General features: G+C 41.6%; 6 protein-coding genes across 7 annotated transcripts in view; 5 read left to right on the forward strand and 1 right to left on the reverse strand.

The window, feature by feature from the left end:
- The first annotated feature begins 2,995 nt into the window (after positions 1–2,995).
- Positions 2,996–14,451, forward strand: LOC139914443 (cytokine receptor common subunit gamma-like). The gene is made up of 6 exons (XM_078286712.1): positions 2,996–3,085; positions 3,382–3,472; positions 4,060–4,226; positions 5,543–5,679; positions 12,279–12,450; positions 14,411–14,451. Exons 1-6 carry the CDS (start codon positions 3,022–3,024, stop codon positions 14,449–14,451), a joined length of 672 nt encoding a protein of 223 aa, XP_078142838.1. The 5' UTR covers positions 2,996–3,021.
- A 3,165-nt stretch (positions 14,452–17,616) lies between these two features.
- Positions 17,617–21,499, forward strand: snx12 (sorting nexin 12). Its single transcript, XM_071914110.2, has 4 exons — positions 17,617–17,991; positions 19,917–20,012; positions 20,683–20,807; positions 21,375–21,499. Exons 1-4 carry the CDS (start codon positions 17,827–17,829, stop codon positions 21,475–21,477), a joined length of 489 nt encoding a protein of 162 aa, XP_071770211.1. The 5' UTR covers positions 17,617–17,826; the 3' UTR covers positions 21,478–21,499.
- A 7,824-nt stretch (positions 21,500–29,323) lies between these two features.
- On the forward strand, positions 29,324–45,285 carry slc7a3a (solute carrier family 7 member 3a). 2 transcript variants are annotated; one of them, XM_078286434.1, is made up of 12 exons: positions 29,324–29,443; positions 38,238–38,868; positions 39,123–39,284; positions 39,845–40,028; positions 40,154–40,269; positions 41,190–41,412; positions 41,528–41,667; positions 42,174–42,276; positions 42,768–42,997; positions 43,227–43,411; positions 43,757–43,865; positions 43,971–45,285. In XM_078286434.1, the coding sequence occupies exons 2-12, from the start codon at positions 38,502–38,504 to the stop codon at positions 44,123–44,125; spliced, it is 1,974 nt and encodes a 657-aa protein (XP_078142560.1). In that variant the 5' UTR covers positions 29,324–29,443; positions 38,238–38,501; the 3' UTR covers positions 44,126–45,285. The 2 variants fall into 2 exon arrangements, with proteins under 2 accessions (XP_078142560.1, XP_071770209.1); XM_071914108.2 differs by lacking the exon at positions 29,324–29,443 and having other exon boundaries at positions 38,162–38,868.
- A 5,421-nt stretch (positions 45,286–50,706) lies between these two features.
- LOC139923367 (ras-related protein Rab-39B-like) lies at positions 50,707–53,469 on the reverse strand. Its single transcript, XM_071914107.2, has 3 exons — positions 53,255–53,469; positions 51,719–51,989; positions 50,707–50,862 (listed from the first exon to the last, which is right to left on the reverse strand). Exons 1-3 carry the CDS (start codon positions 53,467–53,469, stop codon positions 50,707–50,709), a joined length of 642 nt encoding a protein of 213 aa, XP_071770208.1.
- Positions 53,470–56,082: 2,613 nt separating this feature from the next.
- Positions 56,083–62,619, forward strand: rab38c (RAB38c, member of RAS oncogene family). The gene is made up of 4 exons (XM_071906197.2): positions 56,083–56,275; positions 56,981–57,111; positions 58,245–58,382; positions 62,458–62,619. The coding sequence occupies exons 1-4, from the start codon at positions 56,083–56,085 to the stop codon at positions 62,617–62,619; spliced, it is 624 nt and encodes a 207-aa protein (XP_071762298.2).
- Positions 62,620–66,547: 3,928 nt separating this feature from the next.
- Positions 66,548–70,701, forward strand: part of LOC139917143 (phosphatidylinositol-binding clathrin assembly protein-like) — a 22,272-nt gene continuing 18,118 nt past the window's right edge. The window contains exon 1 of the mRNA XM_071906209.2: positions 66,548–66,677. Coding sequence (XP_071762310.1) covers positions 66,548–66,677 — 130 coding nt within the window. The remainder of the gene's footprint in view (positions 66,678–70,701) is intronic.

The following is a 70,701-nucleotide window of genomic DNA, read 5'->3' on the forward strand; positions in this document are numbered from 1 at the left end:
AAAGAGTAGAGGGAGGATGGAAAGGAAAGCAGTTCCGTGGTGGACAGACACATGCAGTGAGGCAGTGAGAAATAGGAATAAGGCTTTTAGATTCTTAAAGAGAACTCATAACTATGAACATTTAATGGAGTACAAGAAAGCTCACACAGTAGTGAGGCGTACAGTAAGACAAGCAAAGAGGGCAAGCTGGCAAAGTTTTTGTAGTGATATTGGGAGAACTACTCCTCTAGGAGAAGTAGGAAGAGGAACTATGTGCTATGTTTAGAGGATGAGATCAGGAAAGCACAGATAAAGAGTCAGTGATAACAATATGTTTTTATGTTGAGAAGGCGTACGACATGATGTGGACTTTTGATAAAGCTAAATATGCTGGGTGTTGGAGAAAGGGCATTTAATTGGATCAAGGATTTCATGTTTGGGAGGACAATGTAAGTGAAAATTGGTAATGAACTCTCAAATCAATTTGTAGTAGAAAATGCGACTCCACAAGGGAGTGTGATTGGTCCTCTCATATTCTCCATAATGATTAAAGATGTATTTTCTCAAGTTAAACCAGATATAGGAAGATCTCTCTTTGCAGATGACGGGGCATTATGGAAAAGAGGTAGGAATATTCTACATATAAATGGGAGGATCCAGGAAGCAATTAATAAGGTTGAGCAGTGGGCTTATTACAAAGCTAAGGGTCCAGACAGCATCAACCCCAGGGTGCTCAAGGCATGCACTGGGCAGCTTGCAGGAGTGTTTTAGCACCTCTTCAATGTCTCTCTGAGGCTGAAGAAGGTGCCCCAGCTGTGGAAGACCTCCTGCATTGTTCCAGTGCCCAAGAAAGGACATCCCAGCGCTCTCAATGACTATAGGCCAGTCGCTCTGACCTCACATGTCATGAAGACCTTTGAGAGACTGGTTCTGCAGCACCTCAGGCCCCTCGTGCGTGGCTTCCTGGGCCCCCTGCAGTTCGCGTACCAGGCCCACATCGGAGTGGAGGATGCCATCATCTACCTGCTCCACAGGGCTTACTCACACCCGGAGAGGCCAGGGGGCGCTGTGAGAGTCATGTTCTTTGACTTCTCCAGCAACACCGGCGCACCCCAACGAACCATACTGTCACCATTCCGATTCACCCTTTACACCTCGGCCTTTTCATTTGCCGTTTTTGGAACTCTAAAGACACGGTGTCCAGCAACAGGCTGCCACGGAGCTGCGCTATCAAACTTGCTGTGTTTTATGGACTTAACTTTAGGTTAAGTGTTTTGACTGACATGAGTAGTAGGCCTAAGTACGTGACCCGCCTTGTCACTCGGTCTGAACCAGTCTGGGTTACTATAGTAACGGGTCAAATCGTAACTACCGTAGCTTGTGTTTATGGCGAGCAGATTCCAAATGGAAACGATTTTGCATACGTTCATCAACAAAAGTGAATTTTAACGCACTTTAGGATTCTCCCAAAGAAAGGGAAGAAGTTTACAATGGTTACCAGTTATCTGGCACATTTTACCACTCACACTGGTTCGACCGGTTATATTTTTTGGTGGCACTGGCAAGAAAAATGATTGCAGTCTGCAGCTCTGTACGTAGGGTGACCAAACGTCCCGATTTGTGCGGGACAGTCCCGCATTTTGACCTATTGTCCCGTGTCCCACAACCAGATGGAAATGTCCCGCATTTTGATAAACTGAAGCTTGAAAATTTAAATCTACAGAGAGAGAGAGAGAGAGAGAGACAGACAGACAGACAGAGAGACAGAGAGAGAAGCAGAAAAAAAAAACAAAAAAAAAACATGAAGCAACAAGGTATGGGAGTCCACGTTCAAATGGGTAAAATTTGTTGCCAGACGCTGAGAAGGTTTTGGGGATGAGAGAAAGCGGCGGTCAAGGTTGGTGGCAGGTTGAGTGTTGTGTGTAGCAGTCTGTTTACACACACATCAATAAGGACGTGGTGGTTTTTGCTAGCTGGTGTGTGTGTGTGTGTGTGTGTGTGTGTGTGTGTGTGACAGAGAGCTCTACGAACCAGTAATCCCTTAAAATAACCTTACATTTACATTAATTCACCCCTTAATTCATGCAAAATCCCCTTAAAAATAAGGGAGTTATTAATGGAGGAGACCCTATCAAAACCTCCTTAAACACCCCTTAATGTTTGACTGCTTACTTTCTAATTTAATGTAAAATTCAGGGAGACAGGAACTTTCCATTAATAGGCTAACTCATTAATAACTTGTAAACCTGCACAAAATGCATAAAAAGCCCTTAATTTCTAGTGTCTCTGTGAATCAACCCATGAATAAATCCCTTATAAATCCATGATACTAACCTTACTTTTTTAAAGCTATGTTATTTTTAATGGATGATTAAAGGTTAATTCATTAATGATTAATAGTTAAAAGTAAATGATTTAATTAATGAGTTAATGATTAATGGATGATTTAATGGTTTATGTAATGGAAAAATTAAGGCCCCTTAAAATTAAGGGGTTTAGTTTTGCAGTGGAGAGAGAGATTGAGAGAGAGAGAGGAGAATGTGGTGGAGGTAGGAAGAAAATGAGGAGGGAAAAAATTGTATAAGATTAATAAATGTTATTGTGAATGTTTTATTGCCAATATAGCACAACATTTGATTTATGATTGTAGCCTATATTTGCCTGTTCTCTTGCCATTCAAACTGTGATTTTTTTAGGCCTGCTATTGAATCTAATTCAGTGAAGTTGTAAAATTCTTCCATTCTTGTCAGACTATGATAAAGAATATTACACGTGAACATGTTTCCTACTTTTTATTGAGTATTATTCAACTGTCCCGCAATGTCCTGCAACATCAACATGCCTGTCCTGCAATTTGGTCATTTGGATTTGGTCACCCTACCTGTAAGATGATTTCACAATTTTTCTGTGTGTTATTTCGCAAGGCCCAAACAGTTTCCGCTGACAGGAAAAAACCTCACAAAACTCAAGTTAGGAGAAGCAAACACAGCAATTAAAACCCATATCAGATGGTGACAAGCATCCTGTTTCTAGTGCGCCACGATGCCGCTTGGATTGTTTCTCCTTCTCTGTTTTACTGAACATGTGTTTGCCAGAAAACCTCTTGGTAAGAAAAGTTTGAAACCTCTTGGCTGTGCTTCTTTAAATTTATAGTTATTATTATTAGCCTACATTTAATTTGTGGCATGTGTCAGATCAAAGCTATTTAACTTGTTTCCAGCTCTCAGTGTGCATCCAATTTCTAATTCTGATACTTGCCTATTGTTTTACACTAATTTGTAATTAAGAACATTTACATGTAGAAGCCCTCTGAAACTCATAGTAAACTTGTGAAAGAGCAGATTTTTGGTTTATTTTCATTATAAAAGACTTTGCTGGTCTCAACTCTCCTATGTCTGACAGATGTGGAGTGTATGGTGATGAATCTGGAGTATGTGCACTGCATGTGGAACGGGCACGGGACTCCAGACGTCAATTATACCTTCTCCAGCAGGTCAGTACCAACTTGGTGTTAGAGACACTATGTGAAAGTATATGGAGAGTTTAAAGCTACTTACCATTTCAAACAAATTACACAAAATTATAAATTAATAAAAAAATATTATTAATAAAACTAAATAAAGCTAATTTTGGAAAAACTTTAATTTAATTTAACTTTACTTTAATTTCTTAGCCATTTTTAGACCTTTGACTACCAAACATCGTTGAGGATATAATCATGTATGCCTATTTTGGAACAACTGAGTGATAAGTTTCAAGAAACATTTTTCCTGAAAAAAGATACGTAGCATATTAGAGTGAAAGACGTCATAGGTAAGATTTTCCTTTTTCAAGAACAAATACAAGTAGGAAAACTAGTCCTGCACACTGCCTTAACTTGCAAGAATTACTTTATTCCAAAAAATGAATACAACCACACGCCCTTTACTTTAGCTAATACAAATGTTTTTCCAGCATGTGTCCTTGGAGCAAGCTGGTAGGTTATGTTGGGTGCTGTTGAAACTGGGTATTGTACTGTTGAAACTGGGTATTCATTGTTTTGTGTGTGAATGACTGATCTGTGATATATTGTCTATTCAGGTTAAATCACGAAGAGTTCAGTGAGTGCGCCACCTACATCTCAGAGAACAGCACTGTCATTGGATGTAACCGGCCCTATAAGAGACTATCTAGATTCCACACCTTTTACACAAAGCTGCAGCACGGCAACGACAGTTTTCAGCATCAGCATGATCTCAAATCGAAAGGTATGCTTATTTGTTTACTACTTTATAAGTTCATGAGTGCCATAATATTGATAGAGCATCATTATGTGCACAGTGCTAAGGGCATTAGGGTATTACATCATTATTTTCATCATGATATGGTGACAATGATGACAACCTCAAAATATTGCTAATCTCATTTGAACATGAGGCAGCTTTTTGGGCAACAATCATAGAGAAGCGTGCCCAAGGAATTGCCTCAGCAATGTTGTAAAGATTAAATTGAACTTTCTTGTTTCCAGAAAACATGAAAATAGGTTTTCTGGGTCTCATTACGTTACCACAGTGTCATAGGGGCGCTATAATAAGCCCTAAAAGTCTAAGGCTCAGCCCCACAGTGCCGTTAGTCATAGAAATGTGAAATTTGGCAAATATATGTATTTGAACATGCCAAACATTTTTGCTTGTAGGAACCATAATGACGGCGATCAATTTTTGGCTGCCATTTTGGAAGGTTAAAGGTCATCGTTGCATTACATCTCGGAAACTCGGGTAGCAAAATTTCCCTTGACATCCCGACTTCTTTATCTGACTTTGAATGGCGTTCAAGTGAAATTTCCAAGAAGATTTTTTTTTTCATTGTATCTGACAGCACGAGAATGGGTCAATAGGCCCTTTTCACGTCGTCACGGTAACAGCTAAACCGGTGCATACAACTTCCTGTGGCAAGTTTCTTTTTGCGACTCATTGACAAACCAATCCAACAAAAACTACAAAACTGTAATGGTTACTAGCACTAGTTACATAATGTAACAAATTAAAAATTTTGGGTGGGTTGTGGAGCGATTTAGTGAAGGCCATAGCTGGCAACAGGAAGTTGTAATGCACCGGTTTCTCAATGCAGAAGCACTGAGAAACAGAACATGATCACAAATCTTATGGTGCATTCCATTGTACTTGGAACTCGGAGAAAACCGACGAGTAGTAAGGCACCACTGAGAAATACACCAATGACTAAAAAGTGTGACAACATGCCCTGCTCTCCCCTACTTTGTTTACATATCCCAGCTGTATGGAGGGGGGTGTCGCAAACGCCGCTAAGACGTCGCAAAGACATTTGCGACCGTGTATTTTTTTGGCACTACCACTAGGAGTTGCCAAAATCAACAATTTTCAAATCTTACACATAGTGGCTTTAAATTATTATGATTTTCCCTGGGGCTCGTAAGGCTTTATTATCATAACCTTCCTTCAAGTACATGTTAGTAGTGAATGAGCTGGTATTGTCCCAGTAATTCTGCCCCATCACTATCATCACATTGTATTCATTGTCATTTAATATTTTGCATCATCTCCAGTTAAGCTAAATCCGCCAACCAACCTGACTGTCAAGGATGGACCTGACTCTAACCTGTGGTTCTACTGGAACCACGCCGCTCCTATAGACTGTGTGGACAGTGAGGTTCGCTACAGGACCAACAACAACAAGTGGGAGGTGGGTAAATAGTCACAAGAAAGGAATTTTCATGATTACATAATTAGATTTATTTGACTCTTCCCTCTCACCCTTCCTCTTTTTCTTCTTTTCTTATCTTTTCTTTTTTTCTTGGGCTTCCCGTTATCCCTCTCCTCTCTCTACTCCATCTTCTCATATTTATCTTTTCCACAGACCTCTCAACTTGGTAGTGGGAAGCAGAACTACTGTATCAACTTGCCCTCCAGCAGCTCCCTGTATGAGCTGCAGGTGAGGAACAGTATAGCAGATTCCTGTGGTCGGTCTGGATGGAGTGACTGGAGTCAGCCTGTGTTCTGGGGCTCCATGAGGCAGAACAACAGCACGGGTAAAAAGAGAGAAAGAAATGGCCACAATACTACGTTTTTTTTTACCGTAAAGTCACACTGAAATGAAAAAAATACTCATAATTTTATCACAATCTCATTACTTTTACTTCCTGGAACTTCCTGGACTTCATCGTGTACCAGGAGGCCAAAATTGCAACCAGTAAAATTACAACCAACCCATCAATTTTCTCTCCCTAACTGATATCCCATTGGTTTACACTTTTGAATATGTCCTGCCCCAATATCCTGTTTCAACAGGAAATATATCACATTAAGGAAGCAAGATGCTATCTGTGACTTTAAAGAGGTATGACATAGTGATGTTACCCTTAATATCGAAGCTCCGAAGCATGTGTCAAAAATAACAATGCAGTGTACTTAGAAGCAGTGTATCGAGGCTTGATTAGTTTTGCCATAAACACGCGCTCAATGGCGTCCGAAGTTTCATTAGGCACACAACCAGGTGTGCTGTGCCACGATGCTGCTTGGATTGTTTCTCCTTCTTTATTTTATTGAACATGTTTTTGCCGGAAAAACTCTTGGTAAGAAAATTTTGAAACCTCATGGCTGCGCTTCTTTTAATTCATAGTTGTTATTATTATGACATTTAAACATATTTGTGGGATGATCAAAGCTATTCAACTTGTTCAAGTGCTTTTCCAGCTCTCAGTGTGCATCCAATTTCTAATTCTGATACTTGGCAATTGTTTTACACTAATTTGTATTTCTATTTACAGATGTTTTGTATTTGTAGACTCATTATAATGTTCCACTGTGAAATATATGTAGGAAACAATCTAAGCTTTTCTAAATCCTCTTACAGTTTATTTGGGGGATTTTCCCAATGTTTTTAAAGTTCTTTCTTGAAAAGGATTGGAAATATGAGGAAACAAACAGTACAACTGTATTGAAATTTGATCAAATGTTAGCAATGCTATCAATAATCAATCACTTGTGGTGCCATATTGAATTAAATTATCAGATGAAGTTAGTACGCATTACTTCCTTGACAATCTCCATTATGAGTTTTCACCGTTTGTAAATTCCCTTTGACATCAGCATGAGGTGCCATTTCCTCATTGTGTGTGTGAGTGCTTTGTAGTTATGTGTATCAGTATTGGCATTGGTGCGTCCATGCATGAAACAGTGTGTAACCAAGTCTTACAGGTAAATTTACATGTAGAACCCCTCTGAAACACTCACAGTAAACTTTTGAAAGAGCAGATTTTTGGTTTATTTTCATTATAAAGCCATTCTGTTGGTCTCAACTCTCCTATGTCTGACAGATGTGGAGTGTATGGTGATGAATCTGGAGTATGTGCACTGCATGTGGAACGGGCACGGGACTCCAGACGTCAATTATACCTTCCACAGCAGGTCAGTGCCAGCTGGGTGTTATAGGCACTATGTGAAAGTATATGAAGAGTTTAGATCTCAAGATATCCACCATTTGAAAAAAGTGACACAATTATGGCTGACATGAAAAAAACCCGAAATAAACCTAATTTTGGAAACACATTTAATTTCTTAGCCATTTTTAGACCTTTGACTATCAAACATTGTTGAGGATATAATCATGTATGCCTATTTTTGAACAACTGAGTGATAAGTTCCAAGAAACGTTTTTCCTGAAAAAAGATATGTAGCATGTTACAGTGAAAGACATTATAGGTAAGATTTTCCTTTTTTTTTAAGATTATTTTTTTGGCATTTTCACCTTTATTAGACAGGACAGTAGAGGTAGGGGATGACATGCGACAAAGGGCCGCGGGTCGGCCTCGAACCCGAGCCGGCCGCAGGAGGGACTAAGCCTTTGTGGTACGCGCTCTACCAGGTGAGCCACCAGGGCGCCCCAGATTTTCCTTTTTCAAGAACAAATACAAGTAGGAAAACTAGTCCTGCACACTGCCTTAACTTGCAAGAATTATTTATTCCAAAAACTGAATACAACCACAGGCCCTTACTTTCAGCTAATACTAATGTTTTTTCCAGTAGGCTATGTGTCCTTGGAGCAGGCTGGTAGGTTATGTTGGGTACTGTTGAAACTGGGTATCGTACTGTTGGGTGCTGTTGAAACTGGGTATTGTACTGTTGAAACTGGGTATTCATTGTTTTGTGTGTGAATGACTGATCTGTGATATATTGTCTATTCAGGTTCAATCACGAAGAGTTCAGTGAGTGCGCCACCTACATCTCAGAGAACAGCACTGTCATTGGATGTAACCGGCCCTATAAGAGACTATCTAGATTCCACACCTTTTACACAAAGCTGCAGCACGGCAACGACAGTTTTCAGCATCCGCATGATCTCAAATCGAAAGGTATGCTTATTTGTTTACTACCTTATAAGCAGTGTTGGGGAAGTTACTTTCAAAATGTAATATATTATTTATTACTTATTACTCCTTATTAAAAGTAGTGTGATTAAGTTACTTTATTACTTTCTGTATATGGTAACTAGTTATATTACTAGTTATATTACTTTTGTACATTCACTCAAGGCAATTATGCTGATAAGTCCAACCGGTGGTAGGGTACTGAAAATCGGAGACAGACACAAAATAATGTCTTTTAACACTTTATTTAAAGAGATAAAACAACCTCTTCACTCCTAATTAAGAACTTATGATTGGCAGCAAATGTAAACAAACAATAAATGAGTAAATAAAATAAAGTGCCTAAATGAGGATTAAGTAGCATAATGTCTACAAGCTCACAGTGAGCTCTTGAAAAATAAAACATTGTGTGTAGGCAAAATAATTTTCAAAGCTGCTTTTTTAACCCTCTACACCCCAGTAGAATTCTAGAATGTTGCTGCATTTTCTTGCTCACTCCAAACAAACAGCAATATCTCAAAAATAAAGAGAAACTGACAATCACAAGTTTTTCCATGTAAAAAAAAACACAACTTCCCCTTTAATTTGGTACCAAATACATGGCAAGGTGATTCAGGGCGTCTCCTTACTGAAGTGTCATTTTACAGTATGACAACAAAACAGATCCTTCCTATCTTGGCTAACGATAAGCTTTCAAAATACATACAAAACCTCCAGCGCTTCAACCCACACAGTAATAAGATCAGACAGTAATAGTCGCCAAACAAATATGGAAAAAGTCGCCAAAATTATATGGATAAAAGTCGCAGCAACCCGGCCAGTCCTCCTACCGACTCTTCGGCGCACTGCCTCCCGGAAAACAGCGTCCGTCTGCGGCGGTGAGAGCAGGTACGTCCCGCTGTTTAGTGAAGGTGATCTTGTGTCTTGTTTTATCGAGCAATAACAAGCGATTTCGATCAAAAGACTTCAACTCACAATGTCTTCGTAACTTTCCACTGTACACGGCGGGTCAGGTTCTGTCTCACAGCACAATCTGACAGCTTCCAGAAGGTTTTAAAAGCGTGACGCTTAGCCGGCGAAGCCATTTTTACCGCTGGAGGACAACTAAACCCAGGGTAAATTAAACAGTGTCACCATATATATATTCCGGTTCCGGTTCATCAATGACAACTTGAAGTATATATAAAACAAAGCTCATTACTTGATTTTTTGTTTTTGGTACATTTTAAACCATTTAAAAATGACGGGCGCTCTTGGGCGCTATAGTGAACTATAGAACGGGCGATGGAGCGTGCGCGGGGAGGTTACATCAGACCTACAGTAGCTGAGAAAAAAAGACGAGGATATGTTTCAGTTGCTCTTTGAATCATCGCGACCAGTAATATTATTACAGTACTTACAAAAGTAACTGTAATATTATTACTTGATTTAAAACAGTAACTCATTACACTACTTCGTTACTCAGATAAGTAATAATATTACGTAACGCGTTATATTACGTAACTTGTTACCCCCAACACTGCTTATAAGTTCAAGAGTGCCATAATATTGATAGAGCATCATTATGTGCACAGTGCTAAGGGCATTAGGGCATTAGGGCATTACATCATTATTTGCATCATGATATGGTGACAATGATGACAACCTCAAAGTATTGCTAATCCCATTTGAACATGAGGCAGCTTTTTGGGCAACAATCATAGACAAGCGTACCCAAGTAATTGCCTCAGCAATGTTATAAAGATTAAATTGGACTTTCTTGTTTACAGAAAACATGAAGATAGATTTTCTGGGTCTCATTATGTTACCACAGTGTCATAGGGGGCGCTATAATAAGCCCTCAAAGCAAGGGCGTAGGTTTGATTTTGACATTGGTAGGGACACAAATGGGGGAGGTCCGGAGGGGATGTAACCCCCACTGGAAGCTGAGGCATTTTACATTTATGATAGACTTCTGACCGCCATTTCATGTCATCTAGATCAGTGATTCTCAACCTTTTTCATATCGAGGACCCCTAGTTTAGTCCACATTAGAGCCATGGACCCCCATTTGATGAGATTTTGTCTCTCGGACCCAAATCTGAGAATACTTTTATTGTTAGATTTGATTTTGATCCAGAATCCCATGACTGTCTGTATTGTAGGTAGAGAGATAACAGTGAAACTAAGATCAAAACAGTAATTCTTCTACATTCTGTAATTGTGTTAACTATTTGTAAATTAAATAATGCTGAAGTTTAACAATTCATCAATTTGCTGGGGACCCCCTGGAACCTCCTCAAGGACCGCTGGTGGTCCCCGGACCCCACGTCGAGAACCACTGATCTAGATAGTTATGGTAGCCAATACACTCATTAACAGACACACAGACACAGGGAGTAGCACATTAATGAATCCTTTACTCAAATTTGCCAGCTGAATGGGACTTTGAAGAGCACATTTTGTTTTAAGGCAGGTACTGTAGTACTGTTGCCTATTCAAACCAACGATCTGTATTTACATTTAAAATAATAATAATAATGATAAGATATTGTAAACTATATCCAAACCCTACATACAAACAGCTGAGTGTCCACTGCCTTGCTCCTATTTGAAGGAGCCAAACACATGCCTACGCCTGTCATTAACAGAGATGAACTGTTGGCATATTTGTTTTACATCAGTGTTGTCCAGTGTGGCAACATCAGCACTGTTCAATCTCACTTGTGAAATGTAGGCTACTTACGGTCGTCACTCGTCACAGACGCACGCGACACGGTACTTAAATAAACTAACTTTAATGGCTAAACACAACTGTTACTAATATAAAATAGCATGGAGTCTTCACTCGCATGCTCGCCGGTAGGCGGAGCTTTGGCTCTTCTTGCGTTTCGTTACAGCGTCCGTTGCTATGCCGACGCGGGACACCAATGCACTACACCAATGCAGCGGGACTCGTAGTAGAGAACGCGATCTGTTAACATTGACTAGACACTGATGGACAAAACAACGTTTATTGTCAATCAAAATAATTGCTAGGGACATTTCAGAGTCGCTTGATATTGGTAGGGACACGTCCCTACCGTCCCTACCCAATTCTACGCCCTTGCCTCAAAGTCTAAGGCTCAGCCCCACAGTGCTGTTAGTCATAGAAATGTGAAATCTGGCAAATATATGTATTTGAACATGCCAAACATTTTTGCCTGTAGGAACCATAATGTCCACAATCAATTTTTGGCTGCCATTTTGGATTGTGACACAAAACTTGATTTCCACACCATGTTGAGAAGGTTAAAGGTCATCATTGCATCAGAACTCGGAAACTCGGGTAGCAAAATTTCCCCTGACATCCTGACTTCATTATCTGACTTTGAATGGCATTCAAGTGAAATTTCCAAGAAGATTTGTTTTTCCAATATATCTGACAGCACGTGAATGGGTCAATTATGATCACAAATCTTAAATTGTTGTAATTTTCCCTGGGGCTCGTAAGGCTTTATTATCATAACCTTCCTTGTTAGTTGTGAGTGAGTTGGTATTGTCCCAGTAATTCTGCCCCATCACTATCATCACATTCTATTCATTGTCATTTAATGTTCTGCATCATCTCCAGTCAAGCTAAATCCGCCAACCAACCTGACTGTCAAGAATGGACCTGACTCTAACCTGTGCGTCTACTGGAACCACGCCGCTCCTATAAACTGTGTGGACAGTGAGGTTCGCTACAGGACCAACAACAACAAGTGGGCGGTGGGCAAATAGTCACAGAAAGGAATTTTCATTAATGATTACATAATGAGATTTATTTGAAGTAATCCAGCTCTTCCTCTCACCCCTCATCTTTTTCTTCTTTCCTTATCTTTTTTTTCTTTGGGCTTCCCATTTCACATCCCTCTCCTCTCTCTACTCCATCTTCTCATGTTTATCTTTTCCACAGACCTCTCAACTCGGTAGTGGGAAGCAGAACTACTGTATCAACTTGCCCTCCAGCAGCTCCCTGTATGAGCTGCAGGTGAGGAACAGTATAGCGGATTCCTGTGGTCAGTCTGGATGGAGTGACTGGAGTCAGCCTGTGTTCTGGGGCTCCATGAGGCAGAACAACAGCACGGGTAAAAAGAGAGAAAGAAATGGCCACAATACAATTTCGTTTTTTACCATGCCACCCCCATGCCAGTAGAAAATCAGGTAAAGTTTGTTAGTCCAGAGAGCTTGCCAGCTGAAGTACATTGCAGCATTCTCCAAAACAACTGAAGTTGCTGGGGACCTGTGTACAGTCTTCAAAAAATAACGGAAAATAACCATAAAATGGCTCCATGCAACTCGTCCAGCATAATCCAAGTCTCTTGAAGCCAACCGATCCCAAAGTGACTTGAAAAGACCGACATTTACACGACTATTTAGCTGAAATCTTTCTTTTTTCAAAATAAGTCACGTTTGTGCACACCCCGGCCACGATAGGAGAAAAATGCCATAATGTGTGCCATTTTAACTACACACTGCGTGTATTAAACTGAAGTCGAAACGGCCAAACGGGAAGTCTTGTTTCTGGTAATTGGAGCTAGTCTTACCTATCGAGGCCGGGGTGCACGCAAATGTGACATATTTTGAAAACAACAGCTAGAGTGGCGATTTCAGCTAAATAATGGTGTTGGATAGCACACTTGGTGTTTCTCATGCTGTTTGTGTACTTTCACGGTTACAATTAGTTTCCCTAGACACTCTTTCCAAAGTTAGTACTGGCTTCTAAACCTACGGCCTGCATGCTTGACTCCCTGCAAAACTTTTCAAAGAACTTTTTCCAATTGCAGGACCCTCAAGGCTTAATATAATCAGTTTGTCACTTTCTTTTTTTTTTTTTTTTTTTTATTATTAAAGCATTTGTTTATTGGGATTTTTGATGAAAATTAAATCAAGGATACAATGTAAAAGTTAACATACAATGTAGACAATTGCCCCTTCCCTCCCCCCCAAACATCTCATCCAGGAAAGAAAAACAAACACACAAAAGAACAACAGGAGTGACAGCTACGGTAATGAGATAAAAGATACAGTGCATTTCCATTTAGACATATAAAGTACAGCGAATGTGCAGACAATAGAGCAGTAACAACCAGAGGAGTGTCATACAAATGTAGAGCATAGCATAAGAATAGTAGATATTTTCAATACAAATGTACATACTGTAGTATCAAACGCCTATATAGGACTAGCCAGGAGAGGATTCATGAATCCAGAAGGTGTTGCAGATCTTCGCTTTCAAGAAGACGTAGAAAAAGGCCCCAAATTTTGTAGAAGTCACAGAGCTTACATTTGAGACTATATGTTAGTTTTTCCAGTGCAAGACAGGATGATAGTTCTTTAAGCCAGTGGCTGATGTGAGGGCATGACACATTTTTCCAGGAGATCGCGATCAGACGTTTTGTGTGAATTAAGCAGAGATCAATCATTTTAATTTCATGCCTTCTCAAAGATAGATTTTCAGGGTATAGGCCCAAGATGCAGAGTTTGGGACTAAGAGGGATGGGCTTAGAGGTTATTTGGGAAATTAAACTTATTACTTCTTCTTCCTTTATGAGTTTGGCATTTAACACAGGTGTCTGGGATGTCTGGATTAAATGTATTTATCTTTACAGGGGTAATGTACGTTCTCATTATCCAGTTGTATTGAATCAGTTTAAGTCTAGAATTTATTGAAAGGCTTTGGGCCTTAGTGCATATCTGACTCCATTCACAATCCAGAACATCCTCATGCAAATCTTCACTCCATGATGCTCTTTTAGAGTCAGATGATTCTTTAGAGTAAGATGAGAATGTATCGTAGAGTAGAGCGATCTGGCCTCTACTATGTTGGTGCTGGGTCGCGAACTGTTCTAGTACTGTTAAAGGGGGACAGTTTAATGAATGGTTTTGCTTTGAACTAATAAAGCTGCGCAACTGTAAGTATTTAAAGAAGTGGGACTGCGGAACATTGTGTTTATCTTTGAGGTCGTTAAATGACATCAAAGTAACCCCATCATAAAGATCCACGATCCTACTAATGCCTTTTTGTGACCACTGCTTGAATCCTAGATCATTCTTCCCAGGTCCGAAGTCTGTGTTACCCCAAATAGGGGAGAAGCGGGATAGAGGTGGGATTTCGCCTAGAGCATTCTGCGCCTCATGCCATACCAACAGAGTATTTCTAACAAAAGGGTTGAGAGTGATTTTCTTCAAGTTCTTACAAGAATCGGAATACAAGTATGCATCTAAACCGAGCCCTTTTGTGGCCAGTGCTTCGATTTTTACCCAGGGTAAATGTGTTGCGAAGATAACCACAAGGGGGCAGCTCTTAATTGGGCTGACCAATAGTACCATAATAGGTTCGGCACTTTTAGGCCCCCTCTGTCATATGGGAGATATAATAGAGTGAGGCGAAGCCTTGGGCGTCTATTGTTCCAGATGAAATTGGCGAAAAGTTTCTTCATATTTGGGAAAAACTTCGGAGGGGGTGCGAGTGGGATAGATTGAAATAAGTATAGAAATTTGGGAAGGACGTTCATCTTAATGACATTTATGCAGCCAATCAAGGATAGGGGTAGAGAAGTCCATCTGCTTAGAGATTCGCTCACTTTTGATATTGCTGGACAGTTTGTCACTTTCTATTGGCATTGGGCTTGTGCACAATACAGTGAAGGTACACCGATTATAATATGCAGGCCTATAAAACTGTCAATCCACATCTCTCTCTCTCTTTCTCAGACAATCCACCAAATGCTATGCCTGTGTGGACTCTAGTGCTGTGTGTGGTGGGTGCCTGCACCCTAATCCTACTGGTCATGATGTTGGTGCACCGTAAAAGGTGGTTGGCGCATATTAAATGTTTGGTTATGCTTGACAGTTATATTTTGGGGGCTGGAAATTGATTGGTGGTAGTTATACTGGGATGGATGGTCACAGAGCATCAACGAAGTATACTTAAATCATCATTTTGTCGTCAACATTGTTAGCATCATGCAAAAAAAAATTTATTTGAGATATAGAGCTCTGGAACAGTCATTTTCATATAGTAATATCTGATGTTCATACTCAGCTGAAGAAATTCCCATTTGGTGGAAGGGTGAGTGACAGCAATGCACTGTTCTGTGAGGTTACTACAAGACAAGTCATGTAACATTCTTTTGTTTTGCTTTTAAACCGTGGCTTCACAAATCCTAAGGTCTGAAAGAGGATGAAGAGAGCCTGCCCCGTCCGTGAGTACAGCTGTGTTCCTCCGTCTGATAGCGAGAGCTCTGACAGCTCCAGCTTCTCCACCACCACCACTGACCAAACTGACTTCTCCAGCTCCATGCCAGCAAACCAATCAGAGGGCCTGTCTACTTCCTGCTTCTCTTGCTCCACCTCCACTTGGTCCATTTAGCAACAATAGACTCTTTCTCCTTGCATGCATAAAAATAACTAGAGTCTATTATGAATTAAAGACAAGGCTGCATTCTGATTATTTTGAATTCTTCCAATCTCAATCCTGTTTCATCTAACATCCCAAGTCAGGCTCACCACAGTTTATATAGCACCAGAGACCGATTCATTCCTTTATTGAGTGTGTCGTACAATAACTACAGTCAAATTGAATAAATTAGTATTCCCACAAGCAGGTGGAGGGTATGACAGGGTAAATATCAGTACGTGCCCAGCTTAGGCTACAGACACTCAGCATCCACAAAGAATCACAAGTTGTGGTAGGTGGAGCTAAAATATTATACGGGCATTTGGGGTGAGATTGAAATAACAGATTTGTTTCCACTAGAGGAGACTGCAGTCTACAGATCTCGGCACTCATCAGCTAAACTTGAAACATAAAATGTAATACATATAAGTCCAAGAGACACTTTTCACACCACTGAGGTTCATCACTGTTTGAGTGCTGCGCTGACTGAAAAGGTGGATTGAGTATTGTGAGTGTTGAATTCAGCTGCGTGGAAAGAGGAAAGCACAAAGCATAATGTACAATACATTTTAAATTTTTTTTTTTTTTTTGTGAAGTGCACATAAGGAGCAAATTCATTCACTGAGATTAAAATGAGTTGGATTAACCCTCCAAGGAAAGATATGAAGTGAACATCTGCATCAATAAGGCACGACTTCATTGTTTGATTGGTTAAATTGTCTTTCTCTTGACTAATGTAACTTTCTTAATTCTTGCTTCAGTCAAGTAACTTTTTTATCTGCAACTTTAATGTGTATTAGGTTTTTTGAACTGTTGAATAGACCTGAATAGAGCCAGCAGGGTCAGCTGTCCCTAAATAGAGCTTGTTGATGTGTATTTGATATAGGCCTATGTGTATTTCTTATATTTTTAACCTCTTGTAAGCCATTATGTGATTATGTGAGACCACATCCACATGCACCAAACTTCAGATATTGACTAATACTCAGCCCAAATTTTAGAGATGATCTATTTTTGGCATTTGGCTGAGATAGTTAACTAGTTTTCTTTAATATCTGTGCAACGTTTAATTAGGCAAACCATTCACAGTTCATTTTTTTAATAATAATGGTCACATTGTTTATCAAAATGGGCCAGTTTACAGAACATTAACTCAGTCCTGGGAATATAGGGTTTCAGTCTTACAGGCACATAAAATGCTAGTGGCAATTCTGAGGTTAGAACCCAAGTGTTAAAGATTTTTGATCCTAGACCAGTTCGCCTCGATTCTTCCTCTGTTCCACTATTTCAGGAAATATATGCATATAGGCCTATAGATCAGCATTTGAAAGGTTGATTGAAGGTTCATTCCAACATGTATTTTGTGGAAAAGGTATGAAATGTATTTCAGCAATACTGATGGTTGCATGCCACAATAATGTTTTTGTTTTTTAAGCATATGTAGGCTAAATGATTTTTCATAATAATTTTTGAGTAAGTTTCATGTCATGCAATCATTTTTAAGAGTAGGTGTTACATTGTTTCTGTATATCTTATTTTAGAGTTTAACTTTTCATTTAGTTGGATGTTTTGTACTTGTGTTTTGTATTTTTTGTCTTACCTGCCATTACCAAGACTGAAGTGTATCGCTCCGTAGCCTATATTTTACAATTTGCACTTGAAATAAACAGAAACTGCTTATTTCCGTCAAAATCATTTTTACACTACTAACGACTGACATTCTTGGTGTGCAATGCAACTACAAAGATTGACTGAAGAAACGTGTTGGGCTAGTTCAGGCTGCCCCGTCCAGTTAGTTCCTTGTCCATTAGAGGGAGTGAAGAGTGTCCCACACACACAGTACGGAACTGAGTCAACGCATTTTTCAGAACAAGCAGGGTAGGGCGCAGGGTGGCTGGCCCCCGCAAGAATAGCTGTTGTCGGAGCTACAAGTCAGCTACTCACCTAGCTGAACCGATCAGCTGTCACAACAAGTTGATGTCTTCAGATGAGATTTAAGATTTTGCGGTGCATTTAGTTGGTTTGACGTTATTACGCCGTTGGTCGTCCAAAAAACGACAAAATGTCAGAACCTACGGTGGCCGACACTCGCCGGTTGAATTCCAAGCCCCAGGACCTCACGGATGCTTACGGCCCCCCCAGCAATTTTCTGGAAATTGACGTTTATGATCCACAAACCGTCGGAGTTGGACGAACCCGTTACACAACTTATGAAGTTCGCATGCGGGTAGGTTTCCAGGCGGCTCGCCAGAAGACTTGATTACCAACGTTAGCTTTTCTCGCTAAGCTAACTGTTAATGTCAGTGTTTTGCTAGCTGGGTTAGCAGACTGGCTGAAGTTGTCACACGGGGCTGTGACGCTGACGTTAGCCGGCCGGAGGGCACCAAGATGGCGCGGCAATAAAAATCGAGGGTCGGGATTTTCCGCGGCCTAGCTAATGTTTTGCCAATGATCCTTTGGTGTCGTTAGCAAGTCTGGCATCTAGAGCTTCCTTTACACACCCAACATTAAGTAGTGAAAATAAACGCCCTTTTCCATTTCGAAGCACTTTGTTTGGTTTAAACGTATTTCAAAGGATGTAGGCTAAATCTTACTAAAATGGAAGTTTAAAGATGGAGACTCCAGGTAAATAAGGGACACTTGGCAGCTAAGCTACGTGCACATTGGCTTTAACCTTCAACAAAATAAGGAGTCACTATCTCTAACGTTAAGTTATTGGTAACATAACAGTATTTTTTGCTAACATTATGCATAAAGGAAATATCTTGACACTTTGCATCTCAGCTGTGTCCTTTCAGTTAAAATGAGGAATACTATCAATGTTAGCAATTACACCGAAACGGGAGATATGCAAGTTAAGGCATACTATAAAGTTACAATGGACAAGTGTGAGTGACGGGAACTTAGTGACACAGCTAACTTTAAAGACAGCCTTTTCGGGAAGTTAATGCTAACACTTTCATTATGCAACCACGACTAGAGTTTACTTGTCATGACAAGACAGGGATCCGCATTTTGTGGCATCTGCAGCCGTCTCTCACGAGAGGTTGGGCACAGTACTTCTGTATTTATCGTGTTTTGAAGCACCTGAATGCTGTTTTATAGCGCAGCATTCACTCAGGTGTTTTACAATGGATGTTGGTATATTAGTATCAGAGCTAACTAACTTTAACTAATTGTGTAACTTACACATCCAATGCTTATGGTCTGCTGATACAGGGAAGTCTCACAACCACACACACAACCACACACACAACCAAACCAAGCCAAACCAAAGAGAAACCTACAACCAGCTTTAATGCCACTGGAATGCATTGTATCACAACCCATTGACTGTCCACGGACTTGAGCAATGAATCATGGGAGAGTCATGGGGAAGGAGTTCTCACTCAGTTTTCAGTTCAAAATGAATCAACAAGTAAATAAACAAATGAAGTCATTTTTGCATACATTCCCAGTTATGTAAATTTATGGATATAATGCATAAAAGAATGAACTTCACAGCACTGAAGCTTTTTTACATGCAGGCAGTTGAACTTTCCCTAGTTTGACCTCGCACTGAGGGCAAATCACCCCTCATATTATTTCTGGCCAAATAAAACTGTAGTGGGCTGAACAGCAAAAGAACTGCATCCCCAGCTCAAAGTAGCTTGCTAGCTCACAGTAGCTTTTTTGTCTGCAAAAGTAAAGGTACTACAAACTAGTCAGCAGGTGGAGAGTCCCTTGACTGATGAGTTAACACAGCCAAACCACCAGTTGATCCTTCATTAGTGGTAACTCCTATAAAGCCCCGTTTTCAACTCTAACCAATATGACATGGTAGCTGCAGCCCGGTAAACAACCAGCTAACACTGTGACCCTAAATGTGCTACATTACCTATTTGATTAGGCATTAAGATACATTTCCAATTCCTGCTGTTTTTATTGTTCACAAAAACTTAGCCAAGGGATCCATCAGTAGCTCAGTAAGCAGGCATCTCTATAAAATCTGGATCGCTTTCCTAGGCGATGGATTGGCCGAGGCCTAAGTAACCTTCTGTTGGCCAATGTCAGTAAACCCGGTTGTTTTCACTTTCCAACAGAAGCCATACGTAAATGAGTGAATGTATTGTAAGTGAACTTCTGTTTTGTTTTTGTGCCTTCTCCATGTAGACAAACCTTCCTATTTTCAAGCTGAAGGATTCCTGTGTGAGAAGAAGATACAGTGACTTTGAGTGGTTAAAGAATGAGCTGGAAAGAGACAGTAAGGTGAGTGAGAGAGATAATGGCAGGTTTCAGGGTAATAATTTCAGCGGGCTGGCCAGTGCAAGCTATTAGTTACGATGATCTGATAAGTGATGATGTTACAATGTTACAGCCTGTACAGTTTCTCACATACACTAAGTATTAGGATTATTATGTTCCTTCTCTTGTACTGATGCAGCAGATGAAAATCTAAGTCTTGCTGGTGACCTCCTGTTCATTGATGAACAATTGAGATAAGTGGTGTTAAACTCTGAATTAGTTCAGAGATTTCCCTACTATTTTTCCACATTCCAAATAACTGTTTATTTCTTGTCTGGAGCTAAAGTTTGCTGAGCATCCCGTTAATGACGCAGTTATTTGGAAAATCGCCATATGGACACACATTAGAATAAGTGAAATTAGCTACTGAGATCATAACCTCTTGTTGAAAAAATTTATTGAGTTTATATTTTGAGTGAGAAGTTGGGTTGTGGTCCCATTGACTTGCATGGAGTTGGGCCGGGTTTGGAGACTTGGAGCCAGCGTCTAACGGACGTTAGAGTAACTGCTGCTGCCGCCACTTCCTTGTTGGCTTCAGCATTCACCCGTGGTTTTGGCCACTTGATTGCAATGCTTGTTTTTCACCTTTCTTGTTCCTGTTGTGTTTTTTGGTCTTGACCCCTGATGCCTGCAGATTGTAGTACCACCTCTGCCAGGCAAGGCCCTGAAGAGACAGCTGCCGTTCCGGGGAGACGAGGGCATCTTCGAGGAGTCCTTCATTGAGGAGCGGCGAGTGGGCCTGGAGCAGTTCATCAACAGGTCAGCCAGTTCAGTGCCCACGTCATAAAATAGTAGATACTTTGTAAAATTGGTGTTATGTAAAGAAAAAAAGCATGTAAAACCATTTGTCACATACAAAAATGTTTAAACTTGCCGAATTGAGTCTGAACTTATCATGACTTGGCTGACGGAGGAGCTACAAGACTAAAACCCATTTGTATCAAAAATCACTTTGTGGGAAAAATAAATCTACTGTTGAAATTGTTAACTCTGGGTGGTCTTCTGTGTTAAATTCAGTTTGCAGATAAAGCCTGAATCAAAGCTGTTACTGTGTTCTCTGCAAGTTTTCTAGGCACAAAACGCTTTAGCCCAAGTGGAAATTCAAACATTCAATGGAGTTAGACATTGCCAAAAATGTCGAGCACTAGACGAGGCTTAACCTAATCTGTGTCTGGATAAGCAGACCCAAGTTGACTAACTAATCCACAGTTGCATTTTTCCAGCGGCTGTCCACGAAAAGCAACATCATCAGCACCAGTTGAAGCATTTAAAAATGTGCACTGAGTGAATTTTATCTCCTCTGTCTGTCTGTCTGTGTTTCTGTAGAATTGCAGGTCACCCCTTGGCCCAGAACGAGCGCTGTCTTCACATGTTTCTGCAAGAGGAAAGCATTGACCGTAACTACATTCCTGGAAAAGTACGACACTAGGGTTACTGAGGGAGATGGGGAGGTGGGGGTTAAACTCTGGGATGTAGAACGGACTGTTTTCTGTCTTTCTCCTCCCTCACTTCTTGTCTTTACCTCTCCCAGCCTCTCTCTCATGCTCTCTTTCTTTCTATTTTTCTCTTTCTTTCTCTCTTCTCACTCTCTGTGTATACCATTGTAAAGTCATATTCACTTTATCTTGGAGTTAGAGTACATTCTTCTACTTATACAGCAGGACATGTTGATAATGTTTCAAGCAGCTCTGTGACTCTTCCTCTCTCCCTTGTGCATTTGTTTTATAACTGTAAAATAAGGAAAGCAGCCCTCTGTAGTTGTAATTGTATCGTGAGGATTTGGCTCTCTAATCACTACTTTCAGAACAAAGAAATTGTACGATACATTCAGTCTTTCTCCCATGAGTGTCTTATATTCATGATTGTAATATAATGTGAATAAAGTAGAATAATGTCTAAATGTGTGTTGGCACTAATGTGTACTGTAGAGATGCATGCATGCAGCAAATGAGTGTCTCTGATCCTGTTTTATTCTCTTTTCTTTTCTTTTTTTTTAGGTATGAATGAAGTAAGTTTGTTTTATTATTGACATCCTGTCTCTAAAAGCTTCTATGGAAACCACAGGTGGTTGCATGGGCACTGTAAAGACCGAAGGCGATAGTTCACAGATACTTGGATTGTAAATCAATACAGATATATTTGGAATAAATACCTTATGGAGATCTGACTGCAATCTATCATTACACACTGCAAATTTGTTTGACACATACTTGGTGGTTGATTGTCACAGAAGTCAACCAGTTATTCCACATCACAAACATTATGTTATGAAGCTGTGTTGCAATGGTTTTGTACATGCTAGTGCAAAGGGAAGAATATTCTGCAATACACTTTTGCAATACTCATTTTCTAGCACACAGAAACATTTGGGGTAAGTTACCCATTGCAAGTTTTTGAGTGTACTAGTGTTAATAACAGCAACACAGTGTTTTCTCAGAAAATGTGGCTTGCAGAAATTTCTCAGTGTATTAAGATCAAACTAGTGGAAACACAAACCACCACTACTGAGTAGAGTTATGTGAACTATTGTTTAAAAGGGAATTGACACATCATCCATGACTAGAGCTCTTTTAAACATTTCTGTCCGAACTAATTCTCTTCCACCTTGTCGCTACCAACCGTACTAATCATTGGCTGCATGACAAGCTTGCACGCTTCTTTGTAATATCTGTGTTAATTCTGCTTACAAAAAATGATTATTTCACATACCTCTGATCTTCATCATCTGTTTTGGTCAAACTGTTGATTCAGATATTATTTCCTTGAATTCACTTGTTTCACCTGTTTTTCCAGGCATGGACTAGGTATCGCACTAATATGAAAAGAACATTTATAGTTGTCATTTTTCTGTCAAAACACACATTTCTTAGTTTCTGTGTGGAAAAACAATGTAAACAGTGAATTCTGCCATGAAGCCAATATGGATATATCCTGCGTTATGATTTTGCAATTATGAATAGGCATTGTCTCTTACTTCCGAGTTTATCTATTCAACATTATATTTACATTGTATAGAATTAAGAACTATTTTCCCTCGAAACAATTGATAAATTAATATGTAGACCTAAAACACTTAATTGGAGACTTAATTAAATTCAGTATCCAGACATATCGGAAATAAACAGCAGCTGCGTTCCTTTTACTGCCTATTGGTCACATGCAAGTATGGGGCAATATGCTTATCACACAATACGATTCGATACGCGATATGAGGTTCACAATTTGATATAACCGCGATACGATGTAATAAAAGTTCAATGACAACAAAGCATAACTGCAGAATCATGTTCATTTCTGAGCAACAAACCTTTCTAGCGATGGCATTGGCTTGCTAGAATGTAAACAAAGATTAAAAACTGTCATTACAAAGCAAATAATATCATTTGGATGGAGAGCTTGTGAAATTGAAATAGCTAATATCGTGATTCATTTTTCCGCCCCACGATACGTATCGTCACATTTTTGTACTGCGATATATTGAATTTCAATGTATCATCCCATCCCTACATGCAAGCCATGGAAAACATTAGTGGCAGCATGCACGTGTTGGCAAAAAAGACCGTTTTTGACATCTCAGGTGACAAACAGCCATCAGACCCATCACCACCTCCCAGTGTGGATGATAGAAAACATCTCTGTTGCTTGATGCTTCAGATGTTTTATTGGTAAAGCATGATGCATGGCCGCCAGCTCAGGATACATCTGTTCAGTTGTGTTACTGTGTCGTCGTGGAAACCGCACGCCGTCCTGTGCAATGTACCGTGCTTAGCTGTGATCAGAACCGCCGTCAACATTTCTGTTAGCTGCCTGCCTAACAGAATAAGGGTCAATTCCATTTTCAGTGCAGAAAGTCAGTTGCACAGTGGAAGAACAGCAATGTTCGGTTTCAAGTGTCCTTCAGTAGACGCTAAAGGTCTGCGTAAGCAAGAATGTTTTAATGTCTTTGGTGATAATTCAAATTCCACTTTCTGACTTGTCTAAATTAAAAATGGAATTGACCCCGACCTGCAGAGCCGGAGCCGTATTCCCACACCGTCCCAGCATGCCAGTCCACAAATTGAGGAGTTTCATTCCAAAGCAAGGTGTCCATTTGAAAAGAAATGACACCTGCTCTTACAATATGACTAGCACTAAACTAAAACAAATTATAGTACTTTTTGAAAGAAAGTCAGTAACTTAAATCCAAATAATATCTATATTTTAGAGATATTGAATCTAATATCTCTTTAAAGACTTTAGGGACTCACAGCTGTGCAACCTGGTCCGGTGTCTTGTCCTGTACTGTATATATACTTTAATGCCCAATCAGCTGCCTGCTCTTAAACACAAGATTTACATGTGTGGCACTGGAATAATCAGGGTTCCTACACAACTGTGCAAATGTATGAAAAATTAGTCTTTAAATTTTGTTTTTGGGAAGAATTCCCTTCAGCTAGAGTGATGTTGCCTAGTTGGTAGTCATGTTACCCAGTCAAAATCAGCAGGCAATATATTGAACACCAACCATAATCTTTAAATCCAGTCAGGAAATTAAGATCTGGGAAAAGTATTGGAACATTTTAAGATGGAAAATATGTTGGAGCCCTGACTAAACAGCATTACTATATTGTGCAATTTACTTTATCAGTGCATCATAATTTATTGATATTTTAGATATTTCCAAGCGCTGTTCTTTTGGAAATAAGTACACGTTAATTGAAGGATACTATATTGTTTCTCATGTTTCCTCTCTCTCTTTCTCTCTCTCTCAATCTCACTTTCTCTTTCTCCCTTGTTGGAAAGACAATACAGACTGCTGGAGCTGGCCCATGTACATTTATTTCTACATCATGTCATATTAAAGCTGGTGGAAATGTCCGAACTAATGAGTATCAATGATATAGAAAAACTCCTATTGCTCCTGGAGAAAAACCGAGTAAGAGATCAAATGTATAAATTGTTTGGTATATCTTTATTTAGTCATTCCGCATACATAATTTGAATTTATTAATCAACGAAAAGAAAACGCGTTCCATCATTTTTATCATAGCTAGAATTTATTTTTTTGCCTTTTTTTTTATTTTTTTTATTATTTTTTTTTATACAATGAATATTACATTGTTATGAATGTCTTTAATTGTTTGGATGTTCAAGTTAAAAAGTGTCATTCCCTGCTTTCAGTAGTGTTTCCTTTTGCTAGTGAAGATTTGATATTGGTGATAACCTCCCAAAGTCGAGCAACATGTAGCATTATCAAAAAGAGACAGTAAAACGGCATTCCTTTTGTCCGAGCATTTTCCCCATGGAAATGAACCCCAACTTTATGTTCTTGACACGCTCTCACACGATTGTTTAATGATCACTTGTTATTTTAACCCTGCTGTCTCAGTTGGATCATCATGCCTAAGTTCTGGCTGTGTGTTGTCAAATCAGCTATTGGGAATGTTAAGTCAGGTAAATAACCATATCTAAGCACTGTGACAAGAGGTTCATTATGAACAATATTTCATTGTTTAAAGAAGTAATCAGCATCTAGTTTATTGACCTGAAATACGGCTTGTTCTCTTAATTTCAGCGGTTTTGTTATTTCTATCAATATTATTGTGAAGCGTATTAATACATGTTATCATTGCAGTTTCACTATGGGTGAAGAGGAACTTCCTTGTTTGTATCCACCAATAAAATTCCCTGCTGCCTGCTGTGTCATGTCCACTGGTCTCTGTTCAGCCCACACAGAAGAAGAAATCAAAGTCACTTTAACTCACATTTCTGTTAGTTTTGTTGTTTGTGATTACTGTAAAAATGAAGGAATTCTAGTAAGTAAGAGGTTTCAGAGGTCAGAAAATTACATTTCCCATACAGCGGTGGTTCTCAACCTGAGGGTCGGGATCCGCCTGGGGGCAGAGAGAGAATTTTTGGGGGCGGTTACAAGGTTTTTTTTCTCTAATTTTTGCTTTTTTGTGAAAAACTGAATAGTTTTCAGCCTCTAGGCCTCCTCTGATAATTAATCAAATGAAACAACCTGAAAAGGGAAAATCATTGTTTGGATGAACTGTTCTCCACTCTGCATAATATGCAGCCTGTAACGGGGGGTCGCAAGTGGGCATCGCTTCGTTTTAAGGGGTCACGAGCCAAAAAGCAGCACATCTATTCTACAGTCTTTCCAAAAAGAGGGATCAGAGAAAGTCACGGGACTTGAAAGAATTACCTCAGATTGACAGATGACCTAATTCAATACAAGTGAAATGGAAAAGGAGATCGACTGAATATTTTAGAAAAAAGATGGAAGGCTGCAAACTAAAATGCCGCTTTTCTCCTAATTGGGCTTGTAATGGTCAAATGTTTTTTCCGGAGGTATGATTTTGGAGGATATTTTACCTTCGTGCACATAAATCTCACAACTTGTACATAAAGTATATGAAGAGATTTGTAATGATAAAAGAGATTAAGTCTATATGTTGGCCTTACAACATTCAGACTAATATTTACTACTTCTGACACATCTGGTTAACAAAAAACAATTTCATATTTTATCACTGTCTCTGTTTTTACCTGGGCATCGCATTGGGTGCAACCCTACACCCACTTTTCTGTGCAGTTCCCATTCAACATAAGCATCCCGAGAGAGTTGCTGAGTAATATTACTGAGTAATAATTTATTTGTTTGACCTTTAAGATTTAAATTATTTTTTAACAGACCTGGCCAAGCAAGCAGCATCTGACAAACATTAAACCAACAACATACAATAATGTATAAGCAAAAATAAGAATTTACAGTGTTTATAAACAGGATTGATGCTCTATCATGTCACTATTTTAATACAGCAAGAAATTAAATACTGCTAATGCGGCAGGCAGGAAGTACAAGGTCTGGTACTTATATGGCAACACTTTGTCCTTTGATTTGACAAAATCTGAATCTGAAAGTCTTCTAATCTTTTTCGTGATGCCAATCTTCTCTAGGAAGTGTGGGGATTAACAGGGGAAAGGGGAATGTTGGCCACAGGTGGATTAAAGTTCTCCCAGAATAGCCATCCTGTGATGTGGACCTCGACCTGCAGGTGACCCAAAGTAGACATGACTGTAATTGGACACAATTGTGGCTTACACACGTGGTAATTATAGGAATTATATATACATACATGCACAACGGCACTGAGCTGCGCAGAGGTCCTAGAAGGCGGGAAAATGTATTTGATCATTTCCTTGTCTTGAAAAGTTTTGGAATTGGACAGAAAGTCTGGAACAGAGTGGGTGGGGAAACTGTTGTATGCTCATGATACCCATACACACATTACTACACAATTGATGTTGTTGTAGGCTGTTATTTCACATATAACATGATGTTGTTGTGAAGAATAATGTTCAGCTAGAGAATAATATGGCCTAGCTGATTCATTCTACCCAGCTGCTACCAGCATAGATTATATTGAACAGAAACCTTTATCTTAAAAAAAAAACAGTAAAAAAAAACATAACAAGGTGAGTAAAAAGTAATTTAGAAATGGGAAATGTGTAGGAAGCCTGGGATACGTCCGCTGATGAAACCACTGAGACCCGCCTCGCCAGTGAAGTCTGTCTGACCTACAAAACCAGCGAGCTTTGATGTGCTGGCCCTGTCCCGAGTAATGAAAGCAGGCAGACTGGATGGGCACAGTGGGCCAAGGCAGAGATTAGGTTCTGTTTTGTTAGTGGTTCTGACACTGGAGCCCAGTGTGCAGCCGTGACGCTTGTTGTGTTTGCAGAGACACCCAGTTGGGTTAGCTTGATAAAGTGGAAGTAAATTGAAAGAGCAACCCAAAGCAGTGTGGCTGGGCAAGGACAAAAGGTGAGACGAGTGGCTACTATAGTTCTGTCGAACAGGGAGAGAGAGGGAGAGCTTCATTCAATTTAAAAATCCACTTTTATTAAAAGTTCCTTTTGTGGATGTAGATCGGGGTATGAAAAAGAAGCAATCCAGAAAAGACACTGTGCAGCCTCTCCCCGAAACAGAAACAATAACAAGGAAGATACAACATTCCATCGTTTTGGTGTGTGTGTGTGTGTGTGTGTGTGTGTGAGAGAGAGAGAGACTTGCAAACCTGCATGACTTGCAAACCTGCATGACAAATGCACAAATGTGTACTCCAACATCTGTAAAGTTGAAAAGCAAAATGTGTGTTGTGACACTTTCATGCGGTGAGGGCCACTGATCTGAGCTTGTTCATCATCTTCAGGTTTCTTCTTTTTGGGAACAGAGGTGACTGTGACTGTTTTTTCCAGACCTCTGGTACTTTTTGCTTGATCGTGGAGGTTTGGAATATATAATGAGTCGCCTAATGGCTCACAACTGACTATTCTCTCTGTCCAAACCTGGGCGTTTCCTGCCCTTGGGTGACTGATTCAAGATATGATTGTCAGGACTCAGCAGTGGATGACACTGACCTCAATTGCCCATGCTGTTTTCCTGAAACCATGAACATCAAATCTATTATAGAAGTCATTCAGTCTGTGATGGGTTTGTTGCTCTGCTGTGAACCAGTCGGTGTCTTTATATCCTGCCAAGCTGATCTTAAATGTCCAGAGGTGAGATTTTCCTCAACTTTCCTCTCATACTTTAGTTTATCACCCTTTTACATCCACGATTAGCATCCTTTCTATCCATAATAGACCCATGATGCCTCTTCATACCTGCCTCTTTAATGGTTTTGTTATCCAGGGTTTGTCAGACATACTTGTGTGGGCTACAGTTGGCAAAGCCTGCTGTAGTGATTTCCTGTATTTTACATGAGATTTAAAGACTGTCCAGTTAAAAAGGCTACTAATGTCTGACCCTCCAACATGCCCAGATAAAGGTCACTGGGTGCGCAGACGGCATGAAAGACATTGTTCAGGTATTTCCCTCCTTTTCGTTTAATCTGTGGAACAAAGCAACAGCGGATACAGTGGAGAGCCGCTGGAGCCTATAGATAGTTTGGAGGAGGGGAGGAGACTGACGCTGCGTTTCCATATATGGGCATGCCTATTTAGGCAAGAACACACGCATACACACACAAACACGAGCGCATGGACATACACGCGCGCGCGCACACACACACACACACACACACACACACTCTCTCTTCCATTCTCTCTCTCTCTCTCTCTCTCGCTCTTTTCTCTGCCTTTCTAAAACTCTACGAATTTTTTGATATCACACTGCAACCGTGTCATAAATGTTTTATGGATGGAAAAAAACGTAAAATACTTCCATTCATGAATGGCAAGCTCCACCTCTCGAGCCGCGTCACGGTTTGTTTATACACCCCGCCCCTCCCGGATGATCAAAACCACACACCAACACACCCGAGCGGGATATTTCATCAGCTACCGCGGAATCAACGGCTGTGTCGTTTCGCCGCTGGTCATTTGAACATATCTGCAAGACGACATAAAAGGTAACAGTGTTAATGTTTAATCACAACATAAAACTGTGTTATATTTCATGTTAATCGAGTTGTAGAGATATTTTTTTTATCAGATGTACTCCGCTTCCGCTACTGTAGTAACGTTACTCACCTTGTGGTAGAAGTGGACTGATGCAATCCTCCTCGTGTGTTGTCAAATATAAAGGCGCACTAATTCGTGAAAAGTGCTTAATGTTTCCCGTCTTCAATTTGTAATTTGTAAAGAAAAATAAAAATGGTACATTTTCTAGCAAGGCGTTACACACAAGTACGCGATTCGTAATAGTTTACGTCTCGTAAGACGGCTTAATTGTCATTTAAGCGGGTAATCAGCTGATACAGACCACTACCTACACGGAAAAGCGGAAACATAGTCGAAACAGGACAGTTGTGGAAAAAACGTCGAGAAGGTCTTCAAATTTTAATGACATAGCTCACCACGTTTCAGTGGTTATCAGTACGAGTTTTCATTCATTGTTTTGGTACTAGCCTGCTAGCACACACGCTATTACTGGTAGCGTCGTGGTTGCTACAAGGCGTGGGATGAATTGCTGCCTTCAGTGGCTCCTCGTAAACTCCCGCTTCCGATTGTCAAGCATTCAAGTGCGTTTGTCGGATATAAACACAAAAAGGACATTGTGACAAAAGCAGTTCATTTGGTAGCTATTGATTTTAGAAACCAAGCGGCACAGAGCTGAAAAACTGAATAAAACGTGTGACTAAGTGTTAACGAGTTAAAATTAAAAACTAAACAACCATACTACTTACCTAGAACGCCGAACAATTGCATAATACTAAAACATAACTTTTACCTTCGGTTATTAAGACGGCTTCCGTGCACTCCGTCCCCTAAAGGTCGCATCTCGGCAAGTCTAGTATCAGAAAATTCCTACTTTTGCAGTCGTATTTACCGCTTTGTCAGGTCCTTTATATGTGTACATTTGGTAATTACGGTATTATGACAGCACTTGAAGGTAGCAGTTCCACCACGCGAGAGCCGACTGAGCCACGTAGCTCGTTAGTAAGCAGTCACTGGCAGAGGACAGTTGGATAGTTGCATCTTTCAGTCCGGTTGAAACTGGTAGTAGGCTAGCTAACTTGTCGATAAACATTATTTTGTGCGGTATCCCGGCTTCAAAACATCTGCACCTGCGAGAGACATCAAAGTGAGTCGTCGTTTCGAGAATTGAGCCCCTGGAAATGTAGCATGATGCTGTCTATGTCCCTATTGCATCAGCTAGCGATGACAACTACTCCTAGTTGACCAGGGACTAAAATAATTGTGTTGAGTGCAAGAGTGAAGGATGGTAGTCACCAGGGTGTGTAATATGACTCTTAATTTGCATGACAAATTAGGTTAGGTGTTGGCATTACATGAGGTGGAGTCGGTGCTCACTCGGGTTGTAGCACTAACCAGGCAACCAAATGCCACATGTCACTACCTGAACTGGACTGACACTTCAGTACAGCTCAGGACCGCAAAAGGCAAAAGTCCTGAACACTTCATGAGATGCAGCAACTTTTAAGATCTACGGTACTAACTGATTTCTTGAGCAGTGTTCCCAGCTTGTCATTGATGCAAATGTGTGGGCTGAGAAATAAGCTCAGATGTTGAATTTACATTGTATTTACATTTTTCTAGCTGTGGGGGCAATTTTCCCACTGCAGCCGAAACAAAGAAAACACTTTTCTTGAACATATTTTAAGCGTCAACATTCCTCTCCCAGACATTAGGTCAGTGTGGCCTAAGAGGAATGTGTTAGTTTGTCTAGTTTGATAGAAAAGGCTTAATGGCTGATGTCTGTCAGAGTCGTTACATCCTGTTGAGTAATGCCACAGTGCAACACACAGTGTCTCTGGTCAGAAGAAGTGAACTGAATCAGAAATACTGGGTGTGTTTCACAAATGGGGAGATTTGGAAGATTTAAGGTCATCAACCACAATCAAATCATGATTCTGGTCCCAATAGCCCAATCTAACACAGACCTATAGCAGATTTGGGTGAGTATACTGTGGCAAGATTTTTCTTAGCAGTAGCCTAGTTTTTTGTTGTAGGCTAATTTGGAAAAATTGGCTAAGACGGCAACCTTGTGTTTAATTAGTCAAAACAAAATATTCAAAAGTGTGTTACGCCTATTGAGCCACAAAGATGGGTGGAATATTATTATCATATTAGAAACTCCTGTTGTGTTTTTGTGCATGTTTAATCTCTTCTGAAATAGACTGTATCTTTACTAACATGTTGGCGTACACGTTTCCAGATAATGTACAATGATAAGAAAGGCTAGCCAGCCGTGTTAAATCACTATAATTTCTGCTGGAGAGTCGAGGTTACCTCTGTTCCCGCGGCGCACTAGGTGGTGACGAGTGGCGAGGGAAGTTAATAGCGCTGGTGTTGCTCATGGGAGAGTGAATGAATTCTTCGTTTGTCACATTCCATCACACGGGGAGAGCAGTTGTTAGTGGTAATGGTGGCGCCCGGCCAGTTGACTTAAAGGGTCGTTCAGTTCAGTCCCAGCGGTCAGTCTGTCCACACAAGAGTACACACATGCACACGAAAGTACAAACACACACGGCCTCCATATGCACATGCGGTGTGCACATACACGGCTCAAAAGACACACTGTTCCATAACTTCAAACAGTTGCACAGCCATTGTCTGTGACGCATGAAGTATAGTTCACCGACTCTGTTCAGCCTGCCATCATGCGGCGCACCTTCCCGGATTACATGAGTTCACATTCACTCCTTCTACTAAGGTTGACCCTGCAGGGTACTGAACATGATGTTCCTTTGTTTTGTTTTTTTCATCCATCTTTGCTGCATGGACGTTTCGGTCAGATGGGCCGCCCGTCTATAACTCTATAGTTTAGTCGATGTCTTGTTTCTACCACTTCGTTCTTACCTAGGTTCATGTGTCCCATTTAGCTCACATGATGCATCGGATGTGGACTAGCTGGTAGTATTTTGCACATAAGTCAGTGCGTCACAAAGAGGTTTCTGTGGACGCCCCTGAATATTTTGTATTAAACCTGTGAGACGGGGAGCCTGGAAAAGTCTGAGTTTCCAAGGATTTCTAAATCCTCTTTCGTCACAGACTGTGCCATTCTCCTTTTTTTAGCAGTTATACTTGCTTTAAGTCTGGATGGCAAGGTGAGATAATGCTATAGAATAATGTCGACATTTTAGAGGACACGTAATCTAATCATTTAATCTGGTTTGCATTTGATAATTTATTTACCAATTCTACGTTAATACAACCGAAATAAGCCAGTCAACAACGGAGAGCTGTGTTGTTGTTGTTTACAGTGGCAGTCAAAACAAAGCCATGCGTTGTTGAGATGGATAGAGAGAGCAGCAGCAACAGGCTATAATGACGTTAGCAGGTTTGTTAGTTCTCCTGCTAATCCTCTTAAGAGTCTGTGGCAGCAGCAGCAGCAACAATCCTCAATCAAGTAACAGCACCATTAGACCTGCAACCTGTTGTAACCCCGTTGTGCTGTTGGCCATAGTCCTCCATGTGAGGTAGGTGTGGAGTGTTTTTTTTCTTTCTTTTTTTAAGGTTTAAGTGCCATTTAGTTGGTCCCATTTTGGTGAATTAGTGTGTTCTAGCTGAAGGGACTAGGGTCAAGTTTACATGTGGCTAAGGAGGCTACACAGTCGAATCCAACTGGACAAGTTGATTATAGCTGAATGAAAAATGGAGACTCCTGTCAGTATCTTGTCTTAACATTTTTTTTGCATCTTGTGATAAAAGTGCCAAAGTCATCTGTATTCATTTTACATCGTGGAATGGAAAATGGCTGCCAGCTCGGGGCGTGGAAGTCATCTAGCAGGCTGGTTTACTCTTGCGGTTAGCCTCTCTGCTCTTGTGAGTGTGTGTGTGTGTGTGTGTGTGTGTGTGTGTGGGGGGGGGGAGTTTCCAGACGGCACCTTTCTCTGAGTATTGCGCTTCACCTACAGCCACGCCTCCTTGCAACCTGACATAAATCTGCCCCACTTACACACACACATGCGGGCACCCTCGTGAAAGCCACAAGGAAAAGATTAGCCTGTTAACTGGCTGAGGTGATGGTATAAGGTGCTTTTAGCATCATTTTAATGAGACCACCCTAAAGTGAGGTCAAACAGCAGTTAGGTGTACATATGTATGTTACCTTGAGCTAGGAACTTTACTATTGTATCTCTGAAAACACCAGAAAACATGCTTACTTTCACTAAGAAAGTAAAGATCTGAACACATTCCCCAAGAAATAAATCTTCAGTTAAGAAATTAGTCATCTTTTTAATTTTTTATTTTCAGGCGTTTTTATGCTTTATTGGACAGAGATAGTGAGAGAGACAGGAAGGTATGGGAGAGAGAGAGAGAGAGAGAGAGAGAGAGGGAGGACATGCAGCGGGCCGGATTTGAACCCGGGTCGCTGTGGGAAGGACTGAGCCTTATGGTACGCGCTCTACTCTGTGAGCCACCGGGGCGCCCCAGAAATTAGTAATCTTAAGCGTTATAGGCGTTCTACAACCTAATATTGCCTGGTTTGAATTAAACTTTTGTCCCACTTACTGAAGGTATGTACGATGCTGGACCAACCCCCGAGGAGATCAGAGTTGGTTGGGCATGGTAGTTTGGTAGTGAATGTTTATTGAGACAATATTTACACCCTCAGATCTCAGTTCCTGGTGTGGGAGTGGTAAATGCTACTTGGAATGTCACGCCAAGCGGGGAGCAGCGGCATGTCCACTATGTACCAGTTTCCCATCACTCTTCACAAGGCTGAATGTTTATTATTGCGGTTGTCGGTTTCTTTCTGTGCTTTTTTAAATTTCATTGTTTGACGGTGTTTGTTTTTTCTCTCAACACCTAACTGTACTAGGCAGGATATTCTCTTTTGAAACTGTAAGACGAGAAGCGCTTTGATAATGTAGGTTTTATTGTTTTAATGGTATTAATAGAATGTTGTAATTGTACTGAAACATCCCACACTTCTTTCCCACTGATAGAAACCTGCAGCAGTCCTTACAGAGGAGGATGGTGCTGTTTTCCCGTCTCTGTCCCCAGCCAGTCCATCCTCCATCCTTCGATTGTTGAATTTTTTAAGTTTTATTTTTTGTTGAAGCAGTGGTTTGTGTGGTGTCGGCATTTTCTTCTACTGCTGGCAGTGTGGTGCCAACATTTTGTACTGCTTCAGGATGCGTACGCAGTCGTTTTCTAATCAAAAACCGATCCATTTTTCTCACCCAGAAGGCAGTGGAAAGATTCCCTTAGTGGCAAATATTTGACAACTCAACGAAAAAATATGAACAGAGTGAAAGGCAAAAAATTTGAGGGCATTTTTTGCTCCATCATCTTTAATTTCACAGGCAGTCAATGAACTTGAAAGGGCATTTTTGCCCAGAGCCCCGGTTAATTTCTGACCCTGGTAGACAGCCACGCGCACAGGTCCAGACTGTACCGCACCACCACCTGTACTGTCGGGTTAGTGTTTCACTTGTTCTCTTTGCTGCCTGTCCACTGTCGTGACTGATAGGCCTGAAATGTCCGTCTGCCTCGTCATTGGGCGCACCGAGGCTCAGGTGTCATGGCAGCAACGGCTTCAGACTGGCATCATTGGGGCAACAGTTGTTCTGCGCCTAATACTCACCTTAAACCTCTTTTGGGAAAATTGCAGTGGATTTCAAGAGGAACTTAACTCTACATCAAGCCAAATTCATGGCACAAATTTAATGAAATGCAAGAATGTGATGGCAGCAAAGATATGGGTGAAGGACAGGTGGATGTTTTGTCAATCAGTAAATGTCATCAGTTAGGGCATCACAAGGTATGATGCAGCAAAAAGAGGCTAGATGCATGTTTTGTCAATCTGAAAATGGCATCAATTGGGACACCACAAGAAGTGTTTACATAGCCATGAGTCTGTCGTCAAACCTCTGAGAACTGTGGGTAGCCGTTTATTCTTGGAAAGCTCCAGGACGAGGATTGTTTAATTATACAAAATTGTATGCCAACACACACATCCACACAGCATGATCCTTTTTGTCAAATTGTTATTGGTTCGTCCATGAAAAGGGCGTTTCATTGTCACAACCCTGGTGTAGTATTTGCAGATAAGGTTAACTTGCTTTGGTGTGACAGCAGAAACGTTAGTAATCTTTGCTTATGTATCTGTTCTATTCAGACAGTTATCCAACTTTACTGAAACAATTATAACACCTACAATTTTTTTATTTAAGCTTTTAATTAAGCTTCTGATTATAAGAATGTGCCCCGAATTCTTCATTAGCCTACTCAAAAACAATCATTGAAATGACAGAAATTCTTACAACTACATCACATTTATCAAATATGCCAACATTGCTTGGAGAATTAAAGAATCTGTTTTCCGGTGTGTGTGTGCCTCTAGAAGAGGCACTTGGCAAAAACAACCGCCTGGCAGATTACATTCTTACTGTTGTGCCCAAAATCTTGCTGAGCATTTTTTCGGCAAGGTGGGGTGGACCTAACCTTTTGAAGCACCAGGTGTTTCCACCGCCTGCAGTCTAGGCATATGGGGAGACATTGATCCATGTAAAAATTGTCAATTCTATAGCACTTTTATAATTTTTAAATGCAGTCTACTGCCTAGAATAAATGTAATGTGGATGGAATTGGCATCCCTTTTTTTTTTAGGCCAAAAACTTTCCTGTGCATGTGTGCGCACACTTGGGGCGTGTGCTTGGTATGTTGCCGTGCATAGGCTACATAACGACCAAAACATACCACAAAGGTCATCAACCTGGGGCCTTGTTGGTGCTGTTGACCTCTTGTGACATTGTGTATACTCATGTCATGTCATTGCACCTGAATTTGCAACAGCTTTGTGACTATATGCACAAATGGTGATTGACGTCAGGTGTGTGTGTCCATCCATCCAGGAATCTGACTAACAGTATTGCTTATTATTGTCAGTATAGCTTTGCAGCACGTCCTTGGACTGTCATGAACTCCTCTTGGGTGGGTGTGTGTGTGTGTGTGTGTGTGTGTGTGTGTGTGTGTGTGTGTGTGTGTGTGTGTGTGTGTGTGTGTGTGTGTGTGTGTGTGTGTGTGTGTGTGTGTGTGTGTGTGTGTGTGTGTTTTGCTGAACATGGTGTAATCATTATTATCATTCACCCTTTCCTGGACTTGACATGCTTATCGCTACTGACGTAAGCTTTGTTGCTGCTGTCCTTGAAGATGGTTCTTGTGTGTGTGTGCGTGCTATTATTCTCTAAACTTTAGAGTGTAAAGAAATATTTTCACACTGTTGAGAATGAATTTCATTCTTCAAAGAGATTTTGAGGATTGCTCAGATCTCAAACTACCATTCTAGTCACCAGTCATTCCCTTGTAAGTTCAGGTTTTCAGTTTTAAGTGCATTTAACAAGGATGTTACAATAAACTTCACAGAGCAAGGACGATAAAAACCATAATAAAAAGTAGAAATTGTTAGCAATGTGAACAGTTCTAACTAGAAGTGTGAGCAGAAATGTCAGTTTTTAATCTTGAAAATTGAGGCTGTTTCTGATTCTTGGACAAGTCACCACAGTTCACTATCAAAAACAAACTTGACCTGTCAACAATAGTATCAGCTGAACCCTTCTAGTAATATTGTAAAATCAACTGGGAATTTGAAATTTGAAATAAGAAAATATTCATTGACTGTAGCAGAACTGTCCTCTGCATCCAGTGTAGGAGGTTTGATGATGGTGATTTCCTCTACTGCACACACATTGTCTATTTGGTTCACAAGTAGACAATATCAAGTGCTCACCCGTAGCTTTAGTTGGTGATGATGATAGTAGAGGCACTGTGAAAGAGCGCAGCACAGGAGTGTCTTTTCGTTCGTTCTATTATCTTTTCTTTTTTTGTGTAGCAGCTGCATTGTAGTATTCTCTCAACTTTCTCCCAGTGTGGCTGGTTCACCTTATCAACCTGCTGGCTATCACTGTCCTCCTCCTCCTTGTTGACATTAGCTGGGCCGGCTGCAGCCATATCGTCCCTTCGCACCCTCTGGCTTTCCCAGGCTTCTCCCTGTCAGCCTCTATCTGCTGAAAAAACGAAACACGAGTAGTAGGCTAGAATTGCCGGGATCGCAGTAAGGGAGTGGTGAAGTACTAAGCTAGGTGTTCTTTTGTTTTTATAAAGGTGTGTGCCATGTTCCGTTTATTTGTTATGGCAATTGGCAGATTAAAGCCTAGTAGACTGACACTATTACAGTGTCTTGTGTTTTCATAAGGCTTCTCCATGTCTCATGATGTGCTATTACTTTCAGAGAGGTGGAGGTATGAATTCCAGGAAGTTGCATAACTGGTATTTGCACAGCTACAGTACAGTCTCCTGTAGTGAAATGTCTTTATTGTCTCTCCTTCCCTGCTGACTGACTGACTGACTGACTGATTAGCTCCTTGGCTGCTTGAGGAGAGAAGAACATTCCAGAATGGGTTCCAGCATCTCTGGTATTAGCTGCCTTCACTGGAAACAGATGTGGGACACATGAGTGCAGAAATTACAGATGAAATTACACCTTGTTCCTTGTAGCATGAGGTGTGACTCAGTTGGTAGAGAGCATGGTGCTCACTGAGTTAAAGTATCTCAGTTGTGAGCATTTCTGTGATTTTTATAAACTCTGCTCTGGTTTCCCTGCAGTTCAGATTATCTTTTGTTAGTAAATATTCGTTGTTGGAAAGCATTGCACAGTGCTAAATCTAAGCTTTGGCAATTGCTGAATAGTTCCCTGTTTTGAACTTGTTTTCTTTTTGTGTTTCCTCACAGGTCCTAATCTGCTGCTGCAAAATACTGTGACCAGACCTGCCACTTCCTGTTCTCTGTCTGCTTCAGTGCCTGTTGCTAAAACGAACACACCTACCCTCAAGGACCTATAGCAGTCGAGCACCTGGTTTACCACACCTACCTGCCCAAACTACTTTTGCTGAGTCCAACCACACACATTGCATTTCAGCTGTGTGACTCACACACACACCCACAAAAAGAAGATACACACAGTCTCTCTTCAGCGCCCACACACTCACACCAAATATGGCCAACAAGCTCGCCAGCCTGGGTAAAATCCTGCTGCGTCGCCGGGCATTGGATTGCTCTGGCGAGGAGACCCGTTTCGCCCGCTGCCTGTCCACCCTGGACCTCATTGCCCTGGGGGTCGGCTCCACACTTGGCGCTGGCGTCTACGTCCTCGCCGGCGAGGTGGCCAGAGAGAAGGCAGGACCCGCCATTGTCCTCTGTTTCCTAATCGCCGCGCTCTCCTCCATGTTGGCGGGACTCTGCTATGCCGAATTTGGCGCCCGCGTCCCCAAGACGGGTTCTGCATACCTTTACAGCTACGTGACGGTTGGAGAGATCTGGGCCTTTATCACAGGGTGGAACCTCATCCTCTCCTATGTGATTGGTGAGCTTACTAACGTTTCAGTGAATTTACTGCGGCATGCTTTATATAGAGACTCCTGTTCATACCACAGTGACATTGATCAATTAAATTAATTTGATTACACTCCCCGAGTAAAAAGTGAAAATGACATGGTGCAGATGATGAATCCTGTCTTCCCTTGGCAGCTTATGAAGAATGAGAGAAGCTTGCGGAAGGCAGCTCATTTTCCTGTCATCACATCCCTGACTTATCTCTGTTTCTGTCCTCTCTTTCAGGTACGGCCAGTGTGGCAAGGGCATGGAGCTCAACCTTTGACAACCTGGTGGAACAGAAGATCTCTGGGTTCTTCAAAGCTTCCATGGCAATGAAGGTGCCAGGGAATGTCCTGGCAGAGTACCCCGACCTGTTCGCCCTCATCCTGGTCCTGCTGCTCACCGGTGAGTTTGTCTTGCTAGTACTCAACACAGAAAACCCTTCTTACTAGGGATGAGACGATATGCTTATCTCAAATACGTTTCGATACAGGGTTCATGATTCATGATACTATGTAATAAATACAAGTTCAGTGACAAAATCGTCCCATCCCTACTTCTTACCCACGGTGTTTGTTGGATTCCAAGACTAGCCTACCTCTTTACCACCCAGATACAATTTTTCCAGGATAGTGGGGATAAAAAACCTTAGGTGATGGCTGGTTGCTGGCAGAGTAGAAAAATGTGTTTTCACTGTTGGCATCCTAAATGAAATAAATGGCATAATAATCAGTTATCACACTAATGTCATAGCAGCTAGTGTGGGCTGCTATGCCAGTTGCAGTGCTGTTAAGGAATAATGATGAGTGTCGCTGACTGATGGTATGTTGGAAGTGATGAAGCAAGAACACATCCACCCACACACCAGAACATGCAATAAGGGGTGCTGAAATATGCGTTCTTCCATCCCTCTCCCTCCTTATCCCCCTTTCCTTTTCCTCCCTGTCCTTCCTGCCCCCCCTCAGGACTTCTGGCGTTTGGTGTGAGCGAGTCGGCGTTGGTGAATAAGATCTTCACGGGCATCAACCTGGTGGTGTTGGGCTTCGTTATCATCTCCGGCTTTGTTAAAGGAGACTCAGCCAACTGGAACCTCACAAAGGAGGACTACGTCGAGTACTACAACGCCACCAACAAAAGCATGCCTTTAGAGTAAGTATTTGACACATGTACCAGTCAGTGAATGAAGTTATAGTCTTACTGTTTTTATGTGTGGTTGATGATTATAATTTTAGCCAATTGACCAAACTGTGTGCCTCTCTTCCTCTGCCACCCAGTGTTGAAAATGAATTTGGCGTAGGTGGTTTCGCTCCATTTGGTCTGAAAGGGATTCTGTCTGGTGCTGCCACCTGCTTCTACGCCTTTGTGGGATTTGACTGCATCGCCACAACAAGTGAGTGTTTTTAACATTGATTTAAATTTAAAAGTTAGTTATGGTGAAGTTTGCCGAACAGATGCGTATAGATCATAATTATATTGTCAGTATCTCAATGGATTGATTTCACTATGGGCCCGATTCAGACTGTAAAGTTATGCGACTGAGGTTTTCGGGCGTGCCTTTACTTGCACAGAGGTTTATTCAAAACCTTTGCTTGTTTGTCCATTGCTATGGCAGAAAATTAAGACTTTTTTTCCTTTTCATGTCTTGATGCCGAGTCATTGCCACACGACGACTCGCAAAAAGATTGAATTTGCAACATGTCCTTGTGACATTGGTTGGATAAAATATTTAGGATAATTCTGCATTTTCCTATAAGAAATCACTGGAACATTTTTCTATTTAAATTTGTCCTTGTGTGCTCTGTCTTGTGCAGCTAATGTTTGGATAGCACACACTCTTTGGTTGTGTATCTTTGCTCATCAGTGCATACACAAATACATAGATAGGTAGTGGGAGCCAGAGCCCTGAGGTGTTCCCACAACATCCCGGAACACCTTGTCCAGCTGATGCAACATGTGTCGCCAGGATGGAAAGGATACGCCTTGATTTACTTACTAAACCCTAACCCTCGCGATCAAACTGGCAGAGTGTCAAATCCTAATCTTGAAATATTGTCATGCAGCTCTTGACCTCTGACAAGCTTGTATCTTTGAGTTTGACATGGCTCTGAAATGAAAGCATTTAAGCAGCAATCTTAAAATTCCAACCTCACCTCACGGCAAAAGCGGTTGCTAGTTGTTTGCGTCAGACCAATTCCTCATCCAGTGGGAAGTTTTTTTTCTTCTTCCTGTTGACAGGTCTTCCTCGCATGAACTCTGGCCACCAACTAATCATCTTTTTTTTTTTTTTTTTGTTCCCCCTGTTGTCCCCAGGTGAGGAAGCCAAGAACCCCATGCGTTCCATTCCTATTGGCATCGTGGCCTCGCTGCTGATCTGTTTCTTTGCCTACTTCGGCGTGTCCGCGGCTCTGACCCTGATGATGCCCTACTACCAGCTGGACACCCAGAGCCCCCTGCCCGAGGCCTTCAGCTACGTGGGCTGGGCCCCCGCCAGATACATAGTGGCTGTGGGGTCTCTCTGCGCTCTCTCCACCAGGTGAGTGAAAAGTCCATGTTGAGATTCTTGTTTTGCCACTCCATATTCCCTTGATATGATACTGTACAGCGTTTGTGTCACGCTAACTATTAGTTTCCTCTCTTTTGTGCTTCAGTCTGCTGGGCTCCATGTTCCCCATGCCCCGCGTCATCTACGCCATGGCAGAGGACGGGCTGCTGTTCAGAGCGCTGTCCAGGATGAACGAGCGCACCAAGACCCCGCTCCTGGCTACCATCGCCTCTGGCATCGTTGCAGGTAGGCTCGCTTCTCAGCTGTCTGGTGCCCCTTTCTTTCTTTCTTTCTTTCTTTCTTTCTGTCCGCCCTGTGTCTGTCTGTTAATATCTGCCCATATCCTATTTGTCTTGTTTGTTCATCGGCAAGGGCAGGCAGGCTGTCCTTGCTATGTCTATCTGTCCCTCTTGATGTCGCCTCTTTTTTTTTTTTTCTTTGTTTTTTTAGTTTGCCAGGGTCACAGGTCTGTCTACTGCGCTCAGCTGTATCTCGCTGGCAGTCTGACAGGCTGTCTGTTCAGGATCAATAACACTTTACTCTTACAGCAGTCTGGGAAAAGATTACTCAGGAGTTTTTAGGCTACATTTTGCATCCAAGCATTAATTCAAATCGGTAAAAGCATTGCTTGCATTCATCTCAGAGATGAGGTAAAATGTAAATTTATAAGAAAAGTACTACAGACTTACAGCTACTGATAGTAATGTGTGTGGGTTTTTTTTTAAACGTTGTCTTTGGTCTTCTCCATTTAGCCCTCATGGCCTTCCTGTTTGACCTGGCAGCTCTGGTTGACCTCATGTCCATTGGAACTCTATTGGCCTACTCCTTAGTGGCCATCTGTGTCCTCATCCTGAGGTAAGCGCTTTACTTTCTACTAGCCATGGACTCAACTGACCCAGTCAGCCAAGTCTTTTGAAGCCATAATAGTGTGCTCATTATTCTGTAGTAGCTATTGTACTAATGTCATTACCATGTACAGGTAATGCCAGTTTAATAGCACAAGGGATAGTTGCATTATATCTTGTGTATTGGTAAAAGACCAGGGTCAATTGTGCAGTCCCATTCTTAGATTGGCATTGGACTTGTTTTAAATTGACTTTTCCTCTTTGCAAGAGTTGGGTAAGGACTTGTGCTCTGCATAAATCTCATCTCCTTATTCATATGTGTTTCCTGTAATTTTATTTATTTTTTGAGGGGGAGGACAGGCTAAACACTTAAGACCAGATGGTGCAATTCATTATATTTCCATCTTTCTAGCTGTCAGGGCAATTTTCCAGCTAAGTTAATGTAAAGGAAACGCTGCATATATCAACCTCTGTTCTCACACATCCTACCTCTCTCTAAAGGTACCAGCCTGGCAGCCTGAGTTCGTCCAGCCAGACGGAGAAGCTGGTGGAGCTGGTGGGAGGGGAGAAGGTGGCCGTAAGCGGAGGGGACAGCGGCGACGAGTACGGCATGGAGATGGAGGACAGGCCGCTCCGAGAGAGTTTCACCCTCAAGCTGCTCTTCTGCCCCAGTGGGAACTCGCCAACGCAGACGTCTGGGAAAATCGTTTATGCTACCACAGCTATTATTTGTAAGTATGCCGGAGATGAGGCTGAAACGCATGGAGCCCACTGGCCTTGAATCAAAAAATTTTATCTCCTGTCTCTCCCTATCAACCTTCATTCTGTCTCTTAATGAAAAAAACCTTAAGGTGAATGCGCTGTCCACTCCGCTTTTAAAAGGATATAATACACATACTTGGGTCTTGGTGACACTAATAGAACTAATATAATCTCTTCCCTCTCCTTCCCTCTCTGTAGCGGTTTTCATCACTGTGCTGTGTGTGGTGTTGGCCAGTTGTCTCCCAAGTCTGTTGACCGGGCAGCTGAGCAGCCAAGCGGCACACGTCGTTATAGCGGCGTGTGTCATTTTGACTCTGCTGTGTGCCGTCTGCGTCGTCATCATCTGGAGACAGCCTGAGAGCAAAGAGGCTCTCACCTTCAAGGTAACTGTCGTACCCTGGGAACACACACAATGCCTCACACAGAAACGATTTCTGTAATTTTCTCTGCTAGAATAAGGTCTTTATGTTGGTGTTACTACACTGTTATGTTAGTGATGCTGACTCTGAGAGGAGGCTAAGGTGCCCACCATTCACTTATGATGTTGTGGGTTCAAATCTGCATCACCTTTGTCTCGTCATTCCCTCACACTCTCCCTATCAGCTTCCATTGTGTGCTGCCCAGTAGAGCAGAAATGCCTTAAACATAAACCATATCTTAAATTGATGCGGACTCTATTCCTTCAGACACTTAGGAATTAATTCCCTCCTTCTCTGTATCCTCTCCAGGTCCCTCTGCTTCCCTGGCTGCCGCTGTTCAGTGTGTTTATCAACATTTACCTCATGATGCAGCTGGACCTGGCGACATGGTGCCGCTTCGCTGTCTGGATGGCCATCGGTACGACACTAAAACATTGCTAATACCGTTTTTGGTGCATTGCTAGTGCTACGCATTCCTGTGTAACTCTGTTCTGTAACTTTCTCTCGCCTCTCTCCTGTCCAGGCTTCACCATCTACTTCTTCTATGGCATTAAGAACAGCAGCGAGGCCGCCAGCAGCTCCTCCCCACGCAAATACGAGCCTGCGCTGCAGAGCAAGAGCCCAATTTACAGGGGGGCTCCCGACGACAGTGATGTGGAAGGGGGCAGCAGCCCCTGATACAGACTGACACGGACCTGGGGGTGTTGCAGACCGTCTAGACTCCTTTTGGCAGTCTGGTGGAAATGGCAGCCAACTGCCGCAGTGTAGGCAGCCTGAAACACAGCCCCGGGTTGAACGGGAGAAGAGGCTAGAAAACACCACACATCTTACCTCTGATTTGGAGGCTGATTAACTTGATGGCTAGACACTGTGACAGAGCTGGTTCTTGGCCCGTGTGTCTGTTTTTAATCTGTCTGTTTGTGTTCAGCCTTAGCCCTAGCATCTGGAGATATTTACCTGCCTATAACACAAATGCTTTGACTGGACCTAACTAACTAAGAGTACTGTGGTACTCGTGATGAATTTCCGTTATCATTAGAAAAATGTTACATATTAGCTGTTTTGTCTTTGCCTCCTCTCGTTGTCACTGCGCTGTGGCTGTGTGGAGTGACAGCCATCTGGCCACTGGCTGTGAATATGAACTACTAGATGACTAATACTGTTGGCTTGAGCCAGTGAGTTTACCCACGTCAAGACATGGGATCAGTGAGCTAGACATCAAACTGTCTGAAGAAACAAGTGACAGAGATGAAGAAAATCGATTTTACTTATTACGAATTGCTACAGAGTGAATATGTCTAGCTTATTGATCCTAGCTCAGTGATACCAGCCTGTCTGTCTGTTTCTGTGTCTGCTGTGTGTGTACAGGGTAGCATTGTGGCTGTGAGGTTTACAATCTTAGTCAGAGCCTCGGTGCGTTTAGGTCGATAGCACATGGTAGATGTTAATGTAAAGTACGCCGTGTGGTTATGTGTCTGAGCCTGAAGTACATGCTTAGCAGATTTGTACATTTTTTTTTAACACACTATCCCCTCCTGGTCCCCTGTTCCCAGAGAACAGCCATACAGTATATGTTCTCAGTGAGTTACATGTCTGTCGTAGCTACTGTAACTTGAAGTAATGTAATGCAGTTACTTGTCTGTCGTAGCTACTGTAACTTGAAGTAATGTAATGGGACCTGTGTTATGAAATGCTGAAAGGCCAGTCAAGAGATGAGACAGAAATGACTAAATATTGTCTACATATTGTCAATATGGATAACGGTAATGTATTTTAAAAAAAAAAAAAATTAATATGGTATGAAAGTAGTACTCAATCATAAATCACTAGTATTTGCAGATGGTTCCTGGTATTTCTTTTAACCTAGCACCAGATAGGTTTACTGCAGCATTACAGTTGGCGGTCACAGAAAACGACTACATTTATATTTCAATAGTCGACTGCTTTTCTTGGGTGAACACCTTGTATCTCCAAAATGTCAACTTTTCAGGAACTAAGAAAAACTGCCTTGTTTTTAGCTTGACGACCGTGCATTTTTGAGTTTATCCAGTGGGATTTGAAAAGGGTTTTATCAGCTCAAGGGGCGTAGAACTTCTTTTCAACCCATAGAGGGTCATGTAATCCCTCAATTGAAGCTTAAAAAAAATGTATATAACCAAAATAGGAGTTACAAGGTTTCACCCAAAAAAAACTCCCACCATTTGGCATTCCTAGCAGGTTAAAACAAATTCCAAAAAATACATGCGAGTACTTGTTTGGTGGGATATCTGGTTGGATATAAGTTTTATCCAAAGAATAGGCGTGGAAAGGTCAAGTAAAGATGTTGAAACGACATCCCATGTAGATAATTTTCCACTTTTTGAGTCACACGCACACATATACGAGTCTTTCTGCTTCAAATGCTTCACATGGCTGTACCCGGATATTTTTGCAGATCTGAGAAGATGTGATAGATCCGCACTTAGAAAGCTTCTTTTACCTCACTTGCAAAAATGTAAGAAAGGGAGGTGAAGGAAACGCTGAAAGAGGCATTTAATCATTTAGTTCAAGCACAGCTGATTTGTTTCTAATTGACATCTATTCAACTCATAACCTGTAGCCTCTATTCATCCACACTAGTGTCTTGGAGCTGGGAGCCGGGGGTTCGTTTCTGTTCATCACCACTAGTATATCTTTAACCTTTTGTTTTTTTTCCCTTGTGAAAAGACCTTGTTTTTTCACAAAGGTTTTTGTTTAGTTTCCATTGAAACTTGTCCTTGGCAGCTTTGTCTGTTGAGCTTTCATCACTTTTTTTGTTCTTTTTTTTCTATTACTGTTTCATTTACTCATTCTGTTAGAACTGTTAATATTTAAATTTAGTGTTGTTTGGGATACATTCTTCTTTTCGTTCTGCCTTTTTCATATCAATTCTCAATCAATTAATATACTTTTTAGATGTTTAACTTTATTAATGTATTTTAATCGTTGTACATGTACAGTTTTAGAGTGTTGATGATTTTGGTTCCCCTTCTTGCTTCCATGAGTTTTTTTTTGTTTGTTTGTTTGTTTGTTTTTCTGTTGCAAATCTCTTGCATCACCAAATGATTTATCCTGGTTTGTTTTGATCCTGCCTGACCAAATGAACGTGTTTTTTGGAAACTGAGCTTTCCATGACAAAGAATGACCACTAAAAGATGGTCTCTAAATTGTGTACATTTTTACCCCAATTCTCACTGGAGTCAATAGGATAATTTATGTTAATAGCTTATTTTTGTGATTATTATTATTTTTCTTCCCTTGCTCTAGTACAGTGCTTTTTACTGTAGATTGTACAGTATTTGTGTATAACTGTATCTTTATTTGTATAATGCTGTAAATTATACAAATCTACACTCTCTCTTAAGTATAACTTGAAGTATCTTTTGTAAATTTCACTTAAAGGCATTTCATTTGGCAATGGGTTTTGCTGGGCTCTAAATTGAAAACCTTAGTCCCTTCCTCACTAGCCGTTCTTGTAGATATGAGAAAATTGCCGCGGTGTAAGCAATATTTCAGCATTTATGCAGATACGCAAATTTAACGGTGTCCCTAAACATCTTGTAATTGCTGTTCTTGCTAGGCGAACGATCCCTCAGATAGATATATGATGTCAGAGTTTCACATATCACCTTAAAACACCTGGGGAAAGGGAGACGTAGTGGAGTGTGGAGAAGGGGGGGGTAGGGCTCGATTTGGATTCAGAGTGTTTGTAGAGGATGTGACTCCCGTCTCTTGCAGAAACTGGTGCCTAAAGAACCATCCTTCTGCCTCAGAAAGGCTCCGGGGCTGCTAGAACAAGATGGGACTGAGTCAAAGTTGCATCTTAGATCGTTTCAAATACTTGCCGAGCTGTTGTAACCTTCTGGCTTAAGATTTTGTAATTTTTCACTGGAGATCTCAGTGACTCGAGTGTAAAAACTTGGCCCTGAAACTCAGACCTCAGAGCATTTGCTTGGACAGGAGGAATGTTGCACTTGGGACACTTTGTTTATGAGCCAGGCATGATTAATCTGCCACAGATGAGTGTTTGAAAGGATACGTGATGTGACTGTGACTCATGTCTGACAGCGCTCTTCATACCCAGCCCTCGTGCCTTTTGAAAATCAATATTATCATCTCCCCCTCTCAATGCTGTTTTCATTAACAGCAGTGATCTATTTTTGTCTCTTTCCGTTTTATATCCTGTAAATATGGCTGTCATGTATAAAACGAGCTGTATTTTCGATGTTGTCTTCTTTTTTTTTCCTTTTTTTTTTTTTTTAATAAAACAATGATTCGTGCTTATTACAGAATGAAAGCCCCTTGGTGTTTGATGTGATTCTTTCGGTTTGAAAGTTTGAGTACGCAAAGTTTCCCAGTATGAGTTTGAGTTTGATGCCTGAGGCGGTTGAAGCCTCACTTAACCAGTTTCTGAGTCACCGCTGACTCACTTCACCTGAACTATGTTAATTATGGTTTACACAATGACAGACTTTACTTTAGACTTGACTAACTTTCCACTTTCTGACTTGCATCAGAATTACCTCAGTATTTACTCACTGCAGAAAGGCTAACCTGTTATATTCTTTAGCAAGTTTAAAACCATTTACTTTAATGCATGTCTGCCTTAAGATAATTAATTCTATGCATTTACATTCCATCTCTGCCATGATATCTATAACATGAATGTTTTTCGCTGTTATTAGAAAATACTTGTTATGGTTTCATGAGATTAAGGCTGCAGCTAGTAAGACAAATACATAACATTATTTGTTGTAACAGCTATGCTATGGCAGTGGTTCTCAACGTGGGGTCGGGGACCACCAGGGGTCCTTGAGGGGGTTCCAGGGGGTCCCCAGCAAATTGATGAATTGTTAAACTTCACCATTATTTCATTTACAAGAAGTTAACACAATTAGAGAATGTAGAAGAATGACTGTTTTGGTCATAGTTTCACTGTTATCTCTTTATCTACAATACAGATATTCAAGGAATTCTGGACAAAATTGTATCTAATAATAAAAATATGGGGTCTGAGAGACAAGATCTCATCAAATGGGTCCGTAGCTCTAATGTGGACTAAATTAGGGGTCCTTGATATGAAAAAGAAGAATCACTATGTTATGGCATCTTTTACTTATTTATGCTGACGCTGCTCTCTAGTGGCTGCGTACAGCATTGCAACAATCTCCTATTATTAACGGTTAATGTGAAGTTTTATGGTACAAAGCGCAGTGTACTACCAGCCTTTGCACGAGGCAAATCTTTATTAATATTTCCAAGCATTTATTATTAATGACACTTGTGCTATAATCATCCCAGAGTCACAACAGCTGCAAACAGTCAACTTTGTCAGGATGTTTGGTTCCAAATAAAGTGTAATTGTGTAACTTATTGTCAATACATTTCCTGTAATATTACAGTTTATATGGTAATATTAACTGGATAAACACACAGTTTTATCTATTAATAAGAAATGGACACCAGACCTCACTGTGTGCTTAGGCTTCTTTCCTCCAAAGGCACTCAAAAGAGACGCATCCTCAGCACAATTTAAATCAAATTGACCGGGGATTCATTAAAAACCCAATGCAAGCTCAGCATTCTTTCCATCTGTTCTTAACAATTTTACCGAGTAATTTAGTAGGTAGATGTGAACTATTCCCAATTCTAGTAAGTATAAACACCGCTAATGTTTACCAATTTGAATAGAAATCTGTGTAATTGTTCTGGGGTTCAAGTATTTATCATGTGTTCACTTTCTATGTTTCCTGTAATTTTCCACAAAGCCAAATATATATTCCCATATCTTTAAGAGACAAATTGGTCAACTCATTCATTCTGCTCTCTCAGTGATGAAATTCCAGGTATTGAGTGGAATGGCTATTTACATTATATCAAAAATACAAATATTTTTCTTTCTTTGGAAAAATTGAAGTAAAACGTGAACATGCATTATATTGTAAGCAGAGAAATGGTATCAATAAATGGATAGTAGGCATTGGTGTGAGGAGAGATAATGGGCCCGTTATCTAAACAACACACAGCATCGGGCCATTTTCCAAAAGGCTGTAAGAATAAACCTTCGTGGTTCTCACCAGCAAAAGTGAACCGACACAGAATAGTAAACCTTAAACCGGCACTTACAACGACATTTATAAAAACCCTTACTATGGTCTATCCGTAATGGCTATCAATGAATTAGCTACAGTCGCTTTTCCCCTCAGTGAATGTACAGTTGGTTATAATAATCAAGAACGCAGCAAACAAAGTAGAAAAGGAATGTAGGCCTAAAATGGAGCGTTTTCACAGTGCACACTCCTCCTCAACCAGCAACCGGTCCTCAGCAGGTCGCACTCATAAACAAACACGAGACAGTCAATATCTCAAGCTTTGGTTCAATTCGTGATCAAGATTCACACTCATTATTCTCTCCTCTCTCTCTTTATTTATCAAGCCACTTGAAATTGTGGCGCTGATCTGCAGTCGCTGATGATTTACCGTCGGCTCGGCCGTCTCGTTAATCTCTCTCACTGGATATACGAGGCATTGCAAGTGAAAAGGATACAGCAGGCTCTGAGATATTGTGCATGTAATGGCAGAGGCATGGCTCGATCTTGGTGCAACCAATTTGGATTGGGTTGATACATGAGCATCGATCGTAATACACTACACTGGCTGTATCGATCTTTAGAGATTTACGCCGACTAGAAAGAGCATCAATGGCTGCTGGAGTGTAACTGTACAGGTCTGCAGCGGCCAGATGGAGTAAAGCAGAAGTGGTGGTGACAGAGGCAAAGATAGTTTGTAGGCTCTTAGGATCTTAGGGGTTTAGCATGAGGGGCTGCGACAGCGCTGTGGTTCTGCTGTGGAGGAAACTCTGGTGGTTTTGACACAGCAGACAAACACACATGCACACACACCTGCGCACCAGCAGAGCAGTGAGGGAGAGGGTTGTTTCCTCTGGTTAACCCCGCTTTGTGCTTCTGCACCTGGTAAAAGTGTCTAGAAAGTTTGCTAAGTCTAGACAGAGCCATAAACAAAACAGGCACCCAAAAGTCTCAGCTTGATCTCATAGCAAAGTCTTATATATAGGACTAAAGAGGTTCAACTCCAGTCTTCAGGTCAGTGTAGCTCAGCGGTCTAACAACGTACGTCTGACAGAACTGGGGTCTGTGTGCAGCCAGAAGAAAGCCTCATCCCTTCCTGTATTCTGAGTCTGAAGTGTCGCCCCCCTTGCTGCGGCCCGGCGGCCCGGCAGATCAGCAGAAGCACTGCCGGTCGCCCTTGGTGACCTCCTCGGAGGAGTGGACGGTGTTGGGGACGAAGCCGCTCTTGACGCCCTCCCAGCCCTCCTGGATCTTGATGTCACCACTCCGCACCAGCTCAAAGATGTCCCGAGTCAGATCCACAAACGCCTGGAGGAGAATCGGAAACAAAATCATGAAGGATCAGAAACCGTTTTAAAATGACTCAGAATCAGGATCATTTCAGTTTGAAGAAAGGCATTGATATGCTTCAAAGTGTCAATTGTCAAGGGTATTACATGTAGCATTTTTAAGCATCGACATATCATTGTCAAATTAATTGTGATACCTTGGTATAATTACTATAAACAAATGAGACCATCGTCGTAGCCTCTATCTCACGCCACTCGTATTTTTAGTGCTACCATTTCCCAAAATTGGTCCTCCTCCCCCTCCTTGGTGTTTATCCTCTTTTGAGGATAAACATGTTGAAAGTGATTTTTCCATCAGCCTTTCACTCGTTCCACCATCTGCCATTGCAAGAAACTGAGCAGCTCCCTCTTCCTGTTTTGTGCCATAAAGCAATCCAGCAGATTTCCTGTGAAATCTGACGCAGTGGCATGTAATTTATAAAATGCAGTGTAGAGGCTGTAGAGGCTGACAATCTTCTGGCATTTACAGTTTATTTACACTAATTATACTAATGGCTCAAAAATAACGTGGTAATAATTGTTGTTTAAAATGCTACATATAGCACCTTTAATCTATCATTACTGGTTGCTTTAATGAGGAATAACACTCAAACCACTGCATTGTCCTTCATTGTACAGGGAATCAAACCTCAAAGTTTGCACTCCACATATTATATTATATATTGAGTTGGTCACCAGAGGCCTTTCTCCACAGAAACCTGCTTGTGGAGACTGTTGAGGACGAAGCCGACCACACAACACAAGCACAGATGACACTTGTGTGCAGAGAGCATCTTGTTCTATATAGACTGTTTTAACAGAGGTTAGAGGGACACCTTCTCTACGTTGATGGCATCTCGTGCCGACGTCTCGACGTAGCACATCCCGTAGGCCGCTGCCAGCTTCTCCGCCTCCTGCTGGGTCACCTGACGCTGCGCCTCCAGGTCACACTTGTGACCGACCAATAGGAAGACGATGCTGTGTGGCTGGACGTGGCTCTGGGCCTCCTCCAGCCAATCGTGGACGTTCTGGAACGAGCGGCGGTTGGTGATGTCGAAGAGCAAGAGCCCGCCCACTGAATTGCGGTAGTAGGCTCTGGTGATAGACCTGCAGGATGGAGGGATGGATGGAAGTAGACACAAATAGAGACAGACAGATAGATTAGATCCTCAGTGAAGGAGGATGGTGCCGTGAGTAAGTGACATTTCAGCTACAAAGGCCAAAAATCCTGAAGATAGAGCTTTATTATTAGTACAGCATTTAGCCTTGTGATAGATTACCTCTTCATTAGATGTTTCGGTTGGGTCTCTTCTCTAATTAGCTAGCTTACTCATCTCTATTGTACAAATGTGACTTTAATTCTTTGGTCACAGATAGAGGTTGATAATGGTCATAGATTACTTAACGGCCCTTTAAAGTTCCCACAAAATTAACTCCCATTACTTTTACTTCCTGGAAAACAGAGTCTTTTGACTTTAATGGTGACCTCATGCTGCACCAGTAGGTGTAAATATAAATTCCAACTTATAAAACCATCACAGATTTTTGAGTCTTTTCTGATTTATGAGTCCCGCCCCTCCCATCAAATAAAACTGCCTTTCTCTCCCTGACTGATATTCCATTGGTTTAGACTTTTGAATGTTCCCAAATCAAGGAAGTAAAGATGCCATTTGGGGTCTTTAAAGAGAGACGGGCTGTTGGTGTGGCGTGCAGGAGATGGCCAACAGGATTGGGGTGGTACGTCCTGATGATGGATGGACGTGGGGTAAGAAGTGTTAAGGCAGTGAACCCTGGTGAGAGACGTGGAGGGAGGAAAGAATGATTTGTAAAAGGAAGGGAGACTTGTAAAAATAGATGTGGAAGAGCAGGAGAGAGCTGTCAGAGTTTTGATAGTTTAGATAGAAAGCCCTGGTGTTGGAGCTGGGTAGATGTGTGGATGGAAGGGAGGAGGGGGAGGGGTCAAGGGAGAAAGATAAAAGGAGCAAGAAATAGACAATAAAAGGAAGAAAGTTTGGTGTAAAGAGAAATAGAGATAAAGCTAGAGACTAGAGAGCATAGTGAATGGAGAGAAAGAGGCAAACGAGAGGAGAAAGATTGGTCTCGAGAGGAGAGGAGAGGAGAGGAGAGGGGAGGAGAGGAGAGGAGAGGAGAGAGGAGGAGAGGAGAGGAGAGGAAATGGACCTTGAGGGAGGAAGAGTGAGAAAGAGAGATGCAGCAGATGACGCTGGTGATGTCAAAGACAGAGAGGCAGAGCCATCGCCCACCAGGCTGGTGGATGAAGAGAGAGAGAGAGAGAGAGAGAGAGAGAGAGAGAATAACACACGATGACACCTTCAAACCAAGAAAGTATGAATCAAACATCCTCCCTTCACCTGAACCTCTCCTGTCCTGCCGTGTCCCAGATCTGGAGTTTGATCCTCTTGCCCGGCTCGATCTCCACCAGGCGGGAGAAGAAGTCCACTCCCACAGTGGGGTCTGACACCTGGGCGAAGCGGCCCTCTGTGAACCTCCGGATCAGACACGACTTGCCAACGGTGGAGTCTCCGATGACGATCAGACGGAACTGATACAGCCATATCGTCTCCATGTCACACCCGGTCTGTGGCAGGAGAAAATCACAGCCGCTGATCTCCAACTTGTCACATTTCTGACTCACTCACTCAGTCTTACCAGGAAATGAAACGGGACTGTTTTAGACCTTTTTATGCCCGTTTCTCTTGAAGAGATGACTGAATTTGAATGAATTCTGTTTAAAAGTTGAAGTTTGTTGTATTGAAAATGATTTTTGCTGATAATTGGAGCACATTGTGAGAAACTAAATGAAGGAAAAAAGAACATGTCAACTGTCAATAACATCAACAACAATCATGTGAAGCATAAATGTGGAAAAGAAAACATGAAAATCATGTAACTTCAAATGTGAAATTAACATTAAGCGTTTTCCACATGTGAAATACCAAAAAAACACGTGTCTAATGTGTTTTATCACATGTTAAAATGCACTTTTTTTTGTAGAGGAGAAAATTACAAAAAATAAAATAAAATAAAAAAATCAATGAATGGAACTACAGCATAGATTAAGCACATTTTAGCCTCAATGAACAATTAGAGGCAACAAAATGACAACCTTGTCTTTAGAAACAATTAAATTATCTCAAGGTTTTATACACGATTTTAACACGAATGTGCATTTAATCTGGATAACAGTGGATTAGAGCTGCTATCGCGAGGTGAGAATAATAGGCACAAATTATCTCAGTAATGTCCGTGTGATTTACAGTTGGATTATCTGATTTCAGGAGAGGGAGGGGGGTTGGGGCCACTCCTCTCCAACTCAATAAACATTGGCGTAGTCAGCCCCCATGTGGATAGTGGACTGGTTGTTGTACAGCAGTAAGACCCAACAAGGCCCGACAGCCTCTTTGAAGCGAACCAGAACCTACTTAGTGAAAAGATTACGGCGGAAACATTATGGCGGTTGATATAAGCGCGTCCTAATAGACTACAAGTGATTAGCACGATAAAATATCCCACAAACTTCACTATAAATGACGAGCAAATTGTTTGCATCCTTAGGCCTAGCCCGCACTTAATGCCAGCATGGATATTCTTTACGCTCATGATTAACAAGTAAAATAACAATTAATACAAAATCATTAATTGATGACCCACCTTGAAGTTGAAGCGCTCAGTGGCTGGAAAAAGCAAACCCCATTATCTCTTCTAAAATTATTTACCAGACAACAGTGGTTGTGTTGTTGCTTACAATCCGCCAATAATAGGCCTCATCTTAACCGTTACCGTCACTCTTTGATCTGGCTTTATGGACTAGGTAAGGCTGTTGGGCGTTTAGGACGAGAGACCATCCGAGCTTGACTCGCCGCTGGTTAATTTTAATATGAGTGTTGATATTTACGTGCGGATCCGCTGATGAAATGGCAGCGGCAGGACACAACAGCAGCATCACACATCTCCTGACTCGGCCGCCCTCATCAGTACCATTACCGTAACTACAGACACAGCAGCGCGACACAATTGTCTGTGCTGCCTTCAAATGCTGTCGGAAAAACCGTAGGCTAATGTCGATCAACCGATGAACTAGTATAGGCCTATGCTAAATGGTATATAGCCTATGGTAAATATGACTCAGATTTTCTATGATACCCGAGTTGCCGAGATGTGGGACAGCATGGAAACTGGTTTTTATTTTTCTATGTTATTGTTTGGCATTCTGTGTAAATAATTAGGTCTAGTATTTCATATGCTTTCCCCCCCCACTCTTTAACTTTTAGTAGTCACGCATGATTTAGTTTTGAATAAAGTATCAAAACATCAATTAGCCGACATGCCTGACTTTTTCACTCCAAAATGTTATATAGCCTAGACCTGTCAATTTTGGATTTTTTTTTGCCACCTAAAATTCATCAGACACTAATCTATCTTATATGCAAATGTCTTAAGATGACTCGATAGGCTACTAACCCATATTGTGCTTAACTTTCATACCAGCAGTCAATATGGGAGATAATATGAGGTGCCATTTTTTTTTATTTTTTTTTTAAATGGTGGCTATTTCATTTTGGAACTCAGAGGTCAGAGTTTACGAGGAGCACTTGAAGGCAGCATCATTCAATTACTACTCCATGGATTTGCTCACATGAGAGACAGTCGCGCGGCAGCGTCGGTAGCGGCGTGTGGGCGGACAAGAACCGAAGTAAACGAATCAAGACAGTGTTAATATGTGGGAGGACCGCACTGACTGCAGGCGCCGTGACCGCTTCTCTCGCAAATCTCATTGATTATGGCTTGGATTACCAATAATAACCATTGGATGGAAAGAATTACAGGCTAATAACTCCAGGTATTTTTCTATTTATGGGGATTTTTTTTTGCTAGAAATAGACTGGCAAACCCCAGGTGAGGACTGTAAAGTTTTTAAGAGACGTTATCTGTGAAAAGTGAGAAGACCCTAACGAAAGTCAATATTCTTATTGGGATTTATAGTGTCTGCCTACTCAATACTGACTTTATACTGACTTTTTCATACTTTATGGTACTTTATTATCCCTTAGGCCGTGGGATCACTACAATATTCCCACTGCAGTTTATGGTTTTGCTGTGATTTCTGGAGAGCATCCTTCTAAAAAGTTATTTTAGGTCTACTGTTCCCTAAGTGGAGGAGGTTTCTCCAGCTCCCGCCATGCAGCAGGAGCATTTGTTCAAAGTCCTGGTCATCGGGGACCTGGGAGTCGGTAAAACGTCCATCATCAAGCGCTACGTCCATCAGATCTTCTCCCAGCACTACCGCGCCACCATCGGGGTGGACTTCGCTCTGAAGGCGCTGCACTGGGACAACGGCACCGTAGTCCGGCTCCAGCTGTGGGATATAGCTGGTGTGTGGAAAAATAATAACCATACATACATCTTTTATTTAACAGACTTATCCCCGTGAAGTCATATGGGCTGCTGCTGTTGCCACTGTTAAAGTAAAACTGCAGTTCTCCATCAGTGTGCCTTGATTCAAATGTAGCCTATAGATGTAGAACTGGGGTAAGGCATTTTCTGTGTGTGTGTGTGTGTGTGTGTGTGTGTGTGTGTGTGTGTGTGTGTGTGTGTGTGTGTGTGTATTCTGGGATCACTGGAAACAAACAGCCATTGTTTGTCCAGTTAAGCCAAACTTCAGGAAAAGGCTGACCTAGTTGGCTAAAACGTTTTGAGAACAATTTAATAATTAGGAGTAATGTCTAAAAATCCATAAACATAAACTAGTAGCTTTGTTTGACAATGATGTGGCTCTCTATAGTGAGAGTCTCCGTCTGTTCCAGCGGGTCCCACCCTGTCATTTGGTGCCTCGTCGAGGAATGTGGATCTTGTGCTCAGCTAGTCCCATGCTCATAATAATCAGTCACATGAGGATGGCTACTGTAGAATCCCTCTACACACACACACACACACACACACACACACACACACCCCTATGTGTCAACAATAAACCCAGCTGTTCGCTTAAATTTAAGTTTAAATTGATTTAAAGTGTATGTGCTGTTACATAATGACATGTGTGTCTGATGGCCCATTTCTCCGTCCCTCTGTCCCAGGACAGGAGCGGTACGGGAACATGACTCGTGTGTATTACCGGGAGGCAGTGGGAGCGCTGGTGGTGTTTGACGTGACGAGGGCGTCCACCTTCGACGCCGTGCTGAAGTGGAAGGACGACCTGGACGCCAAGGTCAGGCGGTGGCTCTGGAGTCGAGTTCCCTGTCAGTGTTTTGTTTCTCTAGCTGCTGGCCTGGGTCGAGTCCCAACTTCAGCCCATTTCTGGTCAATATGTCTAAAACAGATGGGTAAACTGAGCAGTGTGTCACGTACGCGCAACATCACGTGTCTGAACGACCCTTTCAACCTCTGACACATCTCCCCATGTGTCTCTCCCCCTGTGTTTCATGTCACTCTCCTAAATAGCATGTTTTCATACGACGTTTGTATGATATCCACACATTTGAGCTGTACTGTTTACTTACGCATGGCCAGTCACTTAAACAACTTAGGTTAAGGTTACAGTTAAGGTTAGGATTTGGTTTAGGCAGCTAAAGGTGGCTAATGGTTAAGGTTAGGGTTAGGTTTTGGTCATGGTTAAATAAGTAAAACTTACACTGAAAATAACTCAAAACAGAAAAAAAAATGTCAGGAATTGTCGGGGTTGACAGCAAGTGTTCACATCTATCCACCACACTATTTCAATGTCAAACTACAGCCTGTTTCAGTCATGTGAGCTCTGCCTCTTGTTTTACTCAATTTGTAGAATATCATACAAAATTCAGGCTGCATTACTTTTCATTACTATAAGTACAAATTTGATAAGAGAACAGGCTCAAAAATGATCTTAAAACTGCACTAGACAACTTTGCATGCTGGCGGCTCCTAATGGCAGCATGAGGTAAAAATTTGCACTTCAATACCCAGAAATCCTGTAATGTGACGTCAGTAAACTTCAAACGGCACGCTCATGTTTATCTACTGGGCCGGTCTGTGATGCTTTATGGAGACAAGAGAGGCAAAAGATCGATCGAAAGAACGTTAATGAGTCCAGCTTTTTTTTTTCTGTTTGTAGTTTGCTCTCAAGTTTCGATTCGTCACGTCCTGTGGACAGATAAGTCCACAGAGATTAATATGGGCAAATAGGGCAAATCTATAGGTTCTCTTGCCTATTGTGGCTTTAAATAATCTAAAAAAGTATGTTATGTGACATTACTGTCAGTGGGAGCATGATGAGAAAAAAATGTTTGTGACACAAATCTTGAATAGTACAACACACACAACCTGAGCTTGTATCTTTTGTAACTCCCTGCTCTCTCTCCTCAGGTGACCCTGAACCATGGGAAGCCAGTTCCAGCTGTACTGCTGGCCAACAAGGCAGACCAAGTGTCCATCCAGCAGCCCAAACTAGACTCCTTCTGCAAGGAGAACGGCTTTGTTGGCTGGTTCGAGACCTCAGCCAAGGTACGAGAGGGGAGAGACGGGATATTGACTTTGGAGACGAGCAGGCGATATACTGCAGTTTCTTGAAAGAGACGAATCAAAGGGAATGATATATAGAGAAAGAGCTAGCAACATTAGATAACATTTTTAGTGGTAATTCTCTATACCAGTTATTCCTAAACTTTGGGTCAGGATAAAAAACAAAATTGGGTCAGAGGCCTTTTAAGGATGGGTCCCCAACTGAAAAGAGTGTATGTTGTAAAGGAGCTTGATTCCCCCTGAAAAGAACCTCTGTCCTTTACATAATTCACACATTCAGGTTAACTACATATTTGATGGGCTAATACAATGGAAATAACAATACACTGGCAACCCACTGCAAAGGATTGTGAAAATTGCTGTATGGCGTTTCAATGCAGACACTACTTATCAATGCATAAGAGGTTGGGATACACGGCTTGCTCTGGTGTCAAGAGACGACCAGTGGAATGTCTGCAGTCTGCTGTGAAATAGCGTTGTGTTTTTTCCTCTCGTTCACAGCCTCGCCGACTGTCTAATGAGTTACTCACCAGGGTGCAAGTAGTAGTGCAGAGATAGTAGTTAGTGAACAAATAGGCTGACTCACTCACACAGGTCAAATTGACTAAGATGAGAGGAATTACTGAGTCTCTTTGAACAGGATGTGACATCCTGAATTTTTCATCATTTTGGTATGCAGCACCAAAGTGAAAAGGGAAATAGTCAATAACCCTCATTTTAGGTTGAAAAAAATGACATCCTTTATGTTGCTGGTCAAATTGACCAGCAAGGTATATTTGCTCAAAACAAAAATGCTCAAACAATCAGGTAAAACCAGAAAGAACTTTATTTTTTCTTGTCTGATCAGACTCATTCTCACTTATAATACAGGCAAATTTACCAAAATATATTTTGTCCATAAAAGTCTTGTTAACTTGAATGTGAGCTATATGTACAAATACATTTTGAGCCAGTTTTGTATGTTGAAACATAACTATAAACATATTATGTATGAAATGTAAATGTACCACTGAGATATTTTATGTTGAATAGCCATTTAAAATAGCCTAAATGGTTATAGACATCTATAGGCTACATAGGGTTTAAAGGAGAAAGTTTAGCAAACTCAAAACATTAATTTAGCAAATATTTATCAAAAAATCTAATCTAAAACACATAGCATGTCTGAGGGCTCCTGTCAGTCAAGGGGAACTTGGAATCTCACTGACACCATAGAGTGTGACGTCACAATCAGGTCAGTGGAAGCAGAAAGTCGGCCCACAGAGGCATATTCTTGTTGTTAGCGCAATGGAAGCGACAACCAAGAGACAAAGACAAAGAAATAAGAAGATAGAGGACAGTGCGGTCCAGCAGAAGATGGAGATGGAGGATGCCCATGTGAGCCCCGCTCATAGGGCAGCAGGGGGCAGAGCCTACCTGGAACCCCCTGTGGAGAGGCAGCTCCGCGAGGAGAAGACCAAGGGGGAGAAATGGAGTGATCAGATCCGTCAGATGGAGATGGAGGCAGAAGCCAAAGTCATGCAGGCTTTCTACCAGCAGACCCAGTGTGGCCAGGCAGCAGAGGGAAGGATTCAGATGGAGATGGAGGCAGAAGCCAAAGTCATGCAGGCTTTCTACCAGCAGACCCGGACTGCCCAGGCTGCAGAGAATGGCATTCAAAAACCCAATGCAGAGCTGCAGAGGGCCCAGAAGAAGATTCAGGAGCAGGCCATCCAGATCAGTGCCTATGAGCGGGAGAAGATGGTCGTTTTCCAGCACACACAGGCTGCAGAGAAAACAATTGCAGAGCTTCAGCTGCAACTGGAGAGAGCCCACAGTGCTGTCGAGGAGCAAGCTGCCAAGTTCAAGGCCTTGGAGGTGAAAAACGAGGCTCTTGACCACGAACTGGACGAGCTAAAGGAAACGCTCCAGAGGGAGAAGCAGCTGAACACCCAGGCTGCTGACAAAAGTGAAGCGGCCATCCTGAGCCTGCAGCTGCAGCTCTTGGACACGGACATTGTGCAGAAGGAGGCTCTGTCTAAAGCTGAGGAGTTGAACGAAACTCTGCTGAAGGAGAGAAAGGAGAAAGAGGAGGTCCAGAAGGCGCTGGAGGAGTGCCTGGCCTCCAAGCTGGCTCAGCAGAACCAGGCTGAGCAGCAGCTGGAGAGCCGCCTCCTTCAGTGGGACGAGGAGAGTCCCGGTCTCCTCAAGGCCAAAACTGAGATCCAGCAGGCCTCGGAGGAGAAAGAGCAAGAGTGGGCAAAGACACAGAGCAGCATGGCGGCCAGGATTGCTGACCTTGAGAGGGACATCAGTGCAGTTTTGGAGAAAAAGGCCAAGAAGAAGCACAGCTGGCGGCAAAAACTCACTAATGCCTTCACCCAGACCAACAAAGAGAAGAAGAAGGAGGAGGAAAAGATGGAGTCCACCACTAACAAGGGCTCCTCCAAATTCCTAAGATTCTTCAAGCGAAGAGCCTGAGCACATCAACACCTGTGCTCACTCTCATACACACACCCAACCCCCCAACATCCATTTCCAAATTCCTCCAAACCCTTTCCCTCCTATTTTTCTTGAATAAATGATGTCAGCAATGATATCTACAAAAATGTACTGCCTGTATAGTTGTATTTCTGTAGAGAATTGTAAGTTCCACTACAGTCAACAGTGTATGCGTAACTTAACTATCAATTGTGGTTTTGCCATTTAAATACTGCTAAAAATAGGACCTTCTCTTCTCTCTCTCCTAAACAATCAAACTCAGAAATGGAAGTGGAGCTACTGTGTTACTCTACCTGGAGTCACATCATGACCTTGGAATTTTAAGGTTATTTTAGTCAAAAATAATTTACTCATAATGAAGCTCTAAAAGTAGTCTTAACTTTTCAGTACAGTAAATTTGACTAAACTCCTGCACTGACCTAAATTCAGTCTAAACATTAATAACTATGTGTCACTCATGGTATCAGAGATTTGGTAATTCAAAAACCCAGTCTTGATTTAGACTTTATTTTACTTAAAACTCCATCTGACAAAGTAACCAATGGTCAGTTGTTTTTGTTCAGACCAATTCTGTCCAGTTTGGTGTGAGACAGGATCACCTCTGGGCCAATCAAGTCTCTCTCTCTATGGCAAGCAGTTCATGTATGAGAGGTTTGGTTTGTGTGTATTTGTGTGTCTATGAATGCAAAACTTTAAACGTAGTCAAAACTTTGATCTGCATTCTGTTTCTACACCTAAATGGTGTACAGACTTTATCAACATGAACTCAGAAGCATTCAAAATATAAATAAAATCAATAACAATAAAATGCATCAAAGACACATGTTTATATTGGGTGTGTGCAATTACCTCAGCACACAAACGCCTCCAGGTCAAAATGACCCATAGCATCATCTTTGTCTACAAAATCTGCACAGATATTTCACAACACATCATTGTGTCCAAATTTTACATATGTCAATGACCCTAAAGGAGGAAAAGTCATTGAATTTCATGGAGTAAAAGAGAGGTTAAATATGTTTTTGTTCTCAAACTCAAAAGCTGAAATGGGTCAAAGTGACCTGCAACCTAACAGGAGGGTTAAGGATAATACCAATGTTTTTGACATGGAGTCCTGTGCCATTCTGGCTTTGATGAAAGCTGCACTAGGCAGTTTTGTATGTTGGCGGCTCGTAAAGGCAGCGAGTAACTTTCTGAAAACATTTCATTTCAATGCCCAGAAATCATGTAACACAGCTGCACACAGCACACAACAATATGGTGAATCTACAGCATCTCAATTAGTGGGATTGGGATGTTCATCTCTATTGCAGCTCCACTTTGTGATTTAGGCTGATAAGACAGAAGTATTTTAAATAAAAGTCTTGCCTAGTGCAGCTTTAATATCTCTGACCACCATCATCCTGCTAGACGCCATCATACAATGTGCATTGTGAATGGTAAACCTTGTAATACACAAGAAAAAATAAGAATAGTACATATTATTGTGTACATTTGCCTTCAAGCCATACAATGTGCTACGGCTTTAGAAAGTACATGATTTCTCTACATGTATTGCTTTGTTTTGGTTCCTCAGGAGAACACAAACATCGAGGAGGCAGCTCGATGCTTGGTGCAACACATCCTGGCCAACGAGGAGAGCACAGTGACGGACGGGGACCCCGGCTCCCTGGTCCTATCAGCATACAACAACAACAAGAAGAACCACCTCAGCTGCAAGTCATGTGCCAAGTCCTGACTCCCGACCAGTCACAGTAACCAGGAGGTGAACAGTTAGGTTTGGCTCAGCGATTAGTGAAGAAGATGTAAAACAGGTTAGCTTCACCCCAAACCATCATAGACTGCGCTCACACTGCTTCATTCAGAACTGTTGCTCATATCTGACTTTTCTGGATGACTGTTCATGTCTGTTCTAGGATGTAACCCATGTCTGAATAACAATGAGTAACAATAACAAAAGGCATCACTTTCTTTTTCTTTCCTACACTTCTGCTTGTATTGAACACGTTTCGGTTACAGTGCCTTCAAGTTTTGACTGATTTGCCTTGTCTCCTTAAATACAGAATTGAAAAAAATGCGACTGTGCAGTTTTTTACTGTTCACACTGCTTAGAAAACATCCGATCTGCGTCTGATGTGAGAAAAAAAAATCTGAATTGGGACATTTTCAGCTGCCATAGAGATAGGCATCCTTCTTCGCCCTATTAAAGCTTTTCCCGGGCCTTCCTCATGCCCTTTTGCTATGAAGGTCATGGAAGGTAAAAAATAATGCTTTTAGAGAATTTGAACACAGCTGATGTGTTTCGCACATGTTCTTGAAAAAGTCTATAGAGTCCCCCATCTTTGATGCACACTGCACTGTGAGTGCACCTAAATGAATATGCCTATATTGCATTAGAGTTCAGCTGGGTCCGAAGATATTCACTGTACCAGACCCCTTTGTATATTCTTCTGAGAACTCCAACTGGCGGTAAGAAGAACTACCACTGTGAATGTTATATCAGAAGTATTTGTTTTTGTGTTAAAGGGTGGGTAAACTCAATTTGACAAATGAAAAGGTGCGGCAGCAGGTTGGCCTAGTGGTTAGAGAGACCTTCAATGTCTTTGTCCTTCAGCAAGACATTGAATCCTTATCAGATCCTGGCGCTGTTCTTCAGCTGACCTTGTGCTCTGAGGGGGTGGGGGGTGGGGGGGGCAAAAAGAGAATCATGAAGAGAATTTCCCTCTGGCAATCGATAATGTCTCACATAATTACTAGTAGCAGTAGTAGTAGTAGTGGTAGTATCAGTAACAAATATGTCACCTTGTTTTGACCTGTAATTGCAGTTTAATTTGGAAACTGTTGCGGTGTAGCAGTGAGACGCATCATTTCCCCAAGTTTAATCAAAATCTCATCAGTGGTGTCTGTGATTTTGCACATGATGGACAAACATGAACAACTCTGAACAGCTGCTACAGGGCAGGGAAGCCTGAAACAGCGCCCCCTGGAGGAAGTAGAGGTTCAATGTTTTGCTCAATAGCACTCAAGCAAGGATGGACATTTGTCATCATAGGGGACTGAACCTGAACCTGAACCTGAACCTGAACCTGAACCTGATCCATGCAGTTACATACAAGATGGTATCTCTAACCACCGAGTCACCACACTTGAACTGGGTTACAGACTCATTCAGACTCATGGAGCTGGTTTGAGTGCAGATCAGAGGCATCATGTCAGCTGCATCCATCACTGGGTTTAAACCTGTGAAGGTGAATGAGCAGGTCACAAAAACTGTTTTCACATCCTACAGAGAAAAACACTAAAGAATCACTGGCAGTCAGAAATAAACATAAATGCTGCATCGATAATGTGGGAGAAGCAGATTTGTCGATTAAATGGACTATTCAAGTAGTTAATAAAATCCTTGCTTATATGTTGTACACACTCTGACTTGCCAAGACAGTATTGCCTCCTCCTATATCTTTTCCTTCTATCTGTAAGCATAAGATTGCTTCCTTTATAGTAAGATTGTGATATTTTCTGTAACAGTTGAGGAATAATTTGTACTTTGAAAATATATGTAGGGTTTCACTCCAAAATATCCACATGATGTTAAAAGACACAGATGAACACATTAGCAGACTGGATAGCAAAATGGATATTTCATTTCGGAATGAAACCTGCAGTAGCAAACTACCTGACTCATTCAGCGTTCTCAAACTGTTGGATCCATCATCAGTATGAAGCATTTTCCTAAACCCTAAAATCAATTTGTCACCAGTGGAAAGGCCTAAGTGGAAGCAGAACCTGAACGATGTGTGGTGTTTCTCTGCACAACGCTGCCTTTGGTGATTCTGCCTCAAGTCTTGTTTGAAATTCCATGTTTTCAAATTAGGCATCTGTTTTATTTTACTTCATACTCTTTGATGTATAATAGCCCGGCCTTGTAATGCAACGTTTGTAATTACATTCTGTACAGACTGTATGCAAAACTGCAATAAAAATAGCTTTTTTGTTTTTTTTAACATAAAATCCCATTTTTCAATGGTGCATCCACAAACTGCACAGTATATTTGCAACATACAGGGTCTTTGCAAGGCTCAAAGGGCATGTCATCTCCTTTCATCCCACATCATCTTCTCATTTCACCCTCAGGTTTTGAAGTGACCCTTGACCTTGATTTGGTGTACAAGGAAATATCAGGCGACATTCATCCTGTAAGATATACTATCTTAACTATCTTAACTGTAAACTATCAAAAAAAAAAATCCAATGAAGAATACTTCACAAATATCACAATAAAATGTGAACAGCACTAAGTCCCTATATAGGAACATTATAGGAATATTATTGTGCTATAAAAACACCATAAACTATGATATAAAAGTACCACAGTCCCACTAAAAGTCCCTATAGGAATATTATAGGAATAGTAGTATTGTGATACCATAAAAAAAACACTATAAAGCACTATAAACCTATAGTACCACAGCCACACTATTATTATAATATTGCAGTGATTCTATACAAAAACGGTAAATTCACTATAAAAGCACTATTGAGACACTAGAAATCCCTAAAGCTATATTATAGGAATATTATAGTGATTTATATTGGGCTGTATTATGAAGCGGAGCCAAAACAAAACATGCCACTGGCCTTGAACGCATTGACGGGCACTGTACCCGGGGATTTTCCTCCCTATGTGTCTACATTTCATTGGACAGCGGGCAATTAAGGAGAGTTTGAACATCAAACTGCCTCCATCCACCGAGGTGATGAAACAGCTGATGCCTTGCCTTGAAACCCGCGGCAGCCTTCTGCTTTAAGATGCCCTCCCCGGACCCGAGCGATGGCCCAATCGCCCTCCTTTCTTAGTCACCTGATTCATGTACTGCCATTTTACACACAAGTTTGAGTGACAAAAATCGGAATTGGCCTATCGGCAACCCTAACATAGAAATACACCGTTTTATAAGAAGATTAAAAGACGTGGGGGATAAAATCAAATAGAGGCAGGCTCCTATGTGGATCAGCGGGGCGTTTGCAGTCGGATCTCTGCATCGATTCAGGGGGGGAACTGGGTGAAGAAGAAGAAGAAGAAGAAGAAGAAGAAGGAGGTGGAAAAATAAGAGGACAATGCTCTTTTATATCGTCTTTGAAAACTAGTCTTCTGTCATGGTGAATGTCGCATAGAGGTAATAATAATCACCGGTAGCGTGTCGGTAATTGTCGTCGTTTCGGATTCCGTCCTCGTAGCAGCAGCAGCAGCGCATCCCTCGGCGCTCCGGCCGGCATCTCACCCTTGGCAGGCTATTTCAGGGATACATTACATTACAGCCTACTGTACATTGTCTTATTATTATACTGAGCTGCTTCTGGTGCGCGGGCCGCTTTGACAGACATATATAGATTTTTTTTCTTCTTCTTTATTTTTTTTTTATCGCCATTTCTTGTGCGGGGTCATCCTGATTCAGACCTTCGACTGAATATTAAATGGTTCCCTGGATGTGACCGTCTTATGTTTTATTTGGCCGCCGTATGAATCCTCTCATCGGATCCACGTCGGTGTACGCTCTCCTCTTCAGACGGGCGATTCGTGCAGAGGGCACCCTCCCTGTCGCTAAAGACATTTTGATCATCCCCGGTTTCCCCCCCTCGACCATTCCGCCCGCCGCCTCTGTAATATGTCGGGACAGTCTTTGACGGACCGGATCGCCGCCGCTCAGCACAGCATGACCGGGTCTGCCATCAGCAAAGCGGTCTGCAAGGCCACGACGCATGAAGTCAGCGGACCCAAGAAGAAACACCTTGACTGTAGGTTAAGCATACCATCACTGCTTACTGTACAGCGTAGGCAGGCATGCATCAGGCTACCAGCAACAAAAAGCGTCCCTCACAAAGGATAGCTCGTAAACAGGCATGCATCTATCATCTTTTATATTTTTCATCAGGCCCGATTGGCTGTAGCCATCCTTAATTGCCATCATTACATTCCCTCAGATTACAATGTGATTTACGCAGCAACGCGTGCGTCTGGCCATTATGGCAATCATTACCAAAGCCCTAAAATGTAATAATGGGTGTTTGTGAGGCGACTGAGAAATAGCCAGCGATCTGTGCATGTCATTCAGGGGAAATAGGCCACTCAGGTAGGCTAATCATATTGCAACCAGCAGCTTTACAGTGTAGGCCTATCCATTATTAACGCCACTATCAGCAGCAGCTTTACCCTCTGGAGAGCAGACACTTCTGTACAGAATGTGCGTTTTCTTCGGGCAGCATCACCATTTTCATATCCACATCTTTTTTTTTTTTTTTTTCCTGTGTAACACTATTCCTCATTTGTAAAAAAAACCCCACTCTAGCTCATCTCATGTCCATTATCATCCTGTGTTGCATTATTATCATTTCTGAATGTGTCGGTACTGCCAGTTCTGAGGACTACAATATGAGTACATTGCTGTGTGTAGATAGGCTGCTGAGTGTTAACATGGGGCATTGGACACAGCAGTGTTGGTGTCAGTACAGCTTCTTTATCTCCACATCCTGCTAATTACCTGTGTGTGGAAACAAGAAACTGCAGCGATTATGTATGGAGAGAGAGAGAAGGAGAGAGAGAGAGAGAGAGAGAGACGGAGGATTCCTCCCATGCAGATTTAACTAGTGATTATTAGGTTAGGTGGCTTTTCTACCTCACTATAATTACTTGACATGATCGATAGAGAGCACAGGTAATCAATGGTGCTGCCAGTCAGGCACAGAGGCAGTCAGTCCACCAGTTGAAAAAGACAGACAGACGGTCAAATAGCTAAGATGGCTAATCAGGAGCGACAGTGGCTAAGTCAGTCTTCCAGAAACAACTAGGCAGTTAGCCAGCCAGCCTGCCAGTCAGTCATTCAACCAGCCAGCCAGCCAGCCAGCCAGCCAGCCAGTAAGTTTGGCAGTGGATTAGTCAGTCATGTCCAGAGCAGGGGTGCCGCTGGGAATTCTGGGCTCCCTGACAAGATGTGCCAGCGGGCCCCCCAAAACCCAATACATCTAAATTAGCACCGTAACACCTCGCCCTTCTGGAAGGCCACTAAAGCTTCGGCCCTCCTGAAAGTACAAATGATGTCCCGGGTCCAACAGAGGAGTTGCCCAGCGGGGGCGTCAGACAAGGTTCAGAACCATGTTTGCATGATGAATGTACTTATTTTACAGCGGAAAAGCCATTTTGTGACTCTAGGATTATAAGGGAGAATAACTATGACTATTTGATTCAACTTGTCATCTTAATGTGACCAACACTGATTATCTAGCTTTTCTGTGGCTGTGGATGATCAGTGGCACTAGCACTGACCAGTAGGTAATAGATGTAGCCATTGTAAAAGTCCCATGTTTAACATTATTGCTGTAATTCGGCTGTACTGTCGCTCCACCCTAAAGAGGAACAGTTTGGAAAATCCTGGTACAGATGCAGGCTGGAGGGACTTCTGCTATGGCTAACACTGTAGACCTAATTCACTTCAACCCTGGAAACTTGAATTGAGTTATAATTGAATTCACATTCTGTATTTCAGCCATTCAGATGCAGCTGTTCTAATAACCACAGCTAGGTTTCATGAAAAAAAAAAACTGCACTCTTTCTGTCATACAATTGATAGCAATGAGGGTTAAGGGTTAGTAAATACTTCTAGTCTCTCTCCAGGATATGCCATATTGTAGGACTCACTGGCGTTTATTTAGTGGGGCAGCTACATTACATTACATCCAAAATGACTTACAGTAAGTACATTTTGTCAACCAATTGTATATCACAGTCTTCATCAGCTAAGTCTATACTCTGAATGTTAGGGAAGTGTGAGGGAAGTGTGCTTATGACCAGAAGGCCAGCGGTTCAAATCTCTGGATCGGCTGAGAAAATCTTAGTGGGGGGGGGGGGGGGAGCGAATAAGCAATGCAAAGTAAAGGCAGTGAACCCCAACTGCTCTAGTGGGGCCTGTCATTGGTCGACAGTACAAGACTGTGATAGTAACTGGATAGATCCCAGGTCTGAATGTATGAACATGTGTCTCCCTCTGCAACAACTTCTCCCCCAGGCCACTGCTAGGAATAAGAACACGCTCTTATTCAACTTGCCTGGTTAAATAAGGGTCATAAAAAAGCGGCAGATACTTTTTTCGAAGTAATGGAAATGGGCATTATTGCCTTTGGCAGGAATGGGATCGGCAAATGGAACAAAATCAATGTGGGTAGCAAACAGTGTGGGCTAAAAGGAACAAGAATATAATGAAACAATGATGATTGGCTATGTTGCCCATCAACAGGGTTTCAAAATGCTGCCCATGTATCAAAGCCTTTGAAGCTAGTTTTGCTTTTCAGATCACAGAGAATGAGAATGTCAGAGGGATGTAGCCAGTGATTCTGGATCAGCGCAGCTAATCTGAGAGGTTTGATAAATACCAAAGACATTTCAATTACCTTTCCAAAATACTCAAGGTAGTATTGATCTCTCCTCGCCAGGCACAGTGGAAAAAAGGAGATGAATAGCTACACAGTGATAGAGAACTCTAATGCCATAACTCCAAAAATCACCTGCAAGCAGCGCGTGATAAATCAAGTGCACCTCTGGTCATTTAAGCTACTCAGAGCGGGCGGACCCCGGTCTCACCGGCATGCTTTTTTTTTATGGTGTCATGACCTTGACAGACCGGTTGGTGACACAAACAGCCAATGCTGATTATTTACTACCCATAGCAAAATGATGAGCATGACAGACATAGTAATAGGATTCCACTAGGCAATGTTCTGCATGGTTGAGATAGTAGAGGCTGGCTATAGAAACCAGATTCATCAAACATAGAATACTAATCAGGCCAAGATGACCCTGTGCCCTCAAAGCAGAGTAAATAGCTTTATTTTGCATATGATTTCCTTCGCTGTGTGTTCTACATGGCAGTAATAATGGTGTAGATGTCTGCAGAAGCAACCAAATGGACTGAGAATAATTACGGGCCATTCGTTTCTTGATAGCGATGCTGCTAGTCTCTCGGAGTCAGCCAAATCATGTAAAAGTAGACATGGCTAAAATAATGACAGGCTAACACAAAATACAGATAATAGATGGTCTAGCTTTGGTTCACAGACAATCTGAAAGTCTGTGGTTTTTTGATGGGAATCTACAAGCAGAGCACGAATGGAAACCCCACTAACATTTTCCTAGCCCCCCCACTATGTGTCAATCCACGATGACCTTCTTATCTTGCAATGCATCTGCAGGTCCTGAAAAAGCCTTAAAGCGTCTTAAATCATATCGAACACAGTTATCACAGCGTTTTAAGTCTTAAATTCACTTGCAGAAGTCTGCGGTTTCTTGGTTTGCCGTTTTTTACAGTGAGAAATCAGACTTACAGGATATCCTGATAGGTTTACATTTGTTTTTATTTTTCATTTCAGTTGCAAAATTGGTCTTATATTTCATTCTAACTGGCATTACAAATGTCTTCAATTTAACTTGATGACACTTCACTGCGGATATCCTCACCATTATCCTCCTTCTGTGTTATCGATGTACATTATTTCCTATGTGGACCGCAGTTTATCAATAATCCTGGTTGCCAATCATACAATCAATACTTCATCGCATCCCTATGGCTATGTTCATTGTTACATGTCAATGATTCAATCCTAGCTGATGTATTATTGCCCAAGGGAATACGCAGAGGTGGACACAGTACAGAAATATTAAATTTAGTACAAGTAATGACTCAACTAAAAGTAAAATAGTACCTAGTGATTGTGTGTGGGCCGTTGCATTTAAGGTAATGTTTAATCGTGATACAGTGAAGCACCATGGCCT

This window comes from Centroberyx gerrardi, chromosome 11 (genome assembly GCF_048128805.1).
Source record: "Centroberyx gerrardi isolate f3 chromosome 11, fCenGer3.hap1.cur.20231027, whole genome shotgun sequence".
In the NCBI taxonomy this organism is placed as follows: Eukaryota; Metazoa; Chordata; class Actinopteri; order Beryciformes; family Berycidae; genus Centroberyx; species Centroberyx gerrardi.

Coding starts and splice junctions, on each gene's coding strand:
- LOC139914443 (XM_078286712.1), top strand. CDS start 3,022: ATGCCGCTTGGATTGTTTCTCCTTCTCTGTTTTACTGAACATGTGTTT. Junction 3,473..4,059: donor AATTATACCTTCTCCAGCAG/GTCAGTACCAAC, acceptor TTGTCTATTCAG/GTTAAATCACGAAGAGTTCA. Junction 12,451..14,410: donor GAGGCAGAACAACAGCACGG/GTAAAAAGAGAG, acceptor CTTGAATCCTAG/ATCATTCTTCCCAGGTCCGA.
- snx12 (XM_071914110.2), top strand. CDS start 17,827: ATGTCAGAACCTACGGTGGCCGACACTCGCCGGTTGAATTCCAAGCCC. Junction 17,992..19,916: donor CTTATGAAGTTCGCATGCGG/GTAGGTTTCCAG, acceptor TTCTCCATGTAG/ACAAACCTTCCTATTTTCAA. Junction 20,013..20,682: donor AGCTGGAAAGAGACAGTAAG/GTGAGTGAGAGA, acceptor TGATGCCTGCAG/ATTGTAGTACCACCTCTGCC.
- slc7a3a (XM_078286434.1), top strand. CDS start 38,502: ATGGCCAACAAGCTCGCCAGCCTGGGTAAAATCCTGCTGCGTCGCCGG. Junction 39,285..39,844: donor CCTGGTCCTGCTGCTCACCG/GTGAGTTTGTCT, acceptor GCCCCCCCTCAG/GACTTCTGGCGTTTGGTGTG. Junction 41,413..41,527: donor CTCTGCGCTCTCTCCACCAG/GTGAGTGAAAAG, acceptor TTTGTGCTTCAG/TCTGCTGGGCTCCATGTTCC.
- LOC139923367 (XM_071914107.2), bottom strand. CDS start 53,469: ATGGAGACGATATGGCTGTATCAGTTCCGTCTGATCGTCATCGGAGAC. Junction 51,990..53,254: donor GCAGGACAGGAGAGGTTCAG/GTGAAGGGAGGA, acceptor TCCATCCTGCAG/GTCTATCACCAGAGCCTACT. Junction 50,863..51,718: donor ATGCCATCAACGTAGAGAAG/GTGTCCCTCTAA, acceptor ATTCTCCTCCAG/GCGTTTGTGGATCTGACTCG.
- rab38c (XM_071906197.2), top strand. CDS start 56,083: ATGCAGCAGGAGCATTTGTTCAAAGTCCTGGTCATCGGGGACCTGGGA. Junction 56,276..56,980: donor CCAGCTGTGGGATATAGCTG/GTGTGTGGAAAA, acceptor CCTCTGTCCCAG/GACAGGAGCGGTACGGGAAC. Junction 58,383..62,457: donor GGTTCGAGACCTCAGCCAAG/GTACGAGAGGGG, acceptor TTGGTTCCTCAG/GAGAACACAAACATCGAGGA.